Source organism: Henckelia pumila, chromosome 2 (genome assembly GCF_033568475.1).
Source record: "Henckelia pumila isolate YLH828 chromosome 2, ASM3356847v2, whole genome shotgun sequence".
Lineage (NCBI taxonomy): Eukaryota > Viridiplantae > Streptophyta > Magnoliopsida > Lamiales > Gesneriaceae > Henckelia > Henckelia pumila.
Window position 1 is genome coordinate 143183812 of NC_133121.1, and position 71790 is coordinate 143255601.

Below are 71790 nucleotides of genomic sequence, written 5' to 3' on the forward strand. Positions count from 1 at the left end.
TGAATGCTAAAAAAAGTGGCACAATTATTGCATGTGGTTGCACATGTTTATGGGCTCTTTTATCAATCTCGTGTTCCCTATCGCACATGGATCACCTCAGAAGCTATAATGACTGGAAAATATGGCCCAGCCTAGGGCGATTTCACCATTTTACCCTTCAACTTGAGAACCCATGGCAAGAAAGAAAGACAATTATTGATCGAAAAAAGTGGGCCAAGAAGAGCTCGAGCAAGAAGAAAACTGTCATTTTACTCCAACACATGTTACTTTATGCACTGGTACAGTGAAGAGTGTCCACTAGACCACTACTTACTTATCCAATTCAAGACTTGAGATTTGCACACTGAACACCCCCCTTGACTATAAATACTAGCCTTTCTTCTTAGCTTCCCCACACCAACAGATCTCTCAACTCTCATATATTCATTTCACTCAAGAAATGGCCAGGAAACATGCAATCTTCCTTCTGTGCCTAATCTCCATTGCAACCATTCTTGCCCAAATTCAGGTATCCCCCAAAGTTTTCATAACTCCACAATTTTTTTTTTTGGCTAGTGGATGAGATAACTGAGAGATCACTAGCTAGTTCTCTCTGCCTAAAACAAAAAGATACTAAATTCTTTGATGCTTCTTGTAGGCTTCTACCACCACACTGCCAGTTTCTGGTCAGCATAAACAGGGAAGAATCCAGGTGAAACCAAATAAATCGAATCTCTGTTTTTTTTAGTTCATTTTTTCTTTATCGACTGATCTAATTTCCCAAATTCTTTCCCTGCAGTATGGAGTAAGCGAGGGGTCACTCAGGCCACAAGGTGGGTGTACTTAATACTCATTTCACATTAATTATTATTTTTGACCTCAAGAAAATCCCAAAAAACCAAGATACATTGTAATTAATTTGGATAGAAACTTAATTGGGTGCAGAGTGCTCGCCAAGGTGCGGATACAGATGCTCGAAGACAGCATTCAAGAAGCCATGCATGTTCTTCTGCCAGAAATGCTGCGCAAGGTGCCTGTGCGTTCCGCCGGGAACATACGGCAACAAGCAAATGTGCCCTTGCTACGACAACTGGAAAACCAAGAGGGGTGGCCCCAAATGCCCTTAATTAGCTTCATCAAAAAAAAGAAAAGAAAAAAGGATCGTAACCACGGTGGCTTTTCCTAGTTTTGTATGTGCGTGGGGGCAAATTCTTGCAACTTTATGTAATGTCGCATTGTACTAGGCATTCATGCTTATTAATTACCTATTTATTTTTTCATGTTGGAGCACTGACAAAATCATGTTCCTGTTAATTTCTTGCTAATGCCTAAGGCACATTTTGTAGTAGTTGCAAATTATCCTAAAACCAGAATCCCCAAAATCGAAATTACTCCACTATGTTTAATACGATGCATACAAGTGGTCATGGAAGGGGACAACATGCTCCATTTCTCAATCCTTGATCCCTCCGGCGTGATAATTAATTAGTTCACGGACTCTTTTTATTTACTTTGATTTTATTAATTATATTAATTACTACTTAGAATAGCACTAGATTAAATGTTTCACAAATATTAATTTCACCCGACCATCAATCAGGTTTGTGATTCAATCAATCAAGATTGCAAAAAGAAAATATAGGAAGTGATCTCTGTCAACTCGATTTCAAAACTCTTTTTCCCAAAAAGTAGGTCAACTTTTTTTACTGTAACACGGTTATCAACGAGATTGACTGAGTCAACAACTCATATTTACCACACGAAATAATATTCTTGAGAAAAAAGCGTCACTTTTAAATATGTAGATCGAATATAAGTTTTATCTCACAAAATTAAAAAATATGTGACATAACGTTTATAAAAGGTACATCAAATGATAAAAACTTCTAAAAAAACAAACAAAACAAACACGAAAAAACATCGTGTGTTTTTAAGCAAATATCAAATTTGATGATGTCGAAAATTTTTGGTCTCGTAGAATGGATCTTTTAATTTCGGGTCGGGCACCAGTGTATTTTGCACGAGCAACAACTAGGTCAGGAGGGCATCGAAGGTGTTTTCGGCGTAACCCCTCCGATGCCTAAGTAAGTGACTTGAAGACAGAGAGTATGATGAATGCGAAAATAAGAGAATATGAGTGCGTAAATGTAAATTTTCGACATCATCAAAATTAATCCAGATGGAATTGAAAATACGACAAACGTGTTCATTCTTCCAGCTCTCTGTGCCCGTAATTTTTCTTTGTCACAAGCCTCTTGAGTCTTTATACCATATCTCATCACTGAGGTTAGCTCCTACGCTACCATTTTAGCGCAGCAGAAGAGCTCCGGGGGCGCCAAATCCTGCGTCATTTTGGCGCCCCATGGTTTGCACCAAATTTGGCGCAGGCCTTTGCTGCATTCATTTTATTTTTAATTTTTTAATTACCTTTTATTTGTGTTTTTTAAATATTTAAATATTAATTAAATATTTTTGGTATTATTTTAATAACTAAATATTAGGAAAAAAATTAATATATAATCATTTAATATAATCAATAAATAATTTATTATTAATTTAATTTAATTTAATTTAATTTAATTTTTAACATTTAAATAATTATTAAATAATTATTTTATAAATAATTTTATTTTATAATACAAATGTAAATAATTAAACTATAAATATAAATTGAATAAAATTAATTAATATATGTGAAATAAAAAGAATATTCCGAGAATATTTTTTTTGGTGTAAGATTTGGTGTAAATGAGTTGGAGATGGATGTTGTGTTTGGTGCATAAATTGCACTATTTTAGTGCAAAACTTGCACCAAAATGGTGTTTGTGGTTGAAGATGACCTGATTTAACTTTTATATAGTATTACATAAATGGGTGAGGCATTAAATTAAATGATGATGATTTAGCATTTGTTTAAGAATTTATAGCAGTATCCATTATATAAGTTTTCATATCGAATTAAAGGGGCATTTTATAATTCTCGTGATATTTGTTTTTTAAAAAAATGACAAAGGTTGCATTATGTTATTTTAACAAACTGTACTAATATCCTTTTCCAAAAATTTCCCCAAAATATCTTATGTAAACGGATCTTCGAGGAGTTATTTGCACCAAATATCTCTGTAAAATATTGAAAATACACATTTTTCCCCTGTAAAATTTTAATAGGCATCTTCAACCCTGACCTTTTATAAAATTTGCACACGTGTCCCTTCATATGAGCGATTGTTGCACACGCGTCCCTCATGCGACTAAGTCAATATTTTGATTTTTTTTGCACCAAATACTCGTGTCAGATATTAAAATTATATATTTGACCCATTGAGAGTATAATTTTTAAATCTATTCAACTCATAAGATTCAATTATAAAATATTTATCAAACATTTACATTTTATGAATTTTTATTTTAAATTTATTATTATTAATTAATTTGTTTATAAAAAATATTATTACTTTATCTTGATATCATTATTTTATTAAATCACTTTGTGTTTCCAATTTCTCCATTAAATATGCATTCATAAACAAAAATTTAATTACCTAAATGTACCAAAATATTGAACCAACATGATAAGTTCATGCATATTACTTTTTCAATTTAAGACTATATATATTTGAACCAAAATCTAAATTTTTCGAGAATGTGTATTGCACAATTTGCAGTAAATAATAAAAATAATAAAGTGGTTATATAATGATAAAATTTAATATTAAAATATATTTTTTTATAACTAATACTAAGATAAAATAAATAATATTTTTCATAGTTATTTAATTAAAAATATTATTTTATTCAATTAAATATAAAATTAATAGTAAATTTTATCATTATATAATCATTTTATTTTTTTCATTATTTATTGCAAATTGTGCAATGCATTTTTTCAAAAATTTAGATTTTGTTCAATACTATATAGTCTTAAATCGAAAAAGTAATATACTTGAACTTACCATTTTAATTAGTTTAATATTTTGATACTTTTACGTATTTAAATTCTTGTTTATAAATGCATATTTAATAGAAAAGTTGGAATCACGAAGTAAATTTAATAAATAGGTGAGACATTAAATTAAATTAAATGATAATGATTTAGCACTTGTTTAAGAATTTATAGCAGTATCCATTATATAAGTTTTCATTTCGAATTAAAGGGGCATTTTATAATTCTCATGATATTTGTTTTTTTTTTTTAAAATGACAAAGGTTGCATTATGTTATTTTAACAAACTGAACTACTATCATTTTCCAAAAATTTCCCGAAAAAATCTGTTGTAAACGGATCTTTGAGTCAGACACATTTAAAATATACTAGTAAAAGTCACGTGCATTGCACGTGAGAACAACTTTTTATTATCGATAAATGTTGTTAAATAAATGAGTTGAGATAAGAAGAGATAAACATGCAATTAGTTAATAATCTTCATGATATTTTAGTAAATATTAAATTCAATGTAGTATGATCTTTACAACATTTTTTATAAAATGAGTACGAATAATATTTGTTCAAATATTTTATATGTTACAAGTCTAATTGAATTTATAGACATTATTGCAAATAATGGTTGTAATAACAAATACTATAATTTTGTATAAATTAGACATTGAGAAAAATATATAATTTGATGTCATGACATATTTAATAAATAAAATTTAAGAAAAAAATATAATAAATAATACATAGTGTTGAAAAATTATTTTACCACTATTGATTTTGAAAAAATTATAATAATAAATATAATGCATTCTAAACTCTAAATTAAATTACAGCGTCTTTTCTTTCTTTACATAATAATTTTTCTTCTTTCACGATTTTTTCGTTTGTCATCCATTATTTATTCTTAAAAAAATTAATTTTCCATCATATTCGATAATAATTATTGTGATTTTTTCTCTATCAATTTTTTTATTTTTATATATTTATTCTTTGATTCTTTTGTTGGATCATGCTGAAATAATTCTTTGCAAGAGTATAAATAATTTCATTGTCTCCAATCTCCATTCTCGTGTTATTATCTTCTATTACTTGTAAGTCAATATCGTTAATAATCAATGTGTTATTGGACGTTTTTTCTATTTTTAATTTCATGCTAAGTTGTTCGAAATCTACTATTGCAATAATTTTTGTTGCTAAATTTTTGCTCGAATTTTGAATGATTTTGATTAAAAATGTTAACATTTTGTCTTGTATTTCAACCGTCTTATCCATTTTGAAAATAAATGTATATATTTTTTATTTTGTGTCTCTAAAATCTTGTAGTATATTGAAGTGATGTAATCCTATAAATAAAGAAGATTTTATTAATAATTTGTAAAAATATATAGGACCGATCGCTTGCTGCTTTATCAAAAGCTATAACTGACGGTAATAGTGCAACTCAAATCTTTTAAACCGCATAGCAGCCAAGCGTCATGGCTCGATTGTTTTACCCAACAAGTACAATTATTACATTCAACAATCTTCTTTGCACTCCTTGTAATCAATGTGAATCGAACTCATGACCTTAACTCTGATACCAATTGTAGGACCGATCGCTTTTCACTTTACCAAAAGCTTACAGTTTCAATGTTCATCACTTACAACATCGTTATTCTATAGCTATATATATTAACAGTTTAAAATAATACATTATCAATAACTTATGTTAGCCTATTGATATAATATTTAATATAGTTTTATTTTGGCACAATATTGATATTGATTCTAATGCAATTATTAACTCGAGTTTTCATCATTTGATTGATTAATATTGAGCAAGTATGACATGTTTGGTACCATGCATTTGTTTTATTTTCTTTCTTATGTATGTATGCTCTGAATCGATATGATTTATTATGTATTTAATAATAAGTGAGATATATTAATCAAATTAAATAAAATATTCATTTTGTAATGTTCTAATTTAATGTGTTAATTACTTGTTTTACAAGTATTGATTTATGTAATAATAATAATAATAACAATAATAATAATAATAATAATAATAATAATAATAATGCATTCTAAACCTTAATTTAAATTATTAATAAATATTTTTTACACTATATGTTGAATATTTATCTCTTTCACATTTTTTTTTCTATTTATCATGCATTATTTTTTCTCTATGAAAAAGTCAATATTCTTATTTTCTTTATATATTAATAGAAATTTATATAGTGGGTCTGACCAAACGCGAAGACCCACCCGGACCTATTTGTGAACACGTTTGGGCGAGTCTATATTCGTCTCTCCGGGGCAGGTTTAATACAAGGCTAAGTTTAGACCTGGTCCATTATCATCCTTTTATTGAAGTGTTGTCGTTCTTTAAATAAAATATATTTTATAATAATTAGTAATATATATACTATTTAAAAAAAAACTATTACATGTTTAGTTATGGAATCAATATAATATTTAACATTGCAACTAATAAAAAAAATTTGCAATATTTTCGAACAATATAACCCCCGAGTTTCAATATTTTTATCATTTATGGTCATCATTATTTTATATCTACATTAACAGTTTAGAATAAGACATTATCAATAACTTATGTAAGTTTATAAATATAGTATTTAATGTAGTTTTGTCTTGTCACAATGTCGATATTGAAACATATACAATTATTACAGTTAGTATTTTCTATTGTTTTCTTGATTAATCTTAAGCAATTATGGTTTGTTTCGTATCTTGAATTCGTCTTATTTTCTAACTCGTGTATGTATGCTTTAATCAAACAATATTATTTATTCTGTATTTGTTAATAAGTGAGATAAGTTAATTAAATTAAATATTTTTTTTGTAATTTCTTATCTTTAGTGTTGATTATTTATTTTGTGACTATTGATTTATGGAAAAAAAATGTAATATAGATAATGCATTCTAAACATTAATTTAAATTATTGCGCAATTATGTTTTCTTTTATATTTTGATTTTTTCTCCCTCAGTTTTTTTTTCCATTTACCATCCGTTTTTTTATTTCTCTGTGAAAGAATCAATTGTTAACTCGAGTTCCCATCATTTGGTTGATTAATATTGAGCAAGTATGATATGTTTGGTACCATGCATTTGTTTTATTTTCTTTCTTATGTATGTATGCTCTGAATCGATATGATTTATTATGTATTTGCTAATAAGTGAGATATTTTAATCAAATTAAATAAAATATTTATTTTGTAATGTTCTAATTTATGTGTTAATTACTATTTTTACGAGTATTGATTTATGTAATAATAATAATAATAATAATAATAATAATAATAATAATAATAATAATAATAATAAGAACAACAACATATATAATGTATTCTAAACCTTAATTTAAATTATTAATAAATTTTTTCCTCTATATGTTGAATTTTTTTTATCTATTTCACGATTTTTTTTCATGTATCATGCATTATTTTTTCTCTATGAAAAAATCAATATTCTTATCATATTTATTAATAGCAATTTATATGGTGGGTCTGGCCAAACGCGAAGACCCACGCGGACCTGTTTGTGAACACGTTTGGGCGAGTCTAAACTTGTCTCTCTTTCGCAGGTTTAATACAAGGCTAAGTTTAGAAACGATCAATTTTCATCCATTTATTGAAGTGTTGTCGTTCTTTACAATATTTTCGAACAATGTAACCCCCGAGTTTCAATAATTTTTTCATTTATGGTAATCATTATTTTATATCTACATTAACACTTTAGAATAAGACATTATCAATAACTCATATAAGATTATAAATATAGTATTTAATTTAGTTTTACCTTGTCACAATATTGATATTGAAACCTATGCAATCATTACAGCTAGTGTTTTCTATTTTTTTTATTCTTGTGCAATTATGGTCTGTTTTTTTTCATGAATTCGTCTTATTTTCTAACTCATGTATGTATGTTTTCAAGCAATATTTCTGATCGGCTGGACCGGTTTTCCGATTTTTGAGGTCGGACCAGACCGGTCCGGCGACCGGTTCCCGGTCGAACCGGCCGATCCGGTCCGGTTCCAAAAACACTGTTTGTGACTATTGATTTATGGAAAACAAATGTAATATAGATATTGCATTCCAAACCTTAATTTAAATTATTGCGCAATTATTTTTTCCTTTTATATTTTGAAATTTTCTCTCACTTTTTTTTCCATTTACCATCCGTTTTTTATTTCTCTATTAAAGAATCAATATACACATATCATCTTAATAGAATTTTTGTGATGATGTCTTTTTCTATCAATCATTTACATTTTACTATCGTTATTATTTTATTTTTTCGTTGGACATACTTTTTTTATTACTAAAAATTTTTAGTTACAAGAGTAACAATAATTTCATCGTTCCCAACTACATTCTGATATATATCGTCTTCTATTACTTGTATGTCAATATCGTTAATGATTGATGTAATTGTTGGACATCCTCTTTTCTTTTTAATTTATTGTTTTTCAAAATTTAATTATCTCATTTTGCTTATAATGTTTTCGTTGCCGAAATTTTTGATTGAATTTTCAATGTCATTAGTTAAAAACGTTTACATTTCATCTTTTATTTCAACCGTTTTTTCTATTTTGAGAGTAAATGCATATTCTTATTTATTTTGGTGTATTTAATATTCATTCATTAATTGTAAGACTATCTCATAATTTTTTAATGGTTTTAGCTTTTATGAGGAGGAAAATTAGTTAACTTTTTTTAATTTCAACTTTTGTATATATGATATGTGTGTGTTGGTGTATTTTTTATTTATTATTTTAGATTAAAACATGACTCTACTTGAATTGATTTATTTCAACATGAGTGTGTAATTTAATTAACATATGTATATATCTATATCTATATCTATATCTATATCTATATCTATATCTCTATTTAAAAGTGTGAATAAAATGTTAAAGTTTTACAATTGTGAAATAACAACTTTGCCCTTTTATTTACACTATAAGCAAAACCATATAAAAATTGTAAAACTTTTTACAATTGTGAAATAACAATTTTGCCCTTTTATTTACACTATAAACAAAACCATATAAAAATTGTAAAACTTTGACCTTTTATTCACACTTTTAAATAGGTATAGATATAGATTTTTCATATCAAAAAATAATTTTTATCGTAATTTTAATACATTACAAGAAGTTGACCCCAAAAAAAAAATTAAATTACTTATATAAAAATAATAATTTTTATCGTAAATATGCACTTGTGTTTTAAAATGTGCCAAAATTTAATAAATTTTTTTAATAAAAGTTCTCCAACATGTGTGATTAGAGATGCATATCTTTTGGGTTGTTTATTGTTGCAACGGGATAACCTTGTGAATTTCTACTCGCCGGTGCTGACAGAGTGCAAAAGAATGGCGAAAGTATGCACATTTGGTCCTCTCTGTAAAAATCTTCCTTTCCTCTCCACGCTACCCAAATATTCTTCTTCTTCTTCTTCTTCTTCTCCCCAAATTTGCTTCTCTCCTTCCACCCACTTCCCCCACTTCAATCTTCGGAAGTCCTTTCTTCCTCCGCGGCCAGCCACCGAAGAAAACGATGATTTCTTGTCGATGGATGAAAACGAATTTGATGAAGAAGAATGGTCGGAGGAGGAAGAGGAGCCGTTTGATGTTCAGGAATTGGAGAGCCAAGCCAAGCTAGTAGTGAGGGAATACTCGGACTCGTTGTCTCGGGAGCTAAAAATCGGTTAGTTCTTGACAGTTTTGTTATTTCTGTTATCATTACACTGTAACGGGATGCTATAGTACTCTTGAAATAGCGGAAATGATGGTCGCCGGTCATTGATGTTTCCTGCAATCTTGAATTGTTTTCTTTCAATTTTTTTTATCTCGCTCAAGAATTGAGGATATGTTATATGTAGCTTTGAATTTCACTTATACTTGATGCTTTCAGAAGATGAAATTTCCGGTCGAAAGGAAAGTCGGGGACGTAGGAAGAAGGTCCAAAGTACCCGTAAGAATGTCCGTTGTTTTTAGGCCCTTGAATATGAAAAGAGAGTTTCTTCCATCAGAAAGCTTCACATTTTCTTGGAACTTATAATTTGCAGATTCCGGACCATCTTCTTCCAAGAGTTGCAATTGTTGGGAGGCCCAATGTTGGTAAATCAGCTCTGTTCAATCGTCTTGTTGGGGTACGTGTTATTAATCCTGGATACCGTTTATTTTGCCCCTTATACTTAAAAATGAGATAGAAGGAAATTAATTTGACAATTCAAGTTTTATAATTATATTATTTCTTGTGTGTGATTTTTTTTTTATTTTCTTCGTTTAATATAGTGCCATGTTTTCAGGGGAACAGGGCCATAGTGGTTGATGAACCTGGTGTTACAAGGGATCGTTTGTACGGTCGATCGTACTGGGGTGACTATGAATTTATGGTTGTGGATACTGGAGGTGTGCTCACAGTTTCAAAGGCTCAGGCAGACGTGATGGAAGAATTAGCTATTTCAACAACTATTGGAATGGAGGGGATTTCACTTGCCTGCAGGGAGGCTGCGGTTGCCAGGATGCCGTCAATGATTGAGAGGCAAGCCACCATAGCTGTGGAAGAATCATCTGTCATCATATTTCTTGTTGATGGTCAGGTATAGTATACCTTCATGGAGATTTTTGAGGAGGTGTTCCAATTTATTAATAGTTGTTAATTAATTCATTGTTTAATTGTCATGTCTCTTTTCCCCATAACATGTATTAGAAATTACTTAACAAACAGTGAAGAAAGAAGAACTCCGATTTGGATTATCTGATAAGAGTAGTGTAGGTAACTGAATAAACAATATAGCTCGCCAGCAAAATAGTTGAGTAGTATGCGAAATGATGTTGGGGAAAAAGAAATTTAAGAAAAACACAAGGGTTTTTTCTTTATTGAAATTGAGACAAGTTTCCCTGTCTTATATCAATGGGGTGTGGATTGGCTGCTATGGATATCTGACAGTTAAGCTGGACTGATAAGCTTAAGTGAATGTTCTTTGCGTTTTTACTATTATTTTAAACATTAAAAATATTTGAGAAGATAATGGAGAGAAAAGAGTCATATTTCTATCGCATATTGAATGGAAATCTTTTTTTTATTATTATTATTGGTAAATTGGCGTTGTAATGTGCAACTCTTTACATCATGGACTGTCGTGTAAGTTGTAACCAACCCTTAACAGGCAGGTCTAACTGCAGCGGATGTGGAAATAGGAGATTGGTTGCGTAAGAACTATTCGCACAAATATATTATCCTTGCTGTCAACAAATGTGAATCTCCTCGCAAAGGAGCAATACAAACGTCAGAATTCTGGTCTTTGGGGTGAGCTAGACCCCTTATACAAAGTAAATGTGACTCATTAAGTTTCTTTTCCACATTAGTTAAGTGCTTCTTGTCCAGTATTTGTCTGACGTCCATCTCCTTATAGGAGAAGTGCCAGCGTTGACTGGAGTATACTTTACTGACAATTTTCTAAAAGGCAGAGTAATTGACTGAAAACATATTTCATCTCGTTTAAACATATTTGCTCGAATAAATTTCGAATTCGGAACGCAAATTCTCATCCTTGCATCTTATGGTTTAATATATGATTTGATTAAATCAAGTAACCTATGAATTTGGACTTTACATTGTTTCATTGCGTTTGGCATTGGCTGTGTGTTCTCATCTCTTGATATATTAGGTTTTCACCTCTTCCTGTATCTGCTATATCCGGTAGTGGAACTGGGGAGCTTCTTGACCTCGTTTGCTCTCACTTGACAAAGTCTGAGGTAAATTTTCCTGTCATTATGCACAATCATGCTTTTATGTGTAACTTGGTGTACTATAATGCTCTTTTTGAGAATTTAAATTCTTCCTGATTTCTCATGCTTTTGTATACAAACAATGGGATTTGTCACACAAAATTTTCTGAAGAACAAACTATCCCAATTTTTGCTATCAATTCGCTGTTTTTACTGTTTTTTAGAAGCTCTCTAATATAGCTTGTAGCTGGCAACTGAATTATTTTATTGATGTTTCTTGCAGGAGTCGGAGAGTATTGACATTGAAGATTATGTTCCTGCAATTTCAATTGTTGGCAGGCCAAATGTTGGCAAGAGTAGTATTTTGAATGCTTTGGTTGGAGAGGATAGGACTATTGTCAGTCCTGTTAGTGGGACTACCCGTGATGCCATAGATACTGAATATGTTGCGCCGGATGGAAGGGTCAGTTAGTTACAGCTTTCAATATTTTCTAGTGAGGAGGGTTGTCCTTGTCAGTATAAGGAAGACCTAGGAACTCTTTCCAACCGATGATGTTTGGATAAACTTATTTTAAACAACTTAAAGATGTTGATATGTTTGACATTATGAGATCTTTTTATTGTTTAATCAAAAATGATACGATACTATGAAGGTAATATAAATAGTTATACATACGAAAATAATTTTAGAATGAATCTATATTAAAAAATAAAACTATTTTATATTTTAATTTAGGAATTGATGTTATTTGGAAAATGTTTTTAAAATAATATTGAATATTTAATTGGTGGAGAACATGGTTGAGATTTATGAAAAAATGCAGTTATATTTTGGAGAAGTAAAAATGTGAAAATAAGATCTTTTTTGAAAAAGTTCGGTCACCCTTACTTTTTTAAAAATAGCTTATAACCTATCAAACATCTTATTTTGACAGCTTATTAGTTGTTTGGAAATTTTTTTACCAAATCTTATCTTCGGTACTGGCTTAGGTGTCATCCCATGGTGCGACTTAGGTGAATGGTTAGATTAGCATGTTCCTATATTTCTCCATTGAAATGTGCTTCTCGTGCAAGGTGTGAAATGGTTAGCTGATATGAGTGATTTGTTTTGAAGAAATTTCATCTCATAGATACTGCTGGTATCAGAAGGAGAGCAGTTGTTGCTTCATCAGGTAGCACCACTGAGGCTTTATCTGTAAATCGAGCATTTCGTGCCATTCGTCGCTCTGACGTGGTGGCCCTTGTCATTGAAGCCATGGCCTGCATAACAGAACAGGTACTTCAGACAGATTTCCCTATTTTCTTGATATTTAGCGAATAGTTTTTCCTACCGAAAAAGAGAAAATCAGGCATAGAGTAAGTAGTTTTTACTGTATATAGTTAATTGGCGCGCCATATAAATAACACCAATTAATTTTGACATGCGAAATTCGATCTTTTTCAGACTTGTATGTCTTAATAGTCGTGTGCACAATTATATTTGCTTGTGCGCGTAGTTATGTATTTGTATCATCATTTGAATTTTTAGGCTTCTGGATTGGCAAACTTCATTTTTTTTTTGTTTTTTTAACTTTTAAGGATTCCAAGATTGCTGAACAAATAGATAAAGAAGGAAAGGGTTGCCTAATTGTTGTGAACAAATGGGACACCATTCCTGATAAGAATCAGCAAACTACACTACACTATGAAGATGATGTCAGGGAGAAGCTCCGCATTCTTAAATGGGCACCTATTGTATACTCAACAGCAATACAAGGGCATAGTGTTGACAAGTATGGATTTATCATGCTCATTCTCTTTTAGTCTTTTATTTGATGTTAGGATTCTTCATGAACGTACGCAGATTTTTATGCAGGTTAGAATATATTTTGCTCTGGCTTAATCTTGTCTAACGTGGTTTTCTTACTCTAGAATCATTGTGGCTGCCAGCATGGTTGAGAAAGAGAGATCTAGGAGGTTGACCACAGCAATATTAAATCAAGTGGTACGAGAAGCAGTTGCATTTAAGTCACCTCCAAGAACACGAGGAGGAAAAAGAGGGCGTGTTTATTATTGTACCCAGGTACTTATTAATCGTAAAATCTTAGATTGTTGAAGGACTCATAGTGGCATGGCCGTTGATAGACATTAAGATACATAATTTCACACTTCTCTCTGGAATTTTTTGGCTGTTCCTTGCTAATGCTTCTTGATTTTCTGCTCTATTTACGCTAATTGTTTGTGGAACAATGCGGATTTGTTATATACTTGACAAAATAGATTTTCACAGGCAGCTATTAGGCCACCTACTTTCGTCTTCTTTGTAAATGATGCAAAGCTTTTCTCTGAAACATATCGTCGGTACATGGAGAAGCAGTTGAGATCAAGCGCAGGTTTTGCAGGCACACCAATTCGGCTTCTGTGGCGTAGCAGAAGAAAATCCGAGAAAAGTGAAGGTGAGTTGAAAGAAATGGATTGAGACTCACCAGGCTGTTTTCCTTTCTTACGGCACTGGGTTTCAATAATATTTCTCACCACACTGTCGTTTATATTCTGCATTTCTTGATTCTATGGTCCCTCTGTGGCGACCTATTTTGTACATTTTTACATCATGGCATATGGTTAGACTTTGAATTATCAGCGGATTCACGTTTAGCGTTGTTTACCTCCAGGAGAGGACGCTGGCGCGAGGACACAATGGAATCTATCAAAAGCTGACAGAAAGTTGGCAATAGCAACATGATTTCCATGGCGATCTCTGAATATGAGGTGTTCCACGGATCCAAATTTTTGGTGGAGTTGGAGAAGTGAATTCCTTCTGACTGAATTGGAAGAAGTGTGTGGTGGCTAGTGTCTATATGAGATACAGAGCAAATATGTATTTGTTAAATGCAATTTAACTTATAAAACCACGTTAGGTGGAAAGAAAATGTTCACCAGTTTAAAAAGTTTGTTTAAGTGACGTTCAGGCTTAAATTTTAATACTATTAATTAAACTTGATTAAACAATCGTTTTGTTTTTTATTCAGAAGATTTTATTTACTTTTCTGAACGAAAATACTTTTATATTTATGGCAGTTTTATTATTTTGTGTAGTATTTTTTACTTAAAATAATTAAAATTATAATAAAAATTGAAAACATTTTTCACATTTTTTAAAATCTTGGTCAACATCATGGTGATTTTTAATTTTTTTTTTTTAAAAAAAACAACAAATACTTTAGGTAAAACTAGGGGTTAATTGGGAAAAAATCACTCTGTCAATATTTTGATTAGAGATCAGTCTCCATAAGTTATTTTTTGGGTCCGTCGACCCTACAGAGTATTACCCCCTCTGTATTTGGATGGTCCGGATTGGCCAATTTCCATTCGGGACCCACAATTTTCATGTGGGGCCCGAATAAAAATTGGTCAATGGCCAATCCGGGCCATCCATTTGCAGAGGGGTAATACCCTCTCTGCAGGGTCGAATGACCCTTATTTTTTTTTTTCTGCATTCCCTGACACCAACTTATATTTTGTTTTGGGGAGAGTTTGAAAAATGACCTTGGTCAACCAAATTTTTTGATTTATGACATTCTTTCAAAAAAACTTTGCAAAATAACCTTCAAATACAAAGAAAATGCAAAAAACAAAACAAAGGAAAAAATTGAGAAGGTTATATTTTCAAATCATGGTCAAACGGAGGTTATTTAGTTAAATAAATCCATTTTGTTTCAACTCCCTACACGCTGCTATCTTACTATTGTACCCTTGAATGCTTAACAATTTCCTTCTCTACCCACTTCATTCGCTCATCGGTCACCACACATTATTTCTTCCGGTATTTTTTCCTTTGTTTTGCTTTTTGCATTTTCTTTGTATTTGAAGGTTATTTTGCAAAGTTTTTTTGAAAGAAGGTCATAAATCAAAAAATTTGGTTGACCAAGGTCATTTTTCAAACTCTCCCATATTTTTTTCATTGATAATCCAACAAAAGTTGACCGTAGAAGAATTTAAAAATATGAATTTATGATTCAATAATTATTATAGACAAGGTATTTACATATTTGATTTTTTTTGAAATCAGTAAACACCATATGAATTAAAAAGGAATAAAACCATGAAGCTTATGAGTAATAAAATTTTTCGGCCCCGATTAAAATTTCAAAGAATGCTTGGCTTGTGAAGTAGCCCGACTTCTACTTGAGCTAACCTATTGCTTAAGCATGATTAAGGGATGCTAATTTGAACTTAAAGAATTGATAATCGAATTCAGAACGATTAAAAATGATTTCTAAGATTTCGAATAATTGGGAGAGATCGGACATTCCGAAGGAGGATCGAAAGTTTCGATCATGTTCGGAAGCTAGAATGGCTGATCGGAAGCTACGAACAGTTCGAACGTTCTGAACGTGAGATCGGTAGTTCCGATCGTGTGACAGTCAGACAGGGCATGAGCTTTGATTTACTGATTGGACAAGACGTAGTTCGGAAGCTCCGAACTAGGATCGGTAGTTTCGAAAGATTGTCGGCAGCCGAGTAGTAAAATCGGAGACACATGATTTCTGGATAGGTTTCTGGTACCCTTCATTTGCATTAGCATTCATAGTACTTGTATACTCATGCTTTCGTACTGAGCTTGTTATGCTCACGTCCTCGGTTTTGTTCTGAACACCTCATTCCATGGAGCAGGACTCAGGTTGGACGGACCAGGTGGTAGCAGCCGTTGAGCTGCAGCAGGGTGGATTTGTACTGTACCAGGTTTCTATATTTGAGATATTAATACTGTTATTTCGATGGGGTTGTATAACAGGATTATTTGGATTTGGATACCGATTGTATTCTGCTGGTGGTTTTAGTTGTTTTAATTTAAATTAAAGTTTCCGCTGGATTTCTGATTTACCGCTTTTAAGTTGATTTGCATGCTTTAAGCTTTGATTAATTAGTGATTTCGGGTTGGGTCACTACATTTATTGGTATCAGAGCATGCATTGAATTTGGGACATAGGTAAACAGTTTTGAGGATTGATTTTGTTGCTCTTATCAGATGGTTGGATGTGGGGATGAGAGTCACGGGAGTGTCGGGGGTCGTTGGGGTGACGACGAAGATAGGGAGCAACGTCGGAGGCATCATCGTCCTAGTGAGTACAGGCCCAAATTCTACATCCGCAGATTTGTGTAAATGACACCTAAGCCATTAGAGGGCGGCAAAAACCTAGAAGTCGCAGAGAATTGGTTGGAAGGGATGGAGAACTGCTTTGAGGTGTACTGTTGCACTGAAGAGCAGAAGATGCAGGCTATCAAATTTCTTCTGACAGGGAGTGCTCGAAAGTGATGGAAGTCTACCTCCATGCTTATCATGGCAGAGCGGGGCTCAACTACTTGGGAGGAGTTCTGTGCAGCGTTCCGAGAGCTATACTTTCCTGTGGCACTCAGACAAACTAAGACGAACGAACTAATGAACTTGAAGCAAGGTAATATGATGATTGACGAGTACCAGCAGAAGTTTTTTGAGTTGTTACCGTATTGCCCGTATGTTGCCAACAGCTCAGAGGCCAAATATGATCTGTTCTTACAAGGCCTTAACCCAGATATCTATTCTCAGGTGTCTGTTAGCGACGAACTGCCGTTGTATGAGGCTTTGGTAAACCGTTTCCGTCAAGCCGAGAACGCTATCAAGAGGAACAAAAACTTCTCTTCTTCTTCTTTTAGACCATTAAACTCTTTGGGGCCAAGGGCCCATTCTTTCAAGAAATCTGGTACATCTACTTCTTCGGGATAGGATCAGGATCTGGAGAAGGTGTGTTTCACTATGGTAAGAAGAAAGGACAATGCGAGAAGTGTGGGGGCCGTCACCCAACATATAGATGTCGTGGAGCCAGTGGTTCTTGCTTCCGATGTGGCCAGATGGGTCACATGAAGAGGGATTGTTCACATGTGGGTATCCCCTCGTGTAAACACGTAACCCGTTTGGGGTTTGACTTTATGTGGATCTGAAAAATAGCCTGCATCTTTATATCTTATTAAAGAGAAATTTGATTTTTTTTCCGAATAAAATAATCCTACGTCAGTTGTTTTGCGAAGGTAACGAAATATGTGTTATACACCATTCCAATGTCTTCGGGTTGGAGAAGAGCTATATCTTGCTAGAAGGTTGACAAAAAATGTTATATCTGGTCAAGTACAATTTGCAAGATATGACAATGCACCAATTGTACTAAGATATGGTACTTCAGGATCAATGATATTTTCTTCATCTTCAAGTGGACGAAAAATATCTTTATTAGTGTCAAGTGATCGAATGACCATTGGTGATGCTAATGAATGTGATTTGTCCATGTAAAAGCGTTTTAATATTTTCTCTGTGTATGAGGATTGATGAACAAATATTCTTTCTAATAAATGTTCAATTTGCAATCCAAGACAAAACTTTGATTTCCCAAATCTTTCATCTCAAATTCACTTTTTAAATACTTGGCAGTTTTTTTGAGCTCTTCGGGAGTTCCTATAAGATTTAGATCATCGACATATACTGACACGATTGCAAAACTCTCATTTGTCTTTTTTTTGTAAAAACACATGGGCAAATAACAATATTTCTGAAACCTTCTTGTTTTAAATACTTACTAAGGCGATTGTATCACATGCGTTCGGATTTTTTTAATTCATATAACGATTTTTGCAATTTTATTGAGATCATGTTCTTGGGAGTTGTATCACTTGCTTCCGATGGTTTAAACCCTTTAGGGATTTTCATGTATATGTCGTTTTCAAGTGAATCATATAAATATGCAGTGACCACATCCATAAGTTGCATTTCCAAATTTTATGATACAACCAAACTAATCAAGAATCGAGAAGTTGTGGTATCCATCACAGGTGAGTACGTTTTCTCATAGTCGATTTCAGGTCTTTGAGAGAAACCTTGGGCTACAATTTTGGCTTTGTATCTTACAATTTCACCATTTTCATTTCGTTTTCGTACAAACACCCATATGTATCCTACAGGGACTGCATTTTTAGGTGTTTGAACTACAAGTCCAAAAATTTCACGTTTTTTTAGAGAATCTAATTCAGCTTGTATAGCTTTCTTCCATTTTGGCCAATCATTTCTTTGTTGACAATCTTTAACGGATTGTGGTTCGGGATCATCAATACCTTGTATAATATCAAGAGCCATGTTAAGTGTGAAAACATTATCGATGTTCGTATTTCTTCTATCTCATATTTTACGAGATATCGATTAATTTGTTGAAGTCTCGATATTTTCATGTGGTTGTGGTTCTTCGTGAATCACGTTATCTACATCTGTTTCATTTGTTTCTCTTGTTGTATGATGTAAGGTTTATTCTTCTGGAGTTCTCAATTGTTGTTTTTCTTGTACCTTTCTTTTTCTAGGTACTTTATCCTTCGAACCAATCGGTCGACCACGCTTGTGGCGTATTTTAAATTCATTTGCGGGTAAATTATTATATGGTCCTACATGGACATCGATCTTCACTAGGGTATTATCTACTTGTATGTGTGACTTTGTTACATTTTTGTATTAACAAAATCATTGAACAATTGATTTGCAATTCTTTGCAAGTGGATGATTCTTTCAACTTCTTGCTCACATTGATTGTTTCTTGGATCGTAATGAGATAATATTTTCTCATTCCAACAAATGTTTCGTTGTTCTTTAGGATACAATTTTGCTCCACCCAGTGTTGGAAAATATGTTTCATCAAAATGGCAATCTGTAAATCTTGTAGTAAAAAATCTCCTATTAAGGGTTCCAAATATCTAATGATAGACGGTGACTCATATCCCACATAAATTCCAAGTCTACGTTGGGGACCCATTTTGGTTCGTTGTGTAGGCGGAATAGGTACTTGTACCGCACTACCAAATACTCTAATGTGAGAAACTTCAGGTTCTCGACCATATGCAAGTTGCAACGGTGAATATTGGTGGTAATTAGTTAGTCTTACACGAATCAATGATGCAGCGTGTATGATAGCATGACCCCAGGCTGAATATGGTAGTTTTGTTTTAATGATTCTAGCAATTAATTGCAATCTTTAATAAATGATTCTTCAAGATCATTTTGTGTATGAACATGGGCAACTGAATGCTCAACTGAAGTCCCGATTGACATACAAAAGTCATAAAATGCTTGTGATTTGAATTCAGCAGTATTATCAAGGCGAATTGTCTTAATTGAGTGGTCAGTTAATTGAGCTCGTAATTTAATAATTTGCCCAAGTAGCCTAGCAAAAGCTATATTTCGAGTTGCAAGCAAACTAACATGTGATCACCTAGCTGATGCATCAATCAATACCATAAAGTATCGAAATGGTCCACATGATAGGTGTATAGGCCCACAAATATCGCAATGAATTCTTTCCAAGAATGTTGGAATTTCAACATCAACCTTTGTTGGGTAAAATCTTATAATTAGTTTACCTTGTGAACAATCCACACATGAAAAATCACCATTTAAAAGAATCATTTGGTTCTTTAAGGGATGTCCACATGAATTATCTATTATCCTTCGCATCATTGAACTCTCAGGGTGACCAATTCGATCGTGCCATAATATAAAGCTTTTCTTGTAACAAACTTTTTGTTTGTGATTGTATTTACCTCAATTGTCTTTATTATTGTGCAATACATCCCAGAGAAGAGTGCGTGTAATCTTTATTTTATTTGCTTCTGGCCACATATCATTGATGTAATTTCAACATTGTTTACATTCAATGTTTCAATATGATATTCATTTTTACGGATATCTTTAAAGTTAAGCAAATTTCTACTGGATTTCCTAGCATAGAGTGCATTTTTCAATATATAGGCTTATCTCATTTGACAGAATGATTTTTGCCTTTCCATGACCTTCAATATTTTTTTATGCACACGATATTGTTATAAAATTATTTTCAGCTAACTTTAATTCCAAAAAATACATTTTACTTTGAAGGATGTTGAGTGTTGTACCACTATCAACTAGACAGATGTCTTGATATTCCCCCATTAATCTAAAAAAAATGCATAATAGATTAAGTTACAACTCCAATATTCATAAAAAAAAAAGGAAACTATATTAAATAAGGTTTTTAAATTAGTAACCACTATTACAACTGAAAATAAAATTGAACTACGGAAAACTAAATCCAAAAGACAAATTCGGATATTATAGAAAATACATAGATAACCAAAAGAATTGATCTTAGAAACACGAAAACACTAAAAATGGAATTTGACCACTCTATTTTTTCTAGCACACCACCCCCATCAAATGATCAATATTCCCGTCTCGTTGTTCAAAGAAATCAGAGACATCCAAGTGAGTTATGTCAATTGTCAACAGGGCTATCATCATCAGCAAAATTTGTCTCTATTTTTCCCTTTCCTTTGATCGAATTTTGGTAGAGATCTACAAGATGCTTTGCCGTACAACAGGTACGGGTCCAATGCCCCTCCGTTCCATATTTGAAGCACTTATCTTCATACTTTTTCATGTTTCTCCCTTTTTCTTCTTCATTATTCGGTTTCCACTGCTTGTGATTTTTTCTGTCTTTTTCCATCATGTTGCCGATAATTTTTGCTTTGACCATGAGTCCATGACCACGGCCACGTCCTCTTCTATTATGAGAATTTTGAGTTGAGTTGGCATTCACTTCAAGAAATGATATTTCATTTGCTTTAGGAAATGGTGTAGAGCCAGTTGAGTGCAATTGATGATTTTTCATTAGTAGTTCATTGTAATGTTCAGTAACTAGTAGACAGGAAATAAGCTCAAAGTATTTTTTAAATTCACGCTCACGATATTACTTCTAGCTACAGGAGCACATTTGAAGCATGAAAAGTGGAGAATGTTTTTTTCAAGTAGATCTTGATCAGATTTCTCCACAAAGATTGAGATTGGAACAAATCTTGAATAATGCAAAGTTATGATCACTTGCATATTTGAAATCCTGCAGGCGAAGGTGGATCCAATCATAACGGGCTCTTGGGAGAACTACACTCTTCTGATAGTCAAACCTTTCTTTAAGATTTTTTCAAAGTTCTTGTGGGTTTTTCACTGTGAGATGCTCAGCTTTCAATCCATCATCAAGATGGTGACAAAAGAAAATAAGTGATTTTGCAAGATCCTGCAGGGATTCATTATTTCTTTCTTTTATTGTATCTCCGAGATCCTTAGAAACAAGGTGAACCTTAGCATTCCAAATTTATGACAAATAGTTTTTTTTCACTGATGTCAAGTGCTTCAAATTCAAGTTTGGTAATGTTTTTCATTGCAACTGATAAAAGAAAAAATGTAACCAAGTTTAAGAATAATAACAAATGAATATAACAATTGAATACATACAAACATTAATAAATAATTATGTTAGCTAATAAATTAAGTATATTATCACAATCATGGAATCATATATATTACCTTTCCTTAAAAGTTATGAAAAGATTAGGAAACTCAAAAGTTTATAAAATAAAAGAATAAATCTTCACATAAACATAACATCAATTAATGTTGAGGATATAAACAAATAAATTCATTTAAAAAATTAATATTCAAACATAACACGCAAACATAAATGTGTATAGGAGTAAATGTATTTCTATTTTTATTTAGTCAATATTTTTCGAAAATATTGATAAACTTAAGATCTTGGATAATATTTTTCGGAAATATTGAAAGATCTTATATTATTTATATTATATCCATAGATCTATCGAGATTATCAATATAAAAATATGTTGTGTTACTTCAAGAATATCAACATAAAATTAAAATTTGTGCTTTTTCAGGAACATTAATATTAAATTTAAATATTGTGTTATTTCTGGAGCATTAATATAAAACTGAAACTATTGGTATAAAATAATATTTGTGCTATTTCGAGAGCATCAATATGAAAGTTACATATTGTGCTTTATCGAGAGCATCCAAACAAAGACTACAAAAAAATTATTTATGAGTTCTATCTTGAAGAGCACTCGTGCTGATAACATATTATAAATTTAGTGGAGAAAAAGGGAGAGAATGAAATCCGAGAGAAATACAATAGAGAAATATGAGTCTTATGATATATGAACTAAACACCTCTATTTATAGGGTTATAAATTAATATAAAAAAAAGAAAAGTTACAATCAAATGAATCACTTAATATCATCTATATATATAACAATTATATAGTTTTAAAAGTTTTGTTTTTGTTATTTTTGTTTAGATTTTTTAAACAAATAATAATATTATTTTTTTAAAAAAAAAAAACCCTGTATTGATTGGTGGCGCATGATGCAGACGGCGCAAGTTAGCCTTTTCCGTTGGTATCGTTTAACGAATTCTTCGTTCCACCAAATTCATACAAACGGTCAGATGCCAAGCAAGTTTGCATCTCTCTCACTGCGATCCATCAATTCTCAGTGCGTAAATCGATTGAAAATTTCACAAATCGAGAAAACTCAAGCTAAATCGCGCGCGAGCTGCCTGCATTGGATGTACAAGCGAGGTCTGCAATGGCGGTCGCAGCTGCAGTAATTCTGCCAATAGGTCTCATGTTCCTTGTTTCTGGCCTCATTATCAACCTCTTTCAGGTATATCAATCCACCGATCTTTGGGTTAGCCTGAAGAGTATGGATTTTTCTGTGAATATTCTCATTTATGTATTGTTTTGCTCCTTAATTTCCTCGATCAAAGATGCGGAATATCGTTTGAATCATCGTTGATTTGACTGAGATTCGGTAGCTGGTGCGATCTTGTGCTCATGCCTTTCATTTGAACAAGTTTTGCTTTTGTTTATCGATAATATCGACATTTACTGTAGGATTGTTTGCATCGTTAACCATAAGTGAGCCCAAGTTCTTTGTAAATAGACAGAAATCAAAATTGCAAATTTGTGGGAGGCTAAATCACTTTTTTGTGGCTTGTGACCCTTTTTGCCCTGACTTTGACTCATTCCTCAAGTTATCATGCCTAATTCACTTGCAATTATATATGCAATCGCCTTTAATTTATCAAAAAGATGACACTGAAGCAAGGATAGTTTTTGTTGTCTGTAGCATTTGTTCGATCTTATTCTACTCATCCTTCTTTCCTAATTTTATTTATTCACAGGCCATTGTGTTCGTTCTTGTTCGTCCACTGTCAAAAAATATTTACAGAAGGATCAACGGAAAGATTATAGAACTGCTTTGGCTGGAAACCATCTGGCTTCTTGACTGGTGGGCAAACATTAAGGTGTTCAGCAGTTTCCAATCAAAATGAAATAAAATTAACAACGAGACATCACTTTATTTGTACCATTACATTCTACGTCAACTATATGACTGGTTGATTACTGGTGGACAGGTTGAGCTGTTTGCAGATCAAGAAACTTTTGAATTACTGGGTAACAAAATTTCTAGTGCCTTCTGCTTGATTCCAAGCATGCTTGATGTATAACTTTCTGCTAATTGCAGGTAAAGAACATGCTCTTCTCATTTGTAACCACAGAAGTGATATTGACTGGCTTGTCGGATGGGTCTTAGCTCAGGTTTTTACTCATCTAACTTACTTCACGTTTTCACTGATGATATCCTAATTAATTGAGTTTTGAGTTGTTAATTTTGTGATGGAAATCAATCCAAAAATATTTTAGTTTACTTAATTTCTGAATAAAAACCTGATAATTGTCTTTCCAGCGTCCTCAAACCCAAATGTCCTTTTCTTCCCAATTCGTGTATTATAGGCTAAATAAAGACTTCGAATTTTTTAAATTTGTGTCAGCTAAACTACAGACAGATTCTAGGAATGTAAATATAAATCAGATAAGGAATACTTCACTCTATTTATATCAAGTGGCACGTCAAATATAATATACTTATGATGGATATTGTATCAGATAATTAAATTTTTATGAGTTCTCCAATCTAGTTTCTTTACTTTACTTCATCCAAGTCCAATTAAACTATATTATAAAGACTTAGGTCTCTTTTGAGTCGGTCTCACAGAACTATATAGTATGTACGTGAGACGGGTGGACCCGGTCTAAATCTGTAATGAAAAGTAATACTTTTTCATGGGTCAAGTCGCGTTAGAGATCCGTCTCAAAAATTGACTCACCATCTCATTGGAGTTTTTGTGTATTATAAATCTTCACGGCACTGAATGATAGACAAAGATCCATATTTTTGAAACACGAAGAGTTCCATATGTGAAGTTTCATACGTTCTAATCTCTATGATAGTAGTCATTTAACATCTTGATTCTCAGCTACGCGGTTATGTTGCGTCCGTTCCTTAACTGTAAATCCATCAAATGCATATTTTCCTGTGGTTGAACTCTTTCAGTTTACATCTCCATGCACTGAATTACTGTTTTTTAATGGCTGTCTCTCGTTTTAAATTTGGCAGCGTTCAGGTTGCCTTGGCAGCGCGCTAGCTATAATTAAGAAAGAAGCAATGTTCCTGCCTGTGAGTTTTTTTATTCATCGGTTTTTTGCATCTATGAATAAGTTCTATATGGGTGATTTCTTCTGGCTAGAAAGCTTGTCCGGTTTTAAAGTCTCTTTGATAATCTCATATAAATGTCTTCTTAGATCTTCTTCTACAAACACTTTGTAATCAGAATATACTTGGATTGGGCCATTGAGGTGTTTGAATTCCTGTGTTAAGATCAAATCTTTGACTGAAATTACAATTGTTACGTTTACAATTACAGGTTATAGGTTGGTCAATGTGGTTTTCTGGCTATATTTTTCTTGAGCGAAGTTGGGCCAAAGATGAGAGCACACTGAAGGTGAGTGTGAGACAGTTCTTTCATCTAGAATATAGAATACTAATCACAGCCTAATACAAATACCTATTAATTCTTATCTGCCTTTTACTATGCAGTCAGGATTTGAAGGACTAAATGATTTTCCCATGCCATTTTGGTTGGCTCTTTTTGTTGAAGGAACACGGTTCACAGAGGCAAAGCTTCTAGCAACGCAAGATTATGCCATGTCTGCTGGGTTGCCTGTTCCAAGAAATGTTTTGATTCCCCGTACAAAGGTTATAGTCATTAATTTTTGTTGCAAAGTATAAAATTCAGATCTGAAAGTATATTATTCCTACTCAATAGACAGAATCAGGGCTTCTTATGTTAAGATTTTACTTTTTAGAATAATAGTTTTTCATATAAATTTAGGAATTTCAGCCTCTAAATGATCTGGGTCCCAACATTTTCTGCGACTGAGATTTTGGCTTCATGTCCAACTTTGGACATCATAAAAATATTTTATTGATTTAGAACGGAATGTCAAATAATTTTGTTGTTCTCTTGCAGACAATCAAGAGACGATTAACTTTCGACTCTACAAACCTCAGCATATTATGTCTGGTCCCGTGCAGATTTGGAGGATAATTTTATGATAGCATGTAAACATTATTTTCTCCTTGTTGTCCAGGGTTTTGTTGCAGCGGTAACTCATTTACGCGCATTCGTTCCTGTTATTTACAACATTACAGTAGCTATCCCACAAAGTGAGCCACGGCCAACACTGTTGAGAATTTTCAGGGGAAGCTCTTCTGTGGTAAGCCAACTTTTGAAAATTTGTAAGATATTCACAACCATAAAAAGCCAAAGCTTGCATTCTCACCCGCTTCCAGAATCTCTGAGGTGCATTAGACATATTATTTTTTAGTAGTAGTTAACATCCACAATATAATACTTCTTTGGATAATGAACGAAGGCTTTCCATTTATTTCACCTTAGGACAGCTCCTTTCTTGTGTGTCCTTTGGTTTGGAAAAACTTATGGAGGAAATTGGATTCCAAATTCTCAGAAAACTTTGATTAATTTTAACATCTTTTATTGCAGGTACACGTACATATTGAACGACATCTAATGCAAGAATTACCTGAAACAAGCAGTGGGATTTCACAATGGTGCAAAGATACGTGGGTGGCAAAGGTGATGCTTTCTACAACATTATATGTTGAGAAAATTTGGCTCCGGAAGCACTATTGGGAATGTCTAGGATCCACACACATTTATGAGCAATTAATAAAATATTTACCCTGCTTTCTCTTAAATTGATAGTGAAAGTTTCTCATAAACCAGGATGCTTTATTGGATCAACATCTTGCCAAAGACACGTTCGGTGAGAACTTACGCCATGACATTGGGAAGCCAAAGAAATCTTTACTGGTAAAGAAAATGTTTCTGCTTGTCCAACCAATATGCAAATGATTTCACTTGCTGCTTTAAAATTTTAATCTAAAACACCTCAATTGACTCAGGTTGTCGTCTTCTGGTCATGCATCCTCATTTCTGTCGGAGCAACAATTTTTCTGCGGTGTCCATTCTCATGGGCAGAGATTGCTGCTTGTGCGGTTTTCTTGGTCCTGATTACAATCCTCATGCAGATTTTCATCGTCGTTTCACAGTCGGAATATTCTGATCCTCCCAAGGTACGACAGTCGGATCCCATAACACAGACACTTCTTCAAAGCTGAGATGATGTCAGTTAAGTTCATTCAATTTATTTGTTTATCCAATCCCCAAGTGAGCTAGCATAAGTTATTCTTTTGTAAATTTTCTATACCGAAATGGGAATAGTGTGGGAAATTGTGTTTTTTTCACGTGATATCGCTTTGTAAATTAGTTTTTACTGAGTCTCTCACAGTAATTTGTAACTTGTTTCATTGCTTTCCAAACTATTGTTTACCGATTCTCGAACCTTTTACTGAATTTGGAACCTTCAATTAATTTATTGGCGAAATTCTTTCACCCCTTCGAATAGATGGATGACTCTTTAAGTTCAACCTACCGTCAAAAAAGTATCCCAATTCAACCTATGTGTGATATATGGAATACATAGTCACGTCACATATCTATTATATAGTTCTTATGATACCAAAATTCAATTATCATTATTACTAGGGCTGGGATACCGAACCAAAATACTGATTTTTCGGGATACCGTACTGAATTTTTTTTCGATATATTGACATTTTTTGGTATATCGAATTTTTTTCGGTATTAATATGAATTTTTTTCATACCAAAATTTCAAAATTTTGATATCAATATCGGTATGAATTTTGTTCATACCAATATTTTAGATACGATATACCGAAAACTCACCCCTAATTATAACTTAACCCAAATCTTCTATTTTGGGTGATGTTTTTTTTGTCACGACTTATTCATTATTTTCATTTGGTGTTTCTTAAAAAATAATAAAATTATATTAGATTAATAAAAAAAAATTAAAACACTTGAAATAAATTAAAAGGAGATTAAAAAAAATTATCACTAAAATTAATTAAGAGTAAAGTAATTAAAAAATATGAAATAAATAAAAAAATTAAATAAAAAGGTTCATAATGCAATTTTCCATGATGACATTTTCGTAATTTATGTCATCCTTCAAATCCATACTCCATTGCTTTCCAAAATAGAGGACACAAATGGAGATGTGTTACATGCTTACAGCAGATTTTCTGAGAAATAATACTAACAAGAAACACTTACAAGGCACGTTGATAATGTATTAGATATGATATAAAAATTTAGAAAAAAAAAATTGAAAATAAAAATAAAATAAGTAATGATAATTTCAAATAATCTATTTGTTTATTTTTTAAGACGTATTATATTTCTTACAGTAGCTAAATTAGGTCTTACGCTTGAATCTTAAGTATATTTCGATAAATGTGAATTACATTTTGAGCTTTATTCTTAAAAAATATCTGACTCATTTATATTGATACATTTAATTTTTAATATTTACTTTATTGTATTCTAATTTCATTCAATATTTTTAGCATCTACTGATATGTTAATTTACTTGAGAACAAATCTTACTTCATTTTTTTTACTTATAATTTATTTTAAAATTTGAAGTAAAAATATAAATAAATAAACATAAGTAAAAATATAAATAGATCTATTTTAAAAAATTAAATATTATTTCATGGTTTTACTTTTAATCCTCACTCTAAAGTTTTATCTTATTAAATTAGAGTTGTCTTTCATTTTTTTACCAATTAAAAAAAATAAACATATCAAGTGTAATACTTATGACTTATAATCACTTTTAAATTATAAACATTTTATTATACTCATTTTTTTCATTTTTCATTTTTATTTTTATTTTTATTTTTTTACTTTAGGTCACTTTTAATTTAAATTTATAATTTTACATCCTAATTATTAATCAATAATTAGTAATAGTAGTAATTATACGTTCAGTAAAATACTGGTAGTAAAAATTATAATGAAATACATTAAATCTCAACAAAAAATTAGTATAATGTTAACATTAAATTTCTTTTTCTTTAAAAAAAACATTAAATTTCTTTTTCACTAAGTTGGTTTCGGGATAAGGTATTTTATTTGTGTTTTTTTTTTTCTCATATAGTGCTTTTATTATATTTTGTTTATATAGAAGTGTAAATATTGAACAAAAATTTTATAGAAGTTTAAATATTTATAAAAAAAATTAAATTTAATTATTTTTATTGTGATAGTGCAAAAAGTTTCTTTCCGTTTCCTACATTTATTTCAATTTACATATAGTTCATTATGTATTTTAGTTAGGGCTAGAAAAATTTATGAAAATCTCGACTCTTCCAAAATCTCATCTCATTTTCATCTCGAAATAATCCCGACCTGATGTTTTTCCGTCCCATATTGTTGGGATTTTTCTCATCCCGATTAATATCGGGGAAGGAATCGGGAATAAATCATCCCAACGAGATTTCCGACCCGACCCGGAGTAATATTTTTAATAAATTTTTTTATATAATTTTAGTAACATATTGTGCTAAAGGTTTTTCAAGTTTCAGCACATACAAAAATTAATTAATTATGGACTTATGTCACATAATTATGGATGATTGAAAAGATCAAATATTAGAATCACGAAATAACATTTTCTTTTTATTTTTTAAAAATATTAATAATTTGATTAATTTATTTTTATAATTATTTAATTATAAAAAATGCAAATAAGAGATGTAATTTTTTCTTCATCTATTTAACACAAATTTGTATCCCGGATATTTTATCAATAATAATAATCAAGTGCATAGTTGATGTTCTTCTTTGACAAAAATGTGAAAATATAGGATTTTCATATGTCAATTACAACTTTTAATTTGAAATTGGGTTATGCATGAGTAACACATTTCGTGAAAAAAAAATTTCTGATCTTATCTATTGCGTACAATACTTACAATTTTATGATCAAATTCAATCATGAGCATATATAGCAATTGTATGTCTCTAGTGGAGTTGTTCTTATTTAGAAATATAAATTTGTAAATATTTTTTAAAAAAATTATTATAAAATAGCAACAATTTTCTTTAATTTTCTTTAAAAAAACCTTGAAGCATTATCCATAATATTTTAATATAATATATTTATAATTTAATATTTATTTTTTATTTATACATATAAATTTCTAAATAGTATAAACAAACAATAAAACAAAAAATTTTTACAAAATTTTGAACATGAATAAAACTATCGGGTTATTATTTCCTTATCTGACGGAATCCTGAATATCCGGATTCGACATGTCTATTTCGGGTACGAAATCGAGAGAAAATATAGGTATCCGATTCTTATCGAAACGAGAATAAGATAGAGGGGTTACGAGACCGATCGCTACCCGATCCCACCCCTAATTTTAGTATAAGATCGATTCACACAAAAAAAAATTGTATTTTTTATTTAAATTATTTTATTTCTCTTTATTTAGTATCTTCTTATTTGTATTACAAATCACGAGAGTTTTTTTCCTGTTAATTTAACTCATATTTATGCATTTTTCAAGATAAAAATTATCACCAATAAGAATGATCACTTATAAGATTCAAAGATAATTTAAGAAAAAATAGATGATAGAAATTATATATATATATATATATATATATATATATATATATATATATATATATATATATGGTTCGTTCGACCTTATCCCATGGGGTAGGTGGCAGCATGTGAGTGGTCCATTAATGTGGGACCCACGTCAATTGAAGTGGGGCCCACATGAATTGGCCAATCACATGCCTACACGTATCCCATGGGATAAAACTCATGGGGTAGGACCGAACAATCCATATATATATATATATATATATATATATATATAATTATCTATTCATTATTGTGGTAAGTGAGACCCTACCTATACAGACACTGCCTTGACATGCATCTAACGGTTGATATTTATCAATAAATGTGCGGTTCATGATTTTTTAGTGGACCCCGCATATATTGATAAATTATCACCCTTAGATCTATCATAGGGGTAATGCTTGTATAGGCAGGTTGAAATGATCCCATTATTGTTCTCTTTCAAACAAATGTAGCTAGGGAATACTTCGATCCTACCCCATGGGCATTATCCCATGATGTAAAGCCCGAAAATATTAAATTATTAATTATGGGATTTGAGAATTAAATTTCATATTATGGGTTAATATTGATTTGAGAAGTTATGGAAATGATAGATTTAATTTTCGAGCCGAAAATATTTAATTTGAGAATTTACGGATTTTGAGAATTAAATTCCGAGAATTCTTAAATTAAAAGAATAAATATTCGATTTGAATATTTATGGGATTTAAGATTAAATTCCATGTTTCGGGAATTAACGAAGATTAATTGTGAAGATACAAACCGATCAGGGACTGATTTGCAAATATCGAAGTTGCAAGGGTTAAAGTGCAAAAGGCCAGGATTATTTAATTAATCCGAATTTACTTATTTTAATCCGAGTATATTTAATTTGGAAATATTTAGATTTTCGATTTTAATTCTAATATTCTTAAATTATTTTGGATTGAAATTGAATTAAAACGAAGGCCGAGGACTGAAATGCAATTAATGAAGATTTGAGGGACTAAATTGTAAATATGCAATATATATCCGATTTGAATCAGATTTATAAGCATATTACGTGGATTGTTCAGAGAGAATGAGAAATTCAGAACAGAGTTCGAATTCCCTTTCATTGTCTTGAGATTTTGATTTTTCAAATTGCCGTAACTTTTGATCCGTTCGTCCGATTTTAATTTCGAAAGATGTTCTGGAATCCTTGTGACAAGGGCTTCGATTTCATGTAAGTATTTTGATGTTTCTCATAGGTTTTGAAAAACGAAATTTGGCAGAGATCAGATTATGACTTGATATTTGTTTTCGTGAGTTCGTATGCCGTTCGATATCGAAACCGACTTGAATATTGATTATTGCATGAACTTGAAACGATTTTTTCCAGCATATATTTCGAGATGTATAGGTGCTGAGATGCTGGTTTAGGATGGTATATTGCTGATATATGATGAATATGATGTTAGTTGAATTCGATATCGTTTCGGTAACCGATTTTATACCGTTATGCCGTCGGTTCAAGATTTTGGTCATGTTTGAGTTTATAATGCTTGAACTGAGTTAGATATGAGTTGGTTGCTGATTTATACAGCATGTTTACACTTCATATCAGATTATACTTGAATGTTTCGGGTTCGAGAAGCTACAATTCGAATCGGTCAAGAATTGAGCAAAGTTTTGTAACTCATTTTGCTTGAAGTTTGAGTTATGATTGAGCTGATTTTTATGTGAGTTGTAGCTGATATAAATAGCTTGATATGATATGTTTCAGATTGTAAATAAGATATTCGGACTCGAGATTTTAGCATTTGAGAAACGAGATCGAATAGCTCAAGGTTGAAGTTATGCTACCTTGAAGATTGGATGATGAACTTGAGCAAGTTTGATTGTTATTCTTTGATGAAGATTGTACAGATTTGAAGCAACTAAGACTCAATGAAACGAAAGGTATAAGACGATATCGAGTTTCAGGACTATGATACTCAGGATTTATGAATCTTGAGTAGTCCGCCAAATCACATACTGATTATGTTTTCTTTTGATTGAAGAACTTATTATTGTTTTGATGTTGTCGATCCATCCCAGGTAGTGGATCTTTTATTTTGAGTTGATATGATTTTGATATGATGATGATACGAATTGATTCTATGCCAAGGTCGGAGGAAGACTTTATTTTCCTATGCCAAGGTCGGAGGACGACTTTATTCGAATCCGGAATGATTTTGATAGATGGATATCCATGTCAAGATCGGAAACGAATCTTGATGGCAACGATGATTTATGAATCAATTTTGAAGCGAGCTATGCGTTATTTTTACTCTATTCTTGAGTTGATATGTTTAGGTTGATATAAATTTATTTAACGCATTTATATATCGATTATACTGAGAATAATTTCTCACCGGAGTTTATCCGGTTGTTGTTTTGTTTTGTATGTGTGCATTGCAACAGGAGGGGCAGGAGCATGGTTGAGACGACCTTGATAGCTCGGGAGAGAGATGTAGCAAGTGTGGACTCAGGTTATAGGTTGAAAGAATGATACTTTGATAGCATAGAACTTGATATGAACTTGTGTTTAGAAGCTCACCTTTGAAGATGATGTGTAGCTTATTGTTTCATATCTTTATGCTATTTATTGGATGTAATAAGCTTATGTTATAATGCATGAAACTTGTTATATGATTATATGCATGTTATCAGATTTTATAACATGCTTAGATTTGATTTGAATGTTGGTATATACCTTGGATTTGGTTTTGACAGCAAAAACTCAGCAGCAGAATTCGAGCAAATAAGGGCTCGCTCGATAGGGTAAAAGTTGCCGATCGAGCAAGGCCTGTTTTTCAAGGGCAGTGAATTTGATTTTCTTGCTCGCTCGATCGGTAGCTTTTGGCCGATCGAGCGAGGCTTTTTGTGCTGCAGACCGAGACTTTTGATTTGATGCTCGCTCGATCGGTAGCTTTTGCCCGATCGAGCGAGGCTCGTGAAATTTAAAAAAAAAAAAATTTATGCTCTTGATTTATTATTTTTTAATTGTTTGATTAATTGTTTAATTAATTATTAGTTGTCCCAAAACGAGATTAGCAACCCGAGGTCCTCACAACAGGTGGTATCTTTGATTAATTATTTAATTAATCATTAGTTGTCCCAAAACGAGATTAGCAACCCGAGGTCCTCACACATGGGGTAGGTGGAACTCTTTCATTGGTTCAAATCATGGGGCCCCCACATCAAACATATGGGATCCGCATAATTTGACCAATTATGTGCTTCCACCTATCCCATGGGGTAAAACCCATGGGGTAGGATGAAATTTTCCGTAGCTAGGATTATTAATAATACTTAATAGCACAATTAAATCCAATAATTTTACTTCCTTGCTACTCTTCTTTTTTCCTCTAAATTCCAAAAATACCTATCGTAATTTTCACTCCAATGAAGAAAATAAAACTTTGATCTCTATTCATCCTTTATTCTTTTATAATAAAAATATATAATAATATTTATACGATCTATTAAAGTTGAGACGCTTAGAGTAACTTTAGTGTCGTAATGTGTTTATTGATAAACCAAATATAACCACTTATCAAATTACAAAAACATTCTACTTTATTTAATAAAAAATCATAAAAACTATTTTAATAAATATATATATCTTAGCTAAAACTATAATATCCTTATTATTATTTTCTATTTAAAAATAATCAAATCACCATAAAATAAATATATATTATCAATAAACATTCAAAATGTTTTTATTTTAATATAATCTATAATTTTTTTACACAAAAATTATTTTTTTAAAAAAAAATACTAATATGCATACATGTATTGGCTGCATCGAAACATTAGTTATGATTAAAATTTAAAAGTCGTTATTTAATCGAGTAATTTACATTCACCTCTCCTAATTTTTTTTTGCTTTTGACATTTATCTCTCTTGCATTTTATAATTTTTACATTTGATAAGAAATGTGAGTATGAAATGCATAAAATATAACGGAGATATTAATTGGATGTAGTTAATGAACCTTATTCTATTGAATCTTCGCATTCAACAAATTAATATAAACATTTGTTGCCCGACAAACCTTGCAACTCTTCCGGCTTCAACCTACACATACAAGATTCAGATATTTTTTTCCTTCTATTTTTCTTTTACTTTTAATAATTCTTATCTGAAGAGGATCAAATTTTGCGTCCATCATATTCTAACTAATAACTAGTGAGATTTGTGTATTTAACAACAAAACAAAGACAAAAATTCATTGAAAGGTTAATAAGAAGAGAAAAAAAAATACAATAACAGTACTTGACAAAAGAATTTTAAACAAGAAAACAAACAAAGCAAGGATCTCAGCAACTCCCCGCTTATTACAAAATGCATTCCAATTGGATAATTAACAAATAATTAAGGACATAGAAAGTGAACATGTCCACGTGAATTGCTGTTCGTTATCTCAAACGATATGCAGAAAGTACAAATATGTCTTAATATTTTTTGGGAGGCGGAGGAGGTGATGTGTAGTGATATGGTGGTGGTGGTGAAGGAGGAGGCGGCGATTTGTACACGTAGGGTGGTGGTGGAGATGGTGGTGGGGGTGGAGGTGATGAGTAATGATATGGTGGTGGTGGTGACTTGTAGTGATATTTTGGAAGTTCTACGTGTTTTGGAGGTGGTGGAGACTTATAGTGGTACGTTGGAGGTGGTGGAGACTTGTAGTAGTACTTGGGCGGTGGAGGTGGCGATTTGTAATGATATTGTGGGTGTTCTACGTGTTTCGGAGGTGGCGGAGACTTGTAGTGGTATGCAGGAGGTGGGGGTGATTTGTAGTAATATTTCTTTGGTGGTGGAGGTGGCGACTTATAATGATATTGTGGGTGTTCTACATGCTTAGGAGGTGGTGGAGACTTGTAGTGGTATGCTGGAGGTGGGGGCGATTTGTAGTAGTACTTCTTAGGTGGTGGAGGTGGTGACTTGTAATGATATTGTGGGTGTTCTACGTGCTTTGGAGGTGGGGGCGATTTGTAGTAGTACTTCTTAGGTGGTGGAGGTGGCGACTTGTAATGATATTGCGGGTGTTCTACATGTTTCGGAGGTGGAGGAGACTTATAGTGGTATGCTGGAGGTGGGGGCGATGTGTAGTAGTACTTTTTAGGTGGTGGAGGTGGCGACTTGTAATGATATTGGGGGTGTTCTACGTGCTTTGGAGGTGGGGGCGATTTGTAGTAATACTTCTTAGGTGGTGGAGGTGGTGACTTGTAATGATATTGCGGGTGTTCTACATGTTTCGGGGGTGGAGGAGACTTGTAGTGGTATGCTGGAGGTGGTGGAGGTGGCGACTTATAATGATATTGTGGGTGTTCTACGTGCTTTGGAGGTGGGGGAGACTTGTAATGGTATGTTGGAGGTGGAGGCGACTTGTAGTAGTACTTCTTTGGTGGTGGAGGTGGCGACTTGTAATGATATTGCGGGTGTTCTACATGTTTCGGAGGTGGAGGAGACTTGTAGTGGTATGCTGGAGGTGGTGGAGGTGGCGACTTGTAATGATATTGTGGGTGTTCTACGTGCTTTGGAGGTGGGGGAGACTTGTAGTGGTATGCTGGAGGTGGAGGCGATTTGTAGTAGTACTTCTTTGGTGGTGGAGGTGGCGACTTGTAATGATATTGTGGGTGTTCTACCTGCTTTGGAGGTGGGGGAGACTTGTAGTGATATGCTGGAGGTGGGGGCGACTTGTAGTAATACTTTGGTGGCGGAGGTGGTGGAGATTTGTAGTGATATACCGGAGGTGGAGGCGATTTGTAGTAGTACTTCTTTGGTGGTGGGGGTGGTGACTTATAAAAATAATGTGGGTGTTGAACATAAGGCAACTTGTGGCGATAATGCGGGTGCTTAATGTGCTTCGGTGGGAATTTGTAGTGATAATGAGGGAGCTCAACATGCTCTGATGGTGGAAGCAACTTGTATTCTTTCTTTAGTGGTGAAAGTGGTGGCTTGTAGTAATCATGTGGGAGCTCAACGTGCTCCGTAGGCCGTGGTGAGGCATAAACATACGGCTCGTATGCTGCCGCCACTCGAGCGGTGGCAGCGATGCCGATTGCTAAAGCACATATGAGTAAGGGCAAGTGCCCATATCTTCTAAGAGCTTCCATGCTCCAACTTTGGTAAGAAGGAGAGTTGCTGCTTTTGTTATGAAGAATGAAGACATAGCTTGGGCCTTTTATAGTGTTCAATCTGTCCCAATTGTTTTATTTTAATAGGAAGAAAATAAGACACCCCTGTATGTCCTCGCTCAACTTATACATAAAAGCTTCTAACCAAAAATAATAATAATTTTATACATATACCGACACATCATATAACATTCAAGTATTAATCGTGGAATCTCGATATTGCTAAAACTTTTTCATGAAAAAATGATCTTTTAAATCTTAATGTTTTTTAAATCTTGAACACATGCATTCTCATTTTTTTAATTTTGAATATACTTATATATAATCATTTATACGTGTTTTCAATTGTATGTGTGCTCAAGATTTAAAGTTTTTAACAATCTCCTGATATCATAAGAGTAATGTACGTAATTAACTCTTAATTTAATATGAAACAATTATGTTAAAAAATATATTCTATTTTTTGTCCTAGTGAATTTGGAGGGAGAAAAGAGAAGAATGTGCAATAATCATGTACTCAAGAGAGTTTTTAGTAGAAATTAAATCAATTTCATTAATATTTCCTTACTAAAACAGAAAAATATATGGATTACATGTTATTGTAACGAATACTCGACATTGTTGAAGATGTAATTAACGATGAACAAGAATTAAGAATTAATAAATAAATGGAAGACGGCAACCATAGGATCTTGGAATTGAATTGTATTTTCTATATAAAAAATAAATGTTACAGACTTTTTTTAAAGAGATGTGATTGGCATTAAGTAGCACGATCTGTGATTAGTGGTGTGTTTTTAATTCGATGGCTGAACTTGCCAGCCAAAAGTCAGATGCCAAATTCATTTAATTATATGTTTTTATTATAAAAAATATATCATTTCAAATGAAATTTATATATATAAATCGAATATATTATTGCTGACATTAAGATACATTTACAAAATGTGAATGCAAATGCATTTTTATTTTGTTGAATACGTAATAAGCATTAAGGTTCAGCCAGATTGTTTAGATGAATTTATGTTGGATAGATTTCAAATTCATCTATTGATAAGGTGTTAAATAAAATAATAATTGAAATCGATGTGAAATACATTTATTTCAAACTCATTTTCAAATCAATCTGCGAAACAACATAAAAAATTTAAAACCTAGCTAATAATACTTCGCACGGAAGACTTTAAATAGATTTATTATTTATAAAATTAACGAAAATACTGGGAACACAAATAAATAAGAAATTAATTAGTACAACATATTCATCCAGCCGTACATTTAAATCATAGATCTTGCCACGTCGTATATTGACTTGTAATATATTACTTGGATTGATTGGTAATGGTAAATTGGTAATCATTCTTTTCCAGAAATCTTGCGAGAATTTCGCTTCCAAATGACACAAATAAATATTATTTGAAAATTTCCTATTTCGCATTAACGAGCCATAACATGCTCTTGTCAGAGATACTTGAAAATTGAAAATACAATAAATGAAGGTGATTTTTATATTTAACTCTCCAGTATTTATTGTATTAATTTGATATTTATTCTTTGTCAAATGAAAAAGACCCCATATACATAGAGAACGTAAACGTCAAATACTTTCAGATAGTGTTTGGAAAAGCTTCTAAACGTATTTTTCGATTTTTCTTTCACAAAATTTTTAAAGATCTCCCAAATATAGATGATGAATGCAAAATAACCTATAAATATAAATTAAGTGAACTTATCATTCGTCCAGTCCAGACACACAAAAATATAATTACGAAGGTAAATTTGAACTGATTCGTAATTTTGTTCTTTTTCCCCCCTTTCTTTGAGCATTTTCTATCGGATACTGATAAAGTCATTAGGGGTTTTTGGTTTTCTTCCGGCCAGAACTAGATCGGATGGTAATTGGTAAATTATGTGCCTTAAACTATGAATTTCATGCATAATCATATTTAAATGATTTGCAGGAGTTAAATGTAAAATAATGGTATTTTAGGAAATAGGATCAAGATTTGCGTGTTTAGTAAGTGAGAAAATACGGTTTTTTTTTACACTTACCTTATTTCTACTTATGTTATAAAATGAAAAAGGTAACATATAAAAGAGATAAGTGTCAAATATATAAAATGAAGGAAACGTGAATGTAAAAATTTCGACAAAATACAGGTAGTTATATGAAACAAGATTTCTAATACGTGTTCATTCTATTTGGTTCACTATTTAATTAGGACTAATTGCATCCATACCCCCTATGAAAAGTCTAAAAGGCATAAAACACCCTGTATAAAATTAATAGCATGATAGACCCTATGTTTTAAAAAAAATTAGCATAAAAACCCCTATGAGAGGGTATAAATGTGCCCGAGATTGTATAAAATAGGGGTGAAATGTGCTACATTTTAAAAAACTGAGGAATGCATTAGCCTATTAATATTTTTTAGAGGGTTTTATTATTTTTAAACTTTTCACAGGGAGAGATTAATGCAATTAGCCCATTTAATTTTGTTGACTTAACTTTAATCTTATAAAATCAAATGATTTGTCCTTGGATAAATAATTACCCATCATCCAATTATGATGGGATAATCTTATTCAAGCCCGACCCGCAAAATACATGTGCCTGTGATATAATCAAAAATTTAGATGTAGATAGGCTGAAAGGATGCTATTATAAGGATGGTATTTTAATACAATATTCAAGGTTTTAAATTGATTTGATTATTTATGGACCTCACATTTTCAACTGAGATAAGAGACGGGAAATTTAATGGAATCAATGTTTTAGATTAAAAATAATAATGATTTCAAAAAATCTAAAATTTTACAATCTTATATTGGACTATTGTCGTTAACATTCCAATTTATGTCAATAGGTTTCCACACCTTAAAACAAGCCGACTCTAAAGAGAATGTTTACTAAATATTTCTCAACACTGATGTAAAGAAAACCCATATCACAAAAATTAGTTGTCTTATTCCTTCGTATACGTGGCTAAATATAATTTTATTTCATTATATTCCACATTTTTCTTAATACCATTCATCGTCTTATTTCTTAATCAGAAATTGCAATATTCTAAACAGCACCTTTTTTATTTTAGGATAAACAGAACTTGTTTCAGCCATGATTTCTTTTATATTCTCATTCAAGTGTGCTGACAGTGAAATAAGAATAAACAGTAAATGTTAATTGGCCGCAATACAACTGACATTACCAATATATATAATATCACTTAAACAACAAAAATGATAGAAAAAGGTGAGATATAATGATATAGCTATAAATTAATCAATCTCAACTCCACCAAAATTATATTTGAAAATATACTTTGCTTGAGAAGAACAACATATACCGGAAAAGCAAACGATTTCATATTGCCAAAAAAAAAGGGGCACAAATTAACAAAAATAAAATTTATGTAGTATGGAAAGGATGGAAGAGTAGATGTCTCAAATTGGTACGTAATCACATCTCATAAAATCAAGATCTCATCATAAGTCGACCTCTTCCCTTATATAAGGAGCCATAGCAACAAAACATCCCTCAGGAAAAAATATCATCAAAGTTCTGGGTTCAAACCCCTCTCTAAAATTATTCAAATCACGTAAAATTTCACCTTAAACGAATTCTCAGTGACTAACAAAAAGATTTTCATCACCATCTATTTCATCTGGTGTTATGAAATTAAGCTCCGCCAGAGCCATATTTCTTTCCGAAGACAATCACCTGAAGCTTGTCGTAACCTGCAAGCACACCAGCACCAGCCACGGCACGAAGGATGTTTGCACCAGCACCCTTGAATAAAGATTTAGCACCCTCGTTTTTAAGAATTTGGGTGAACGCATCCATAGAGCTCTTGTATTTCACGGCTTCGCCAGACGTCATCATCATTCTTCTACGAACGGTGTCAATAGGGTAAGAAGCAAGCCCAGCACCATTTGTGATGAGCCAACCAAGTGCAAAGCTGGCAAAGAAACTATCCTGTAATCATGAAGACACGCAAATCTCAGCAAAATTCTGAAAGGAGAGAAAAATCAAGAAAAACTCACAGAAAAGCATTTCCAATTTCATTAGGCTGGGTTTCAACTGAATAATTGGTTTTAAGAAATGGATGCCATTATGGATTTCATATTATTCTAAGAATTATGAAATTGATTTGGTTCAAACGTTACCTACAGAAATTGAAACCCATACGATTGAAAATTCTCCAACGAATGCAGCAATCAGATTATATACAAAGAATTTCAAATCCTTTCACCCAAATTCTTCAATAGGAACAAAATAGAACTTCCTTAATGTAAGCCTGGTAAATGATATATACTTTACTAAAACTATCACAACCAGTAGGTAGAGGGTATACAAACCTGCAAGGATCCAGTCAGGACTACTGGCTTCAAAGAATCGTACATTCCAAAGTACAGACCACGATACACAATAATGCCGACACACGAGATATTGAATCCACGGTAAAGACCAGCAATACCATCAGATTGCAGGGTCTTTCTATAAACATCTACCAAACCATTAAATTGCCTTTCGCCTCCCTTCTTTGCAGCCTTGGAATCATTGGCGAGACGAGTTCGAGCATAATCCAAGGAGTAGACAAAGAGCAGTGAGGAAGCACCAGCGGCACCACCAGATGCAAGGTTGCCCGCAAACCATTTCCAGTAGCCATCTCGATCTTTCTTGAAGTTGAACAGTCTCTTAAAGTAGTCCTTGAAAGCAAAGTTCAAGGCCTGTGGAACATGTAATCTAATAATTAGTATAAACAAGCAAACAGAAAATGGAAACAATACGGATTCAATCTTCGTCACGGCAAGAAATAATGTGGTGAACCTGAGTGGGGAAGTAACGAATGACGTTAGCAGTGTTTCCTCTCCACAATGCTACAGCTCCTTCCTCCTGCATGGTTCTTTTGAAACAGTCTCCAATACCCTTGTATGGTTCTGATAGCCTGCCTGACTTGATCATTTCATCTTGATTCTGGATCAAAAGCTTCACACGCTCGATCGGGGCTGCAGCAGTTTTAGACACAGCGGCTGAAACTCCACCCATGAGAAAGTCAATGGCAAAGCCAGCCAAGCCTTTCTCTGAAGGAGCCTGAACAAACACTGGTGAAGCATTTGCAGAAATCAATGACAGCTTCTGGGTCCCTTGACAAGTCATAGGATACTGTAATCCTGCATTAGTATAGGTGTCATTCGAAAACCGCCTTTGATACATGGCAGGCCTTTGGAATCCCCCGTATCGAGCTTGAACATCCTGGGAAAAACTGGAACTAAGATGTAGCTGGTTAGCCACCTTCTGGATGATGGTTGGGTGTTGGTGATTATCGGCCATTATAGCTGCAAATTAAACTCCTGCAGGGACACAAAATAGATGTTCAACTAAAGGCAAGGACTTCACTTCCAAGAGAATCTATTGACGAGTGCATTTTAGCAGTATAAGGTGACAATGGAATTCAGCACAAAATTTGAAAGCTCGTCCAATGCATTCATGAAGATCACATCACTGAGAAACATAAAATACTTGAGATGAGAAAGGCATGCATTATGTATAATCCAAGTGTCCACATTAATCCTAGAATACCACTTTGGTTTATATTACATATTTGACATGCCTCACTTAAAATCCGATATTGAATGATGAATGGAATGCACATTGTGCAAATTGCAACATTGGCATGGTTTAAAATCAAAACTGACACACAGAAACGAAAAAAATCCAAGAATGCTAGAGAAGCTAAAGAAGGTAAAAAGTTGAAAAATCAAGCCAAATAAACAAGTAGACAAGATTAATCACATTAACCAACAATTAAAAATATTGTCATGGTGTAAGAAAAGAGTTGCTAAGACAAAGAGTTTCTGTATAGTGTCTTGCAGCCAAAATTATTTTAATAGCATTCAATTGCCCACATTTGGCAGCACATTACATAGGTTAATTCCCTTTACATATGAATCCGAGTATTCATGGACAAACTTGTAATTACAAAAAAGGCCTTGTGCATTCGAGAAACAGTTAAAGCCAATAACCAAAAAAACACAGACATTAAACAGAAGCCCCAACGTCTAACTTCTAAAGTATATATTAAAAGATAAAACCAAAAACGAATAAATCCCAAGTCAAGCTATACATGAGCGGAGAAGACAGAGATGGAGCTAAACATAGAATCCAGGTGAAAACAAAATACCAGCCAAAATAAATTGCGTACGAACAAGAAACCAGTTAGATCTCAGAGAACAACATCAGCGTTAAGCCGTTAACCAGAAAGTCTGACCGCAGATCGCAATCATTTCCATACATCTACATCCAATATTATGCGTCATAGAAATCAGATCTACACAACATAAACATCAACAAACGCCTAAAGATCTAAACAGCTACAGACCTTTTCCTTTCTCAGTAAATCAACGTCGAGTTCTCACAGTATCCAAACACAGATCCGAAGAAATTTGAGAACTAGAAAATATAAAACTCCTACTAAATTCATCAAAAAAAATTCTAAATCTAAGTACAAAAAGAAATGGCAGTCACACAGCAGCGAAAATTTCGCTGGATCCTCAAAAAATAGCAATCACAACTGATTGAAAACAATTGGAGTAGAGGTTTTACCTGCGCTCGACTCGCCGGGGGATGCGGGAACGGAAATGAAAAATGGAGAGCAGCGAAAGAGGACCGATAGCTAAAAATGATTTTACTTTATATATAGGCGGATGGCTGACTTGCCCTATTCCAGTGAGTGATTTATTTGCGGAAATCACAATGTGGCCCTCAAATATTTGCTTAATTGTATCAATGTTACCAAAATAATATATCGAGATTATGATTTTAAAAATGGATAAATTTGTTTTTGAGGATTGAAAATGGAGATTTGAGTGCACATCAAATGAAATTATACAAAGATGATCTTGTCATAAAACATGGGTAAGAAATAATTTCATTTTATTTTTCTATTATTGAAATATACTACTTAACTTAATCTAGCAAAACCATTTATAAATATGTAATTAGAAGGAATATCGAGATATATACCCAAATTAATCCCTGATAATGGGTTTTATATATATAGATAGATTGTAGATTCAAAATGTTTTGGAAATGGAAACGAGGAGTCGAAGAGTCTTTAATTTATCATTTGGAATAAAATTAATATCAACTTTATATATAACTTTTTTTTTTTAAAAGTTATATATAATTTTTTGTACATTATAAAGTGTGGAACATTTAAAAGTTTTAGATAGCATGAAGAGTCCAAATAATATTTTCTCCTTATACATGTATACATTAAGATAATTTTTAACTTGTAGAATAAAATATATGGATCGTAATAAATTGAAAGATAAGGGCAACATAATTATTTTTTTTTAATTACAATCATTATAAAATTTAAGTTAGACATGATATAACATTTTGAATCATATCATCCATCGATACCTAAAAAAAATTCATGGCGATAATCAAGCACATAAAAAATTTTTGGCCCAAAATGGTATTTTGCATAAGCATTGGGGCAAGTTGAAATTGACAACACAATCATTGTGGCCATTGGAGGATCCAACGGTGGGCAGGATGCAAAGGGCAACCATTGATTTGTCCAAAGACAACAATGAAAAGTCATTTCTTACTTTTCTGCTAACGAATTTAATTTCAACGTATGAACCTAATCACAAATGGAATCTTCTTTGCTGGTGGAAATTTGACTAAAATTTAATCTTTTCTTTTTTAAAAAAATTTTTGGCTTTAGAGTTCAAAAATTCATCGTCATGCCATTGAAATCTTCCCGTCTATTTTACCTCGTTGTGCTCATCTCAAGCAAGCCCATGATTTCTGGCGTTGGACAAAAAGTTAATAATCCATCGTTAAAATGATTATGCATTTAGCAATCATAATTCAATTTATCACAACCCCTTAGATATGCAAAGATAAACACTTATTCCCAAGTCTTTTGAGTTTGAAATTAATCAAACGATTCGCCAAATTTACCGAGTAGTAAACATGTCTCAGGCAGCATTAACGTGCAAGGGCTTCTTGTAGTATTGCAGTAAAAGGGATGAACAAACCACACTTATCGATGAAGCGGCCATGCAAGCACCAGCAAGCCATGGGGGCAGACGAATTCCTGTGGACGGATATAAAACTCCAGCAGCAATAGGCATTCCAAGGATGTTGTATCCAAGTGCCCATACATAGTTGATTTGGATTCGGGACATTGTCTTTCGGGAGAGATCAATGGCGGTGACAACATCCTCTAAGTTGCTCTTCATTAGGACGACATCAGCAGCTTCTATTGCTACATCAGTACCTGCTCCGATTGCCATGCCAACATCAGCTGCTGCTAAGGCAGGTGAGTCATTTATCCCATCTCCTACCATTGCCACAGTTGCACCTCTCAACTGTATCCATGATAGGCTAGTTAAATTTGCAGGAACATAATGGCTATATACTCGCATGTGTCTATATCTAGATATCTTTAGTTTGTCGCTTTTGTCATTCGTATTTAACCACATAACTACATAAGCTAATGATACAGTACACATAACCTTAAGTTCTGAATATGATTCGTGTGAAGAAAATGAAGGAAGCAAGCATAATTGATTGCATCAATCAGCTTCGTTGTCAGGATCATTTGAACATTTGTGTGGTGCAACAAGAGTAGGTCGATCATTTCAATCATATTAGCATTGATTATTCAAGCAATTTTTGTTAAGTCTAATGCATTTCAATTTTCAATATTGGGCGACTGCCAGGAAAATATAACTCATTCAATGATATGAGGATATAAGTTGAGCAATGGAAGTTGCATAAATTAATGTTACCTGCAACTCCTTTATTTTATCAGCTTTCCCAAGTGGATCTGTCTCAGCAAACACATCCTGAATGCCCACCTCACGGGCTACTGCACTTGCTGTTGCCCAGTTATCGCCTGTAACCATGACACTTGAGACACCCATTGAGAGAAGATGAGATATGACAACAGCTGCCTCTGGCTTCACTGGGTCAGTTACTGCATAAGCTCCCGCAGCTCTTCCATCAACGGCGACAAGCACACAAGTACGAGCCAGTTGCTCATTCTCAGAAATGTATTTATCTACCTCAGAGGTAAGTGTTACATGGAAAAGGTGCATAAGCCTCTTGTTTCCAACCAATATTATTCTCTCTCCATTTTTTACGCTCACTCCAGCTCCAGGATGCACCTCAAAACCTTTCGCCTCAATAATATGTTCATTCTGGTGCCCAAACTTCTGAGATAGCTTTTTAGCATGATCCACAACTGCTTTGGCCAATGGGTGCTCACTATTTGCCTGAAAGAAATGGGTATATACAAGTCAGAATTTGCTATATCTGACATATTTGAAACCATGTAGTCAGCAGAGAGAATTTTTGATATAATCCTCTAACCTTATATTCTTAACTATATCATGCACTCCAACCACATGAAACAGTTGTTGCTTGTACTACAATCAGTTTGAACTAATAATATATTTTCATCATGGAAAATTGCATTTATCATATGTGGCCAAGCCCGTAGCTTATTTTGAATGTAATTTGCATGTCAAACTCTGAAATAACCACACAGAAGTGTAAAGGGAATATAACCCACCTCTGCAGCAATCGTCACATCACAAAAATCTTCCAATGATATTTCAGAGAAGAGCGCTGAACTAACTACAGCTGGTTTTCCGACTGTTAGTGTTCCAGTTTTGTCAAAAACAACAGTTTTCACCTGAAAAATCGAAGTTAAAATATATTGTAGCAGACTGATTCCAAGGTGATGAGCTCATTAAACAAAACAATATGGCAATGAATGTGATTCCCAGAAGAAAAATAGACATTCTGTTTGGTAAGATTCACACACATAATCATTGAATAATGAGTGTCTTGTCAATGCTGGCAAAAATTTAAAGCAGATAAAATCACATATACTTGACATTGATACCATATACACCTCATCTTGAGTCACGTGACAAGGTGCAGAGGTCAAGATGGGGAAGTGACAACAAAGTAGAGATGCTAATATGAAAAAACATGAATCGATAATGGATGAAACTTTTGGAGACAAGAAGTAATCTTTTTAGAATTTAAGTGAACAGAAAAATAGCAAATTTCACCGAATCAATGGCAGCAAATACTATCAGGAAAAGTCAATTGATCCATAAGACCTAAGGCATCAACAGTACACCTTGTCACATCCAGCCATTCAGGTAAAGAGAAAAGACAATGTTTTATACTCCTTAATTTTAATTAAGAAATATCCAACAGGTGTTGTGGAACTGTTCAGCATTATTATACATAGACCATGAAAGATGGTGATTCTCAAGTGTGATGAATATGTGAAATAGGCTAAATGGTCCAAAAGTGAGTAAACATTTTACCTTGTGCGCATTTTCAAGGGCCAAACCACCTTTAATTAGCACACCCTGTGAGGCACCCTTTCCAGTGGCGACCATAACAGCAGTAGGAGTTGCTAATCCTAGGGCACAAGGGCATGCAACCACCAACACAGAAATACCAAATTGCAGAGCAAATTCAAAAGCATCCATAGCAGTGGGTATCCAAATTCTAGGATAAATCCCAACTTCTCCGGGGATAAACCATCCTAGCCAAGTCACAAAAGCTGCCAGAACAACCTAGTGTGGATAAATATCAAGGTTATTTATATCATATGGGATCATGTTTGAATTTTGGAACTGTCAAGCTACGCTACTACCCTGAATAAGCATCTATGAGTTCAAATGATATGTCAACCAGTAACCAAGAGCAAAACTACATTGACATATATTTTTATTCAACAATACTCGCCGAATTGTTAAATGCCAATTTCTTTTATTTCAGGGAAAAATTGTCCAAATATTGTTTTCTATCTACTGCAGTAAATAAAAGATCATGTCGTGATAAAAAGAAAATGTGAAATCAGCTCTTGGTATTGATTAACTGTAGTGAAATAGGTAACGTGGCACAATCAAGTCTTCATCTGATAGAACTCCACCGTGGTAGAATGACAATACCACTTAAATGTAAAATCACTTCCATGCTCCACATAAGGGTATGAGTTTGTTCTTCATATGCTTATTAAGATAGGAATAATAAACCATGCTATGCCAATATGGCATTGGAATAAAAGTAAATTTTAAAATTGTACTTGATTAGTTGATTTCTATTGGAGAATATTTTTGTTAAAAAATAAATTTATTGTGTTATGGGCTGTTAGCTTTAGGCTAGATATTTGTAAGCCCACGAGTCTTCTGTTCGTATTGCATATCTCTTCCATGGAGAGGACAACTTGAAGACTTCTAATTAATTCAATAACTCAGTTTTTCTAACTAGAGCAGGAAACCATATTCTGAATTTCCTCTCAATTCTTCATCTCACACGTAATAATTAAAAAAAAATGGAATTGGTTGTGTGTGAAACTAGACAATCATCAGTCATGTAAATAAGAATAAAACTATACGAGTCAAAAGGTTGCTACTACCATAAAGTATAAAATGCAATCAATCAAAACTCCACATTGTTAATTCAATAAAGATTTTACAAGTTCGCTTGGCAAATACATCTAACAGAAAAATTTATAAGAACAACGAAAGAAACTTACAGTAGGAACAAAAAACTTTGAAATTTGGTCAGCCAACTTCTGGACAGGTGCTTTGGCAAGTTGAGCAGCTTCAACCAGTTGGACTATTTGTGAAAGGGCTGTGTCTGAACCGACATGAGTCACCTTGATAATTACACACCCATTTTCATTCACTGTCCCACCAATCACCTGTGTTAATGAACTATTATGCACTAAAATACAGACGTTAAATTTATATCAATTGAGGAGAAGCAGGTAGCTGTCACAACTATCACAACTTAGATAAAGTGTAAGGAAACACAGAGTTAAACATGAACTGTTTTATCGAACCTTATCACCTGGCTTTTTAGCAACTGGCACAGCTTCTCCTGTAATCATGCTTTCATTTACATGACTTTTACCATCAATAACAAGACCATCAACAGGAACTTTCGCCCCAGGAACAATTTTGAGTATGTCATTCTTTTCTATAAGTTGCGTGTTCATTTCAATTTCTGAAATAACATTGCCACCAGCATCCAAAGTTACAAGATAAGCTGTGTCAGGAGCTAGATCTGTCAGCTTAGCTAAAGCATTTGATGTCTTTCCCTTTGCCATAACTTCTAAGTATTTCCCCAGAAGAATGAAAGATATCAACATGGAACTAGTCTCGAAAAAATCATGCCCCTCAAATGAAGCTGAAGTCAAAGCTTTTATCATTATGTATATGGAATAGAAGTAAGCAGCATTAGTACCCAAAGCAACCAGTACGTCCATATTTGCAGATTTACGTTTCAGAGCATGATATGATCCGGCATAGAACCTGAAAAAAATGGTTAAAACAGGCATGTATTGCAGTGGACACTGACAGCCATAGTAATGCAACTTGGCAAAACAAATTTTTAAGATAACGATTAAACAAATACCTTTTGCCAATGATGAACTGTACAGGAGTGCAAAGTACCCATCTTAAAATCATTCCAATATCAAGCATGTTAATGACCTTGTAGTGTAGCCAATTTCCATATGGAGGAATCATCGGGAGTACCATAGAGAAAATAAACACTGGAACGGAAAATAGACAACTCCATAAAAATTGATTCCTATATGTCAGGATTTCATGTTGTCTCTCCATCTCTCCTCCCCTTGGTGGGGTATACAATGTTGCTTGGTAAGTTTTAAGTCCATGGCCAGCTTCTTGAATGCACTGTAATAGAGATCTTGGACCGATGATGTTTGGATCGTAACTTATAGTTGCTTTATGCTCTTTCATATGAGTTTCAACATTGTTTACGCCTACCAAAGACTCTAGTGAGCCTTGAATGATAGTAAAATCATCTGAAGTAGTGATTCCTTCTAGTCTCAAATACAATTTATTCAAGTCACTACAAGAGCTTATGAGATTGCATACAAAGCCGGCATCCTCTACTGCTTCAATGATGCGATCAGTGTTTGTTACATTGGGATCAAAATGGATTTTTGCTTCTCCAATAGCTAAACCAACCACTGCTTTTTTTACTCCATCCAACATCAGCAAAGCACGTTCTGTCGACTCTGAACAGCTTGTGCATGCCATTCCCTTTATTATCAGCCGGCAGATGGCGATTTCTTGCTCCGGAAACTCCTCAACTTCAAAACCTGTGTCTTCCACTGCTTCTTTAATATCTTTTGCCTGAAAGATAATACTGTTAAAACTAATAGATATAGGTTGTTCCACTTGAGCATCATATTTGATAATTTTTTTATAACTAAAAAGCTTCACTGTCTGTCGTTAAAAAATGTGAGTAGGAAAATATAAAGCAAGCTTTGATGTCACATCATAATGCAAAGCATCATGACATGCTAAACTCCAAAATGCTCCAGAGGCCCCCAGCCCAAGGTACCCATGAACCGATTGATATAATTTATAGTTAGAAAAAGGGCTCTAAAATGAACAGTTGTGGATGCGCATACCCACAGTTGACTGTTGTTTGCTAATCATATATCAAACCAAAAAATGTCACACATTTAACATTTAAGGAAAAGGAATTTTAATTTGACTTACACTGATAGCATCTGGCAAGTACTTTACCACAGCCTGACCTTGAAGCACAGACACTGACACATTTTCAACACCATCCAGCTTTTCAAGTGCTGTTTCTATTGACGCAACACAAGATGAGCATGTTAGACCCCCTACTCTGAAGACAACAGTCCTAAGTCTTTTGTCCATGTTTTTGTTAGGGGATACAATGGTGATAGCCAAATCATTGTGATGTTGTAGTAGTGGTGACTTCAAGTCATTCCCATCTTTTTCCATATTTTTGCCTCTGGAAATTTAGTATCAACAACCTACAATATGTCAGAAGAGAAGAAATTTTAATGCACATGCTCAAAGTGAGTTTCTTGTGGTTTTGAAAATTCGAATCAAACAAAAGACAAATGTCTGCTCTGTTTTCCTAGTAGATGAAAATATTATACATCAAACAACATTCAAATATCACGAGATAGTCAGCTGCCATTCCTGAAAAAATATTTATCTACCAGTACCCCTAATTTCAGGTCTCAAATTATCCAACTGAATACGAATAAATTAGCATAGAAAAACAGCTGCACACACCAAGCATTTCAGGTGCGTAGATTATACAGAACATGCCAAAATCTTATCTATGCACAGAGTTGGGGTTATTGTAACCAGTAACACCGTAATCCAAGTTTGACATACACAGACTAATGTAATAAAGAGAACAACACAGCGTCCACGCATATTACTTTACAGACAAGCAATAGTTACCACTCAAATCATGCAAGAAACTATAATATACCCTTTAATTTTTTCAACCCCCCAAAAATTTCATTTTTGTGAATAAGTATGAATTTACACACACGTGCTTAGCACAAAAAGGACCCAATATCAGCTCCCCCTATAAAAAAACGGATTATTCTGTACCTGACGAATGATGAACAGAAAGAGGAGCCTGCAAAGTGACAATTTATTTCCCCTTCATTTCATCCAGTAAGAAGTTAATGAAAACTTCCCTGCACAACAATTTGAGCCAATCTATTCGAACGACAAACAGAAACGAACAAATTATACGAAACAAAATAAAGATTAGGGATTTGGGGGAAACGGTGAAGTCAACAGTGGAGAGGTGGGGATTTTGGTTCGCTCTGGAGATTTGAAGTTTAAAGTGGAGTCCTTTTATATGGCTGCATCGGCGAGACCGGCTCTTGGTTTTTGTGCTTTGGACCGGAGCTTTTTGTTATTTAAAACTCATGCATTTGTATATGAAATCGGGTCTTTAGCCCAATTGGTTTAACTTGTCTCCTAGCTTGCCTGATGTGATTTATCTTACTAACGTAGTTTGCAGGATATTGCGTTAATCCGGAGTTTATCCAAAGCACACCGAAAGATAGCGGCTGCGGATTCGCACGTCACAAAAAATAAAATAAAAACAAAAAACAAAAAAACAAAAAAAAAAAACTTCACATGCTATATAAACCAATAGCCAAAAAAAATAATTAATCGTTGGTATTTCGGTACATGTGTTGCATATTTGTACAGTATGTTTTTTAACGAAAACAAAAAAAATCGTAAAAAAAATCTAAGTTAATTCCCAACAAAACCAAAATCATTAGGCAAATCAGTCATTTATAATACTTCATCTTTTGTGAGCCATTAGATACATCGATTTTATTAATTGAGTGACATTTTTTGTATAAAAAAAAAATATCAAACAACACAAAGTTAATGTCATTTTGGTAAATAAGAAAACATCTAATGGCTCACAAAAGATGAAGTATTATAAATGACTGATTTGCCTAATTATTTTGGTTTTGTTTGAAATTAACTTAAGATATAATAATAATTTTGTTTTAAATTTCACCGATTAATTGAAAATTAGTTACTTAAATGACGTCTACTATATTAAAATATATAGTAAGATTACTATAAATTGATTTGATTTATTTATTAAGTAGCAGAGGTAACAAAATGAGATAAGCATATTGGGTTGGCCCTCCCCGTCATACAAAATAAGTTGGGTTGATGTTTTCTCAACCGATCTAAAAGGTGGGTCGGCCCGTCTCGCCCCGCCTAATGGTAGGTTATGGATGGTTGCAGATCGACCCACCAAATTACACGTAGATCCGTCGGATTGGCCTGTCCTGCCACCTAAAATATGTGAATTGGTTGGTTTTTTTTCAACCCACCTAAAAGGTGGGCCGGTTCACCCCGTCCCACTTAATGGTGGGTTGTGACAGGTGATAAATGCATTTTGTGTGCATATTTTGGTGTTATTTTTATATTTATTTTGCATGCATTTATAGTGTTTTATAAGTTTTATTCATGATTTATTGCATGTGTGTGCATTTCACTCTTCGGGTTGATTTTTGTATAAATATTGAAGAAATCATGATTTTTGGAGCAAGAGAAGAGCCGCAAGCATGAATTACGGAGCAGCAATGGTCAAAAATTTATTTTTAATTCTAGAGAGATTCAAATCCAATCTTCACCGTTCAAAATTAAGTTCAAGATGTTTTGAAGCTGCTGTCCAAATTTCAGCTCGCTCCAACGGCTAGAAATCGAGATATGATTTTTTTCAAGAAAACTGTGCGCTGACCTATAGGTATGCACGGGCACATGCACGGATGTAGGCACAGACCCCAGTGCACTTTTTGGAGAAAGGTCCGTACATAATTTTCGAAAAATTTGAGGCAGAGGGCACCCGGAGGTTGGCACTGACATGTCGCGGAAATTTTCATAAAATTTTTGATTTTTTGGAAATTGTGGTTTGCATGCGTTTTTATGCCTTTTTGGGCTCACAATAGAAAATTATTTAAAGGCCTTTGAGAGAAGATATAAAAAGGAATGACGGGCCAACTTTAGAAACACTTTTTCACGCAAGAATTGAAGGCGTCTAGGGCGGAGGCTTGGAGACTGAAGAACACTCCATTCGAGTTCTTCTTCCTTTCTTGTTTAGATTATTAAACTTTTGTTGAATATTGTTTTCGTTGTTTGAGTAGTTTTTCTTCAACCAAGATTGCGAGATTGGGCCAGACAATTTTATGTTGAATATTTAGATGTTTATTTAGGATTTTTGGATTTTTGTTAATATTATTGATTGTTGGATTTAAATTATGTCTTGTGAATAACCTGATCAACTATTTACTTGCTTGTTAATTGATTCCAAGTAGACAGAGGAGTAATGGATTTTGATCACTCCAATAATTGACACATGGTTAAACCGACTAGAAATAGTATTCGGTTTCAATATGCGGCTTTAGGTGAAAACTGAATTCTCACAATTTCAAATGCATTTGAATTTGATTTGAATTATGAAAGATTGATCCATCAATATTTGAATAGGTTTAATTGTTCTATAAATAGACTGTTAAATAAATTAAAAAAATTCGTTGTGATTTAATATTAAATTTGGATCTTAGATTTGCCACTTGTTTGCATAATTTGTTTGGTACTTGTGTGTGCATGTCTTGGTTATCTCGTTTTAATTATTTTTATTTTCAGTTATTTTAATTCTTATTTCTTAGGAATTTCTTATTTTAAATTCTTAGTTTATTCAATTCAAGCTCCTTTTTATTATTTTTGTCTAGATTAAGAAAAATAATTAAATCTTGAGATTTGACAACAGTCCCTGTGGGATCGATACTTGGACTCTCTGTCCATTTTACTATTACTTGACCTAGTGCACTTGCTAGTAAATATCGAATTAAGCGGTCAAGTTTTTGGCGCCGTTGCCAATGACAATTTAGTTAATATTAGGATAAATTATTTGTTTGAGACTATACTTATTATTATTATTATTATTATTATTATTATTATTATTATTATTATTATTATTATTATTATTATTATTATTATTATTATTATTATTATTATTATTATTTTCCTTTTGTTTATTTAATTATTAATTTTATCTTGTGAGGTACTTGGAGATGGTTAATCGACGGGTATTCACAAGGTTTATGAAACGACCCTAACTCTATAATTATTAAATAAATATGAGGAAATTTTTATTTTTTTTTTACTAAATAAAATATGTACATATATGCCCATACATATACGCACAGAATAAAAAGATTTAAAATAAATAAATAAATAAATAAATAACTCAAATAAAATGCATTCTTTAATAAAATAAATATCTGAGTCAAATATTGAATTAAAATACTGCATAAATAAAATGATTAAAGTTTGCATGCACTGAAAATATTTAAGTAAAATATTTCAAACCCAACCACTGAAAAATACTTAAAAATGTAACATACTAAAAATATTCAAAACATGCATAACGACTCAGACATCTATCACGGTCACGGGGATCACTGCCAGTCTGCTCATACGTCCTCGCCTCTGGTGGGTACTACATCCTCCTCTACGTACTCACCTGCACCATACCAGTGTAGTGAGCCTAGAGGCCCAACATGCTAACATAACAAGGGTTTAAAATAATTTAAATCAATTTACTACTAATACATAACATATATATGAATGAGCATGCTAAAATATCATAACATATCATAACTTAAATTAACTTAAATAACATAATACATAAATATTGTTGAGCAAATTATTTTCTAACATCGCATGGTTTTATCCATAGTGTAACCTTAAATCATACATTAAATACTGATCAGCGTGGAAACCAACGTACGTGGCGGTGACGAATCACCTCTTAAATTGGCAGTAAACTGCCCTTCAATAGTTCACATATGGGAACGAATCCCCCTCAAATCTCAAATTGTCACACTACTTCAACTTCCAACATAAAATATTTTCTTATTGCTCAACCTTAACATTTAATCATACATAAAATTATTTCATGAATGCATGTACTTAAATAAAATGTGTGTGTCCTTCATATATATTTAATTTAATTTCATACTAACATATACATATTAAAATAACTTCAATGCATAAAAAATAATTAAATATATAATCAGGACACATGCAATTTCTCATGGATTGTACTGGACTGCTGGCCCTAAACTCTCAAGCCCATTTACTTAAATCTGGCCCATTGACACTGAGACTGGCCCATTAACATACTTAAGCCCAATAAAATTATTCTAAGTCCAATTAAATAATTCAAGCCCATTAACAACCAATTCTGGCCCAATGGGCCCAAAAGCCCAAAGACTGGCCCAATAACTTTCATGGGCCCTAAAGCCCATAAAAATTAGTGGGCTCACTTAATTAAATTAATTAAGCCCAAATAATTAAGTTCAACCCAAAATAATTTAATGGAGCCCAAATCATTTTATTTCTAATTAATTGACCCAAAAACCCATTAAATCATAAAATACTTTAAAATTAAAAAGACTCGAGCCCGGCCCACCAACCCGGACCCGGACCAACTTAACCCGACCCACTACCTTACTGACCCGACCCGGACCACAGACCCGACCCGAAACCAAACCCTAACCCTAAACCCGACACCCCCTTCCCTGCAACATCCTCCGGAAAGACATCCGAAAAGTCACGAACCACCTCTATCTCTGATAATGATCTGCTAGATGGCTCTGAAGTCGTGAAGATACTCGCTAGAAACCCCTGGCAACCCCGTCTCAACAACTTCCTCGCCTGAATAAGAGATATCACCTGAGGAATATCACTGCTCTGAGATGCATGAAAAGTGAACGGGTCGCCTACTGTAGGTCTCACTGACACTGATCTCCGACGAAAATCAATCGAAGCTCCATTGACTGTCAACCAGTCCATACCCAAAATCAAATCGAAACCACTCAATGGTAAAACCACCACATCTGCTCGAATGGAGTGTCCCTGCATCTCCAACTCCAGTCCTCGAATAACCTTCGAGGTAGAAATAATCTGCCCTGACGGCATAGTAACATCATACCCACTGTCAATAATCTCAGGTGTGATGCCTACCCGCCTGATAAACTCCAGGGAGATAAACGAATGCGTAGCCCCTGAATCTAGCAACGCAAACGTGGAGTTGCCTCCAACTAGAATTCTCCCTGCACGCAGAAAATTCCCAACAATTTCATACCACTACCAAATTTTTCCCAACGAGTCACTACTAATTCTTAATTCTAATCACAAGTAAAACATGCTTCCTATTCTAACATGCAGATAGATAACCCAAAGTACAATAATTCCATAAAGAAACGAAATTCTTAACCAAAGGAAAATTATAAAATACTAGGGATAAGATATACCGGTGATCAAGGAGGTGTCTGGATCTACCTCCTCGGCCTGCATGACGAACACTCTACCAGCAGTGTTCTTCTTCCTCGGGCAGTTAGCTATCTGATGCCCTGGCTCCCTACAGTGATAGCAAACCCCTGCTCCCAACAAACACGGTCCCGAATGCATCTTCTGACACTTCGGGCAAGTAGGAAAACCTATGGCATTAGGGGCCCCGCCCCTCTGCTGCTGCGGCCTCTGCTGTGGATTCGGGCCCTTAGCCGGCCCTGTAAACTGCTTCTTCGCAGGAGGCTGCGAAGATGGTTGCTGATACCCAGCCTGAAACTGCCTCTTCCCCTGCTGCTTCCTCTGGATCTCTCTCCGACTCTCCTCGGAACGCAAGGCTCTACTGACTGCAAACTCATAAGTAAGGACGTCTGCCATGCGAACATCATGCTTGATATCCGCCTTCAATCCCTCCACAAACTGCCTCAACTTCTCCGGTGGACTGTCTGAAATCAGAGGCACAAAGCGACAGCCCCTCTCGTACTGTCTCACGTACTCAACTACTGACTTGTCCCCCTGACGGAGACTCATAAACTCCCGGATCATGCGACTGCGCACATCCTCAGTGAAGTACTTGGCGTAGAAGATACGCCTGAACTCTGCCCACGTCAGTGTAGGAAGGTGAACTCCCCTGGCAGCACCCTCCCACCAAAGAGCTGCATCTCCTCTCAGCATATAAGTCGCACAGTTCACCCTGTCGGCGTCTGTGATCCCCATATAAGCAAAGATGGACTCCAGAGAGCGAATCCACCCCTCAGCCACCAAAGGATCGGTGGTACCAGAAAACTCCTTGGGCCCCTTCTTCTGGAACCTCTCAGCAACGTCCTCCTCATGGGACAACCTAGGACGAGTAGCCTGCTGCTCTAACAGAGCAGTAATCCCTGCCATCATATTCGCATTGGCCTGCTCCAATGCTGCTAGAGGGTTCTGCGGAGGTGGAGGTGGAGGTGTAGGTGGAGATCCCCCACATCTGTTCATCGGTCTGGGAGGCATTCTGCACCACCACATATTTCTTTACGTAAATCGTCATGCATAACTAAGTGGTTTAAAAGTAATGCTAACTTAAATTCAAAGAATTAAATCATGCTATAAACACTTAAAACTTACAGTCCGGTAGCGTAGATTTCTGAGCTCGCATAGCAGTAATGACCCCTTCAAGGACCGTGCTCTGATACCAACTGAAACGACCCTAACTCTATAATTATTAAATAAATATGCGAAAATTTTTATTTATTTTTTTACTAAATAAAATATGTACATATATGCCCATACATATACGCACAGAATAAAAAGATTTAAAATAAATAAATAAATAAATAAATAACTCAAATAAAATGCATTCTTTAATAAAATAAATATCTGAGTCAAATATTGAATTAAAATACTGCATAAATAAAATGATTAAAGTTTGCATGCACTGAAAATATTTAAGTAAAATATTTCAAACCCAACCACTGAAAAATACTTAAAAATGTAACATACTAAAAATATTCAAAACATGCATAACGACTCAGACATCTATCACGGTCACGGGGATCACTGCCAGTCTGCTCATACGTCCTCGCCTCCGGTGGGTACTACATCCTCCTCTACGTACTCACCTGCACCATACCAGTGTAGTGAGCCTATAGGCCCAACATGCTAACATAACAAGAGTTTAAAATAATTTAAATCAATTTACTACTAATACATAACATATATATGAATGAGCATGCTAAAATATCATAACATATCATAACTTAAATTAACTTAAATAACATAATACATAAATATTGTTGAGCAAATTATTTTCTAACATCGCATGGTTGTATCCATAGTGTAACCTTAAATCATACATTAAATACTGATCAGCGTGGAAATCAACGTACGTGGCGGTGACGAATCACCTCTTAAATTGGCAGTAAACTGCCCTTCAATAGTTCACATATGGGGACGAATCCCCCTCAAATCTCAAATTGTCACACTACTTCAACTTTCAACATAAAATATTTTCTTATTGTTCAACCTTAACATTTAATCGTACATAAAATTATTTCATGAATGCATGTACTTAAATAAAATGTGTGTGTCCTTCATATTTATTTAATTTAATTTCATACTAACATATACATATTAAAATAACTTCAATGCATAAAAAAAAATAATTAAATATATAATCAGGACACATGCAATTTCTCATGGATTGTACTGGACTGCTGACCCTAAACTCTCAAGCCCATTTACTTAAATCTGGCCCATTGACACTGAGACTGGCCCATTGACACTGAGACTGGCCAATTAACATACTTAAGCCCAATAAAATTATTCTAAGCCCAATTAAATAATTCAAGCTCATTAACAACCAATTCTGGCCCAATGGGCCCAAAAGCCCAAATACTGGCACAATAACTTTCATGGGCCCTAAAGCCCATAAAAATTAGTGGGCTCACTTAATTAAATTAATTAAGCCCAAATAATTAAGTTCAACCCAAAATAATTTAATGGAGCCCAAATCATTTTATTTCTAATTAATTGACCCAAAAACCCATTAAATCATAAAATACTTTAAAATTAAAAAGACTCGAGCCCGGCCCACCAACCCGGACCCGGACCAACTTAACCCGACCCACTATCTTACTAACCCGACCCGGACCACAGACCCGACCCGGAACCAAACCCTAACCCTAAACCCGACACCCCCTTCCCTTCTCGGCCGCGGCCGTGAGCAGCAGCCACTCCTTGGCTGCTGCCGGCCTGCTCCGGCCGCCCCTGGCTGGAGCGCCACCGCCCAGACGTAGCCCACGTCTGGGCGGTTCGAACCTAGCCCCTGAACCCAACCCATGCAGCCCAGCTCCTAGCCGAACCAAGCCCTTCCCGAGAACCCTAGCAGCGGCCGATCTGCCCTTCCAGCCCTCAACCTGTTCGGCCTAGCCCAATTTAGACCATAGCCCAGCCATGGCTCAACTCTAAGGACCCTACCAGACCTAAGAACCATCAGCCAACAGTCCTGGACCGATCCATGTCAAAAGAAACGTGAACATGCATCAAGAATTGGAAAATATAAACACTTCAAACCATAACACACTTGTTTTTCTGAAAATTCTTGAAAGAATCCGATGCATACACACACACACACCATTATCCACTGATATAGTACAAAAATTTGAGAAAGAAACATGCCTTGCACCGTAGTTTGAAGAGAAAAACGTGCGTGGGACGATTCCGGGACGATGAACGACCAACTTGAAGCTTGAACAACCGAGGCTATGGGGTTTTTCTGTGGGAAGCCGATGAAGATGATGAATGGAGGGGAGGGAGGCGGCTGAATTGTGTGAGTGATCGGGTGGGTTTGGGTAGATTAGGTTTTGGGTTTTTAATTTAATAAAAATAGGTTTTAGGATAATTAAAAGTTTTAAATATAAAATATAAAATTTTAAAACTCCAAATAAAGTTAAAATCTGATAACTTAAATTAAAAATATAAAAATCCCGAAATTACAAATTAAGGGAATTTTAAAAATAATTAAAAGTCATTAAAATGGCTAAATTTGAATAAAAATGGACTCCTAAAATTATATAAAATTAAATACTAAAAATTTTGAGGAAATAAAACTCAAAATAATATTTTTGGGCTCTAAAAAGACTCATAAAATAATTTGGATAGAAAGTTGTCATCTCGTCCGTCCACGGTCCCGTCTACGCGATCAAAAACAATTAAATACTAAAAATCATAAAAATCACTAATTATGGGTTAAATGCTTAAAAATAAATTAAATCATGCACAATTAATTCACATAATTATTTAACCCATAAATCTAAAATTTAAATAATCAAATATCCTAATTATGCATGCAGATTTACGTATTTAAAATACCGGGTGTTACAGTTTACCCAACAGCTCGCATGCAAAGATGAGCCAAAAGTGAATTTTGATGATGAAGAGGAATACCATTTCATGCCTAATGTTGTTGGAGTGATGAGCTTTCAATGTCAATATCACGTCAAGCTGGAGGGCGTAGGAAATCAATACTCATACGTAGAGTCGTATGATTCTTACTATGGGCGGCAGCCACTCTTTGATGGTTGCTACTGGAAATTCGAGCGATAGACTATAAATTTAGTGTTGGGATCGGTTCAGAGGGTAGAGGGGGGGTGAATACACTCTGAAACTTTTCTTCTTCTTCTTCAAAATGATCAAGTGAGGTTTAGTTCACTTAATCTGTTTTCTCAACTTCTAAAACGATTTGAACAACTTAAATAGTGCGGAAATAGTTCAGAGGTTTTAGTGATGCAAAGTTTAATAATGCAATGTATGAGCAGAAAGTAAGATAAATAACAGTAAAGACTAAGGCACGATTTATGGAAGTTCGAAGGCTTAATCCTTCTACGTCTCCCCTTCTTCCACTTAGGAAGGAATTCACTAGAAGACTTTGGTTATTACAACGTCTTGTAATACACCCACTTCAGACTTAGGACTTATCCAATGCCTAATCCGAAACTCCTAGATTTACACAGATAAGATTCTCAGTTCTTATCAGACTGGTGGAAGCTTTCAGAGTAGCTTCAATTCTCTTCAACAATGTGTATAGTTGAGTTGAGCTTCTCAAACTGCAGAGCGGTCGAGAGGCTTGAAAACCCTAGGATGATCCTTGACGATCAGATATGTGAACTGTAGGCGAGGGTTTATTTGAGCAGCAGATGAGTGATCTTGTAAGTGTGCTCAAGTATATCAGATGAGGACTTCTGATATTATTCAAGTGATTGAGTTGATTGAGATTTTTCTGAAATGCTTGTCTCTTTTTTTTTTGTTGTAGACGTTGTTGTCACTTCTTGAGCAATCTTCCCTTTATATAGGTCAATCATCAACGTCTTTATTTTGAACGTTCTGATGCTGCATTGAATGCACATTTAATGCTCATAAATGCATTGATGATTCTGCATGAAGATCGTACACTGCAGACAACTTCCAGGGTCCAAAACTGGAATAAACGGTCGAATGCTTTATCTGTAGTCATTCTGTGTTTTTGCCATTTTGGTGCAACCTGTTGTCTCGATTGCAGGAGTCAACATATCTTCTGACACGCCGGTTCTGCTTTTAATAAAAGATCTTGCAAAGAACATCTTGTCACAGGTACTTGTCTTGAGATATCCTGATAGGCAGTTGGCATTCTACCTGTAGAGATATTTGTCCTCTGCTGGTTTGAATAACCAGTCGATAAGCTTATGACTTCAACCGGTCGAGAGACAAAGGCGGTTGACAAGCTTCCGGTAGATAGATTTATCTTCTGCTGGTTTTGATAGCCAGTCGATAGGCTTGTGACTTCAGCCGGTCGAGAGCAAAGGCGGTTGACAAGCTTCCGGTAGAAGTTGTAGTAGATTCCTGAAATACAATGGTTGGCAGCACATTCCTATACAATGAGTTGTTGTTTGTTATCACCAAAATATCGGATTCAACAATTTCCCCCTTTTTGGTGATGACAAAACTTAAGTGCTCCAAGAACAATATGAAATCATTAAAATGAACTTCATTGAGAGAATGAATTTCATTAAGTACAATAAGCATAAAAATACAGCTGCGATAAGTAAAAAAGAGATAAGTTGTTCATCTTTTGAACCAACTGGCTCCTCCTGACCTATCGCCTTCTCTTCTTCTTCTGTCGGCCTCTTCTTTTCTTCTGGACTCTTCTTCACGTCTTCTTGCCTCTGCTGCTCTACGTTGCTCTTCTTCCCCCTTTTTGGCATCACCTTGGTTGAGTCGAAGGATGACCTCAGTGAGTTGAGTGCCAAGGCAGGCTTGCATAGTGTCCATTTTTGCATCGATTTGAGCAAGTAGAGTGGCTTGCATAGTGTCCATCCGATCATTCAACTGCTTATGAAGGCGGTTTTCGGATCGGATAACTTGTTCAGAGACGGTAGAGAGCGTGTTGATTTGAGTGCGATGATGATTAGTGATCTCTGTGGACAGACGAGCAAGGTCTCGAGACACGGTCTCGAAATGCCGAATCATCGTCTGGCGTGAATTATCGACCGATAAGGATGAGTTTGTTATGTCTTGAGAGAAGGACCTAACCGTTTGCATGAGCTCATGAAGTCGATTTATCAAGGTATGATCTAGAGCTGCGGCCATGGCTTCAATTAAAGAATCATCAGTCTGAAGCATTTGCCCTTCTGGGTCATTTCTTGGTGAAACCGGGCTAGACTCACGATGATGTGGTGCGGGTGAACTGGCTGGAGAGCTACCCGATGGACCTTCCAATAATGGTACAGTTGGAGATATAATAGTTTCGACTGCAGCCAATATGGTTGGTGGAGTACCAGGATCAGCACTTGGTTCATCCATAATGAGATCTTCCATAAACTTTTCAGTAGATGGAGACGGTTGAAGTGCTGGATCAGCATCAGTCACTTGCTGTTCTGAAGATGCAGGTGATACAATAGTGCTTGATATCTCCGATGGGGGCACTGTTGCTTCACTACTGCAAGGAGCCTCTGTCACAGAAGTGACAGGTATCTCTTGTGCAACCACTTCTAAAACATCTTGTGAATGACCGGGAGAAGTGTGAGTGGTCGTCACTGGAGAGGAGTGAGCAATCACAACTGCTTCCGGTTGAGTAACTGCTTGGACTGCGGTTGAGGAGGGGTCGACCGATGAAGATGCTGCCACACTCGATCTTAAAGCAGATGATTGAAAGAGGTCAGCAGTGATGAGATCGGTCAGAATCCCATCTGAAGAAGGGAGAGCATAGACGTCTTCTTCACCCTGATCTTGGGTGAGAAAGGTTTTCATCATCACTTGTGCTTCCAGCACATAAGCTTGTAAACAGGCTGCTGAAGCTGGTGTTTTGACATTGTTTAGAGCTTGGAAGTGCTGAAGTAATTGAGTGATTTGACGTAGACTATCCTGTAGTCCAGTCAAAATCACAAAGTCATCGGCAGCGGTAGGACTCTTGGATTTGAAATTCTTGACACGCTCATTAATTAGCAGAGATAGCAGGCTTCCTCGAAGCTTCAAGTCTATGAGATGTCTTCTTCCCAGAGCCTCCACGATGTCTTCAGTATCAGCAAATAGAAGCATCTTCTGCTCAATGACGTTGAGAGATTTCCATTTGGAAAATATTTGAGCGAGTGTCAAGTGAGTGCGGGAGTGATGCCATCTGTCAAAACGTTGTAGATGACGCTTGACAGTACGGAGCACGTGAGAGATGATCATATTGAGTTCTATCGTAGCTGCTGGTTGAGCCTTGGGTATGTAGATCATCACACCTTTCCCTTTGTCTTTGGGATCAGCTAGAGTGACCTCAGGAGCTGATGAGGCACCTTCCCGGATTATCACACCTTTTGTAGGACGAGGAGCAGTAGAAGCAACAACGGTAGTAGTCTCGACCGTTGGCAGGGTAGGAGCAAGTCCAGAAAGGGACTTTAGCTTCTTGTGCTGCCTCTTCTTCTCGCCTGCAGGCGTGGATGACACAGCTGCTTTGGAGACCGTCGGGGATGACTTGCTGAAAGCTTGAATCAGTGGAACATTCTCACGTGATTCATCTTCAGAGTCAGATTCGATGATCAGTTGACGCTTGGCAGACTTTTTGGTATGGACTGGTTTGACCACGACCGGAACCGTTGAAAGCGGTTGAGGGATAGCAATAACCTTTGCGGTTGAGGGCAAGGTGTCGACCGCAGTCTCTTTCTTGTTCAGGAATTTGAGAATCGTAGACTTGTTGAGCCATTTGGTGGGATGCAGAGGCTCAGTCTTGGAAAAGTCCACTCCAAGGATGCCCAAGATGTGGCAGATTTGCAAAGCAAATCCCTCGGATTGCCCTTTGCCCCTGATCATTTCACATAGAATATTGAACAGAATGTCTGACCAGTTTACGTTGATCTTGGAGGCAATACAAGCCATGTATTGAAATTTCTCCAGCGTCACCTTGTCGTAAGATCCAGCCTTGGCCAGAAGATTCTTGGCCACGATATTAGTCAGTAGCCTGAATGGAGCTTTGAGAGATGTCTTCTGGGCCGGCAGTTTGATCGGAGCATCAGTAGTTGAGAACTCCTTCAACCAATAAGAGCAGTTACCATCTGGAAGATCCGTGCATTTTGTCAAACCCCTGGAGGGCAGATCAAATGTGCTGGCGAAGAACTTCTGATTGAAGGAATAGACCTCTGTCTTGATCAAGCATTTGATAGTCCCATGCTCGATTTGAGCGGTTGCGAAGAACTCCTTCAAAACAGGCAAATCGCAGATGGCGCTGCATTTCAGAAATTTCTTCAGTCCAGAGGCTTCAAGCATGGTGAAGACCTCAGATATTCCTGCGTTGTTTGCCTTAACAACGGAATCAAAGTTGATTGCGAGGCAAGTCTTCTGGATCGACATGATAGCTGTAGATAAGAACTCGAGCAGAGAGTAAGCAAAATCTAGAGAATAATTCGATGATGCGTTTAATACAATATGAAAGCTTTTAGCAAAGGTGAAAGATTGATATACGAATGTAAAGAAGTATATATAGGAACCTATGGGCCATAGGGTGACGTCATGAAAAGTATTTTTGAATTTCAAAAAGTTTTGAAGAGCATAATCAAGGCGCCCAATTAATGTCATTTGGTTCAAAGCACCAAGCTGCTAGTACGAAGCCTGTCAGAGACTAGTTAAAGGCGGATGATATGCCAATATTTATGGCAACGTAACAGCTAATCTATTAATGTCATATTGACAATCATTCCCCCTAAACACATGCATACTAATTTAAATCTACTAAGCCAAGAATATTTCGAAAATATGAAAACTTAGCGTCCGGTAGAGGCTTGGTGAATATGTCTGCTGCTTGCTGATCGGTAGAGATGTATTCCAGCCTGATTTCCTTCTTTAAGACATGATCTCGGATAAAGTGATGCCTGACATCAATGTGCTTTTTCCTAGAGTGCATCACTGGATTGTGAGTGATGGCTATGGCACTTGTATTGTCACAGTAGATTGGAGCTTCACTCGACCGAATCCCATAATCATTAAGCTGCTGTTGAATCCAGAGTATTTGAGCACAACAGCTGCCAGCAGCAAAGTATTCTGCTTCGGCGGTCGAGGTAGCAATTGATGTCTGCTTCTTACTTGACCACGAAATTAGTCTATCTCCAAGGAATTGACATGTGCCACTTGTACTTTTGCGATCAATTCTACAACCTGCATAATCTGCATCTGAATAGCCAATAAGATTAAGATTTGAATCTTTGGGATACCAAAGACCCACATTAGTAGTTCCTTTAATATATTTAATTATTCGTTTGGCGGCAATGAAATGAGATTGCTTAGGTGCTGCTTGAAATCTAGCGCATAAACAAACTGAATACATGATATCCGGTCGAATGGCAGTCAAATAAAGCAGTGAACCAATAAGGCCTCGATACATGGTTACCTCGACCGGAATTCCCCCTTCATCTTTATCAAGCTTAATTGATGTACTCATGGGGGTAGATACAGTTGAGCATTGTTCCATTCCAAACTTCTTTACCAATTCCTTGGCATACTTGGACTGATTGATGAATATTCCAGTTTCAAGTTGCTTCACTTGAAGTCCAAGAAAGAAGTTTAGCTCGCCCATCATGCTCATTTCAAACTTCTCCTTCATCAGTTTAGAGAACTTTGAGCACAACTTGGGGTTAGTTGACCCAAATATAATGTCATCAACATAAATTTGTACTAGTAACACATGATCATCTTTTACAAATTTAAACAGGGTCTTATCGACCGTTCCAATTTGGAAATCATGTTCTAGTAAAAATTTTAGTAATGTGTCATACCAAGCACGCGGTGCTTGTTTTAATCCATAGAGAGCTTTGTCAAGTTTATAGATATATTGAGGATGAGTAGGATTGACAAAACCTGGTGGTTGTTCAACGTACACCTCTTCTTGAAGTAGACCATTGAGGAATGCAGACTTCACATCCATTTGATAGACTTTAAAATTCTTGAAGGCTGCATAAGCAAGAAAGATGCGGATTGCTTCTAGTCTTGCAACTGGCGCGAAGGATTCCTCAAAGTCTATGCCTTCTTCTTGTCTGAATCCTTGAGCAACAAGTCGAGCTTTGTTACGCACAACAGTGCCATGTTCATCGAGCTTGTTACGAAACACCCATCTAGTTCCAATCACATTTTGATTTTTCGGTCGAGGAACTAGATGCCAAACATTGTTGCGGGTGAATTGATTCAACTCTTCTTGCATAGCTTCAATCCAGCTGACATCTGATAGAGCTTCATCTATTTTCTTGGGCTCTACCTGAGATATGAAAGCTGCATGCAAGAATTCATTAATCATTTGACCACGTGTTTTTCGAGGAGCAGAAAGGTCACCTATGACCAACCCAGGTGGATGATCTTTGTTCCACCTAAAATAATTCCCTAAAGGGTTGTCATCAATTGGTTGATGAACGTCCTCGTTTACTGGATCATCATTGGCTGGAGGATTGTTATCAACCGGTGGATCCACTTCTGGCCTTGTTTGATCACACCCGGTAGAGGGAACTGGATCATCCTTCTTTGGAGGATATAGATCACTGTCACTCTCTTCCTGTAGATTTGTGTTTTCCAGTCTATGACTCAGATCATTTATGCTCCCTTGAGTTTGTTCTGTACAAAGAGTAGATTCATCAAAAACAACATGAATGGTTTCCTCGACCGTTAGTGATCTTTGATTGAACACTCGATAAGCTCTGCTAACGGCTGAGTAACCAATAAAAGTTCCTTCGTCTGCTTTGGCATCGAAGGCTGTCAAATGGTTTTTGCCATTGTTGTGGATAAAGCATTTGCACCCAAAAATTTTGAAGTATGAAATATCAGGTTTTGTGCCATTCCAGATCTCATATGGAGTTTTGTTAAATCGTTTATTAATCATAGATCTGTTTTGAGTATAGCAAGCTGTGTTAACTGCTTCTGCCCAAAGCCTTTGAGAAACATTTGAATCGGCAATCATAGTTCTGGCTGCTTCTTTTAAAGTACGGTTCCTTCTTTCAGCCACCCCATTTTGCTGTGGGGATCTAGCAGCTGACAACTCATGCTTGATTCCCTGATCATCTAGATAAGTCGTAAGAGTGGTGTTTAAAAATTCAGTCCCTTTATCACTCCTGATTCTATCTATCACAGTAGATTGTTCATTTTGCAAGCGTTTAAAAAGCTTAATCAGGTGAGGTGCGGTTTGATCTTTTGAAAAGAGAAAGATGACCCAAGTAAATCGAGAAAAGTCATCAATAACAACAAGAGCATATCTCATTCCCCCTATGCTTCTTACTGGTATAGGACCAAATAGGTCCATGTGAAGTAAGTCTAAACATTTGGAAGAAGACATACACCCTTTATTTTTAAAGGTTGCTCTCACCTGCTTTCCTAGTTGACAAGCAGGACAAACATTGTCTTTTATAAAATCTCCTTCGGGCAGACCAGAAACCAAATCATGCTTCCTCAAGTTAAAAATGGACTTAAAATTTAGATGATTTAACCGCTTATGCCACAACCAATGTTTATCATGATGAGCAGTAAGACAAGTAGGTGAAGAAATATGTGAGCAAGACCAGTTTACCTTGTAGGTGTTTAGGTCTCGTACACCGGTCATAAGAGTCTCACCTTTGTCATTTTTTATGAGGCAAGTGTGTTTGTGAAACTCGACCGAATGATCATTGTCACATAGTTGACTAATACTTATCAAATTATAGCATAGTTTGTCAACAAGTAACACATCTTTAATAATGATGTTACCATGGATAATCTTACCCTTACCCACGGTTTTACCTTTGGAGTTGTCTCCAAAGCTGATCTTTGGTCCTTTGCACAACACCACTTCTGTTAGAAGTTCTGGATTTCCTGTCATGTGTCGTGAGCAACCGCTATCTAAATACCAGGTATTGTCCTTGATAGAAGTGGTTTTCTCGCCCGTTTGGACTTTTAGTACCTGCAAAGAGTGAAGAACTTTTGGTACCCATATCTAGTAGGGTCCAGGTCGGATTAGCCCTTTCGGGACCCACACCTGGAACACCCTTACAGGTTTGCCCGTGTGTGTGTCCAGAAATCTGTGCGGTCGATAGGCAGTAAATGTGTGTGCTTGTGAGGTTGCTGTGTGCTGCTTGCCTTTTTGATTTTCATCAGTTAGCCTGTACCTCTTTTGAACTGGCCTGCAATTAAAGTACTGGTAAGGCTTCTCCTTTGACCATCTTTTCTTAGAGTAGTTAGACTCATTCCATGGCCTTTTGAAATTAGATTGGTTTCCCTTTCTTCTTTCATTAGGTTTTGGTTTGATCCAAGTTCCTCTTTGATTAGAGGTCTGGGGATCCACATATCCCAGCCCTCTATGCTTAGAGCTTCGTTCGTTAGATACTTTCTGATTTTTGTCAAAGCTGCACTTATCGTGTTCATATATCGTGCTGGACCTGACAAATCTTATTTTGTTAAGATTGCCTTTGTCCAGGCTTGACTGAATACAGGATTCCATAGACTGTTCATTTGTTCCAAACCCTAGACCGGTTTTATCATGTACCGGTCTTTGGATTTCTTGAATCTTGTCAATGGTTACAGAAGATTTATTCCAAGCCTTAATGGTTTCAAGTAGTTTTTTATTCTCAATCAAGGTAGCTTGGAATACTCTTTTCAAGGTGTCGTTCTCAGTAGCCAGCAGACTTAGCTTGACCTTAAGACCATCAAGCTCTTTTTGCTGCATGCAGCTTGATTTGCTTGACTTATCTTTTAGGTCAGCTCTTTCTGCCTTTACTTCCTCGAACTCCTTGGATAATGCTTTGTATTCATTAGCCATTTCGTGTAAAGCGGTAACTAAATCACTGTGAGTAAATTCAGGTGAGCCAAAGTCAAATACCTCCTCAGCTTCTTCTTCGATATCGGCCATAAGGCATTCCACTTTTTCATCATCGCTGTCATCTGAAGAGCTTCCGGTATTGGAGTTGTCAGAGTCAGACTCAGCCCATTTGCTTTTGCTTTCGTCTGCTACTAGAACCCTTTGGTATCTTCCTTTTCTAAACGTCCTTTTATCCTCCTTACCCCTTCTTCTTTCGGAGAATTGCTTCTGATCATTGTTCTTAGGCTTGGTGCAGTCTGCAATGAAGTGGCCTGACTTGCCACAGTTAAAACAAGTAGGACCATCCTTTGTATGGTCCGATTTATGATAATTTTTAAATTTAGAATTGTTTTTACGCATAAATCTACCAAATTTCTTGACAAAGAGTGTCATGGCTTCATTGCTGATTTGCTCAGCTGATCTCTTTGGAGCTTCCTCGACCGGTGGACATATCACGGTTGAGGTTAAGGCCTTGGTTGGTTGAGAAGTAGATGGTTCATCTTCTGTTCTCATGTTGAGCTCGAACTCGTAGGCTTTGAGATCTGCAAAGAGATCATGCAGTTCAACCTTGCTTAAGTCTTTTGACTCTCTCATGGCCACTGTCTTGATCTCCCATTCTTTGGGTAAAGCTCTCATAACCTTCACAGCAATTTCACGGTTAGTATAAGTTTTACCTAAAGCAATAAGATCACAGATGATACTACTGAACCGTTCATCAAATTCAGCCATGGTTTCTCCTGGCTTCATTTTGGCGTTGTCATATTTTTGAATGGCCAAAGTGAGCTTGTTTTCCTTTGTCTGGTCATTCCCTTCACATAGCTGAGTGAGCTTCTCCCAAATCTCCTTTGCTGTGGAACATGACTTGATTTTGCTGAACATATTCTTATCCAGTGTTTTGTATAGGATGTCCCGGGCCACATTGTCAAGATTAGCCTTCTTTTTGTCCTCAGTGGTCCACTCAGCTCTTGGTTTTTCAATCATTTGTCCTGCACCATCGGCTAGAGCTGGGTTGACCTTCATAATTTTGATAGGACCGTCTGTTATGACATATAGCATGTCATCATCCTGTGCTGCAAGATGTGCCTGCATGCGAATTTTCCAATCATCATACTCTTCTTTAGAAAACATAGGAATTCTGTTGAAAGAAGTCATGATTTTAAAACTTCAGATCAGCAGTTGAGAAAGGAACCCGCTCTGATACCACTTGTTGGGATCGGTTCAGAGGGTAGAGGGGGGGTGAATACACTCTGAAACTTTTCTTCTTCTTCTTCAAAATGATCAAGTGAGGTTTAGTTCACTTAATCTGTTTTCTCAACTTCTAAAACGATTTGAACAACTTAAATAGTGCGGAAATAGTTCAGAGGTTTTAGTGATGCAAAGTTTAATAATGCAATGTATGAGCAGAAAGTAAGATAAATAACAGTAAAGACTAAGGCACGATTTATGGAAGTTCGAAGGCTTAATCCTTCTACGTCTCCCCTTCTTTCACTTAGGAAGGAATTCACTAGAAGACTTTGGTTATTACAACGTCTTGTAATACACCCACTTCAGACTTAGGACTTATCCAATGCCTAATCCGAAACTCCTAGATTTACACAGATAAGATTCTCAGTTCTTATCAGACTGGTGGAAGCTTTCAGAGTAGCTTCAATTCTCTTCAACAATGTGTATAGTTGAGTTGAGCTTCTCAAACTGCAGAGCGGTCGAGAGGCTTGAAAACCCTAGGATGATCCTTGACGATCAGATATGTGAACTGTAGGCGAGGGTTTATTTGAGCAGCAGATGAGTGATCTTGTAAGTGTGCTCAAGTATATCAGATGAGGACTTCTGATATTATTCAAGTGATTGAGTTGATTGAGATTTTTCTGAAATGCTTGTCTCTTTTTTTTTGTTGTAGACGTTGTTGTCACTTCTTGAGCAATCTTCCCTTTATATAGGTCAATCATCAACGTCTTTATTTTGAACGTTCTGATGCTGCATTGAATGCACATTTAATGCTCATAAATGCATTGATGATTCTGCATGAAGATCGTACACTGCAGACAACTTCCAGGGTCCAAAACTGGAATAAACGGTCGAATGCTTTATCTGTAGTCATTCTGTGTTTTTGCCATTTTGGTGCAACCTGTTGTCTCGATTGCAGGAGTCAACATATCTTCTGACACGCCGGTTCTGTTTTTAATAAAAGATCTTGCAAAGAACATCTTGTCACAGGTACTTGTCTTGAGATATCCTGATAGGCAGTTGGCATTCTACCTGTAGAGATATTTGTCCTCTGCTGGTTTGAATAACCAGTCGATAAGCTTGTGACTTCAACCGGTCGAGAGACAAAGGCGGTTGACAAGCTTCCGGTAGATAGATTTATCTTCTGCTGGTTTTGATAGCCAGTCGATAGGCTTGTGACTTCAGCCGGTCGAGAGCAAAGGCGGTTGACAAGCTTCCGGTAGAAGTTGTAGTAGATTCCTGAAATACAATGGTTGGCAGCACATTCCTATACAATGAGTTGTTGTTTGTTATCACCAAAATATCGGATTCAACATTTAGCACTGACTGGGAGACAACCCAGTGTTAT

General features: G+C 34.9%; 6 protein-coding genes across 9 annotated transcripts; 3 read left to right on the forward strand and 3 right to left on the reverse strand.

The window, feature by feature from the left end:
- Positions 1 to 351: 351 nt before the first annotated feature.
- On the forward strand, positions 352 to 1259 carry LOC140883942 (protein GAST1-like). Its single transcript, XM_073290566.1, has 4 exons — positions 352 to 508; positions 638 to 691; positions 779 to 812; positions 925 to 1259. The coding sequence occupies exons 1-4, from the start codon at positions 440 to 442 to the stop codon at positions 1104 to 1106; spliced, it is 339 nt and encodes a 112-aa protein (XP_073146667.1). The 5' UTR covers positions 352 to 439; the 3' UTR covers positions 1107 to 1259.
- Positions 1260 to 9237: 7978 nt separating this feature from the next.
- Positions 9238 to 14610, forward strand: LOC140881341 (uncharacterized). 4 transcript variants are annotated; one of them, XM_073286571.1, is made up of 12 exons: positions 9238 to 9636; positions 9844 to 9911; positions 9998 to 10081; positions 10241 to 10534; positions 11105 to 11244; positions 11606 to 11693; positions 11950 to 12129; positions 12781 to 12942; positions 13245 to 13438; positions 13578 to 13728; positions 14023 to 14101; positions 14318 to 14610. In XM_073286571.1, exons 1-12 carry the CDS (start codon positions 9303 to 9305, stop codon positions 14386 to 14388), a joined length of 1845 nt encoding a protein of 614 aa, XP_073142672.1. In that variant the 5' UTR covers positions 9238 to 9302; the 3' UTR covers positions 14389 to 14610. The 4 variants fall into 4 exon arrangements, with proteins under 4 accessions (XP_073142672.1, XP_073142673.1, XP_073142671.1 ...); XM_073286570.1 differs by having other exon boundaries at positions 9239 to 9636; positions 13936 to 14101; XM_073286573.1 differs by having other exon boundaries at positions 9497 to 9636; positions 9844 to 9903; positions 13936 to 14101.
- Positions 14611 to 22969: 8359 nt separating this feature from the next.
- Positions 22970 to 27297, forward strand: LOC140881350 (1-acyl-sn-glycerol-3-phosphate acyltransferase 2-like). The gene is made up of 11 exons (XM_073286589.1): positions 22970 to 23211; positions 23732 to 23854; positions 23966 to 24005; positions 24076 to 24149; positions 25009 to 25068; positions 25316 to 25393; positions 25489 to 25647; positions 26043 to 26168; positions 26456 to 26548; positions 26699 to 26785; positions 26878 to 27297. Exons 1-11 carry the CDS (start codon positions 23134 to 23136, stop codon positions 27091 to 27093), a joined length of 1134 nt encoding a protein of 377 aa, XP_073142690.1. The 5' UTR covers positions 22970 to 23133; the 3' UTR covers positions 27094 to 27297.
- Positions 27298 to 34838: 7541 nt separating this feature from the next.
- Positions 34839 to 36637, reverse strand: LOC140878590 (uncharacterized). Its single transcript, XM_073282204.1, has one exon. The coding sequence runs from the start codon at positions 36635 to 36637 to the stop codon at positions 34976 to 34978; it is 1662 nt and encodes a 553-aa protein (XP_073138305.1). The 3' UTR covers positions 34839 to 34975.
- Positions 36638 to 40098: 3461 nt separating this feature from the next.
- LOC140880633 (ADP,ATP carrier protein, mitochondrial) lies at positions 40099 to 43381 on the reverse strand. The gene is made up of 4 exons (XM_073285246.1): positions 43266 to 43381; positions 41490 to 42013; positions 41018 to 41389; positions 40099 to 40634 (listed from the first exon to the last, which is right to left on the reverse strand). Exons 2-4 carry the CDS (start codon positions 41991 to 41993, stop codon positions 40338 to 40340), a joined length of 1173 nt encoding a protein of 390 aa, XP_073141347.1. The 5' UTR covers positions 41994 to 42013; positions 43266 to 43381; the 3' UTR covers positions 40099 to 40337.
- A 1108-nt stretch (positions 43382 to 44489) lies between these two features.
- LOC140881010 (copper-transporting ATPase HMA4-like) lies at positions 44490 to 51342 on the reverse strand. Its single transcript, XM_073285958.1, has 9 exons — positions 51134 to 51342; positions 50249 to 50535; positions 49131 to 49876; positions 48556 to 49027; positions 48247 to 48414; positions 47027 to 47281; positions 46255 to 46377; positions 45470 to 45955; positions 44490 to 45046 (listed from the first exon to the last, which is right to left on the reverse strand). Exons 2-9 carry the CDS (start codon positions 50501 to 50503, stop codon positions 44654 to 44656), a joined length of 2898 nt encoding a protein of 965 aa, XP_073142059.1. The 5' UTR covers positions 50504 to 50535; positions 51134 to 51342; the 3' UTR covers positions 44490 to 44653.
- Between the last annotated feature and the right edge of the window lie 20448 nt (positions 51343 to 71790).

What these genes read in the sequence shown, in the direction of transcription:
- LOC140883942 (XM_073290566.1), top strand. Translation starts at nt 440, where the DNA reads ATGGCCAGGAAACATGCAATCTTCCTTCTGTGCCTAATCTCCATTGCA. An exon ending in CCATTCTTGCCCAAATTCAG is followed by an intron (nt 509 to 637) that starts GTATCCCCCAAA and finishes TGCTTCTTGTAG; the next exon opens with GCTTCTACCACCACACTGCC. An exon ending in ATAAACAGGGAAGAATCCAG is followed by an intron (nt 692 to 778) that starts GTGAAACCAAAT and finishes CTTTCCCTGCAG; the next exon opens with TATGGAGTAAGCGAGGGGTC.
- LOC140881341 (XM_073286570.1), top strand. Translation starts at nt 9,303, where the DNA reads ATGGCGAAAGTATGCACATTTGGTCCTCTCTGTAAAAATCTTCCTTTC. An exon ending in TGTTCAATCGTCTTGTTGGG is followed by an intron (nt 10,082 to 10,240) that starts GTACGTGTTATT and finishes CCATGTTTTCAG; the next exon opens with GGGAACAGGGCCATAGTGGT. An exon ending in AAAATCCGAGAAAAGTGAAG is followed by an intron (nt 14,102 to 14,317) that starts GTGAGTTGAAAG and finishes GTTTACCTCCAG; the next exon opens with GAGAGGACGCTGGCGCGAGG.
- LOC140881350 (XM_073286589.1), top strand. Translation starts at nt 23,134, where the DNA reads ATGGCGGTCGCAGCTGCAGTAATTCTGCCAATAGGTCTCATGTTCCTT. An exon ending in TCGGATGGGTCTTAGCTCAG is followed by an intron (nt 24,150 to 25,008) that starts GTTTTTACTCAT and finishes TAAATTTGGCAG; the next exon opens with CGTTCAGGTTGCCTTGGCAG. An exon ending in AGCCAAAGAAATCTTTACTG is followed by an intron (nt 26,786 to 26,877) that starts GTAAAGAAAATG and finishes CAATTGACTCAG; the next exon opens with GTTGTCGTCTTCTGGTCATG.
- LOC140878590 (XM_073282204.1), bottom strand. Translation starts at nt 36,637, where the DNA reads ATGGAAGCTCTTAGAAGATATGGGCACTTGCCCTTACTCATATGTGCT.
- LOC140880633 (XM_073285246.1), bottom strand. Translation starts at nt 41,993, where the DNA reads ATGGCCGATAATCACCAACACCCAACCATCATCCAGAAGGTGGCTAAC. An exon ending in TTCGTTACTTCCCCACTCAG is followed by an intron (nt 41,390 to 41,489) that starts GTTCACCACATT and finishes CATGTTCCACAG; the next exon opens with GCCTTGAACTTTGCTTTCAA. An exon ending in TCCTGACTGGATCCTTGCAG is followed by an intron (nt 40,635 to 41,017) that starts GTTTGTATACCC and finishes TCATGATTACAG; the next exon opens with GATAGTTTCTTTGCCAGCTT.
- LOC140881010 (XM_073285958.1), bottom strand. Translation starts at nt 50,503, where the DNA reads ATGGAAAAAGATGGGAATGACTTGAAGTCACCACTACTACAACATCAC. An exon ending in ACTTGCCAGATGCTATCAGT is followed by an intron (nt 49,877 to 50,248) that starts GTAAGTCAAATT and finishes ATTATCTTTCAG; the next exon opens with GCAAAAGATATTAAAGAAGC. An exon ending in ATAAAATAAAGGAGTTGCAG is followed by an intron (nt 45,047 to 45,469) that starts GTAACATTAATT and finishes TCATGGATACAG; the next exon opens with TTGAGAGGTGCAACTGTGGC.